The sequence below is a fragment of the Elgaria multicarinata genome, chromosome 7, assembly GCF_023053635.1.
Source record: "Elgaria multicarinata webbii isolate HBS135686 ecotype San Diego chromosome 7, rElgMul1.1.pri, whole genome shotgun sequence".
In the NCBI taxonomy this organism is placed as follows: domain Eukaryota; kingdom Metazoa; phylum Chordata; class Lepidosauria; order Squamata; family Anguidae; genus Elgaria; species Elgaria multicarinata.
In genome coordinates, this window is record NC_086177.1 from 74,508,415 (window position 1) to 74,580,503 (window position 72,089).

At 43.4% G+C, this 72,089-nt stretch overlaps 2 protein-coding genes across 5 annotated transcripts; one reads left to right on the forward strand and one right to left on the reverse strand.

Moving 5' to 3' along the window:
* Positions 1–1,463: 1,463 nt before the first annotated feature.
* Positions 1,464–13,856, reverse strand: LACTB2 (lactamase beta 2). Of its 4 annotated transcripts, none has more exons than XM_063130821.1 (7): positions 13,682–13,856; positions 12,182–12,345; positions 9,423–9,549; positions 7,281–7,459; positions 5,513–5,661; positions 3,451–3,528; positions 1,464–1,724 (listed from the first exon to the last, which is right to left on the reverse strand). In XM_063130821.1, exons 1-7 carry the CDS (start codon positions 13,801–13,803, stop codon positions 1,650–1,652), a joined length of 894 nt encoding a protein of 297 aa, XP_062986891.1. In that variant the 5' UTR covers positions 13,804–13,856; the 3' UTR covers positions 1,464–1,649. The 4 variants fall into 4 exon arrangements, with proteins under 4 accessions (XP_062986891.1, XP_062986890.1, XP_062986893.1 ...); XM_063130820.1 differs by having other exon boundaries at positions 9,423–9,552; XM_063130823.1 differs by having other exon boundaries at positions 3,447–3,528; positions 13,682–13,855.
* Positions 13,857–22,136: 8,280 nt separating this feature from the next.
* On the forward strand, positions 22,137–36,302 carry XKR9 (XK related 9). The gene is made up of 3 exons (XM_063129865.1): positions 22,137–22,536; positions 31,151–31,374; positions 35,656–36,302. The coding sequence occupies exons 1-3, from the start codon at positions 22,250–22,252 to the stop codon at positions 36,300–36,302; spliced, it is 1,158 nt and encodes a 385-aa protein (XP_062985935.1). The 5' UTR covers positions 22,137–22,249.
* Positions 36,303–72,089: the final 35,787 nt, after the last annotated feature.

A 72,089-nucleotide genomic window follows, 5' to 3' on the forward strand; every position in this document is an offset into this window, starting at 1 on the left:
TCAGCAATATAGGCAAAGGTTTTGGCTTGTTCTTTCTTTCTCCTTGTAAAAAATAGTTCTCTAGGTATTTTAAAATAATGGTAAAAATACAAACAAAATCACAATAACAATAATGATATAAAACTAATAAATATGCCAACACGGCATAAAATGCAACATCACCACACAGAAATCTTATTGAGAGAGTTATGTTTTCAGTACTGCCTCAAGGATGTGTTGGGTGACATCATTTCATATAATATTATTGAACTGATTTTGCTGAAATCATTTAGAGCAGCAACCTGGCAGTCAACATACATCAACCATATTTGAAAGCTAAATTTCACAGACCTTGCTTTTCAGTAGAAGCACTTAGGACTGGTATGTTCATCAAGCTGGAGTAAGTACACTCATAATTACCAAAAGATTAAAGAAAATTCTACATGACCAGGAAATACGACCCAATAACAAAGGACCAACTATTAATATGATCAAGATAAAAAGTACACATTTCTCAGATGCCTTACAAATCCATATCACACATTTTATAACTACAAAATTTAAAAACAATCAGCTTAAGCCCTCATCCTGCTATCCATGTGTCAAGCTTTATTATGCATGTGGAGCTTAGAAAGCTGCCTTATACTGAGTTAGACCATTGGTCCATCTAGCCCAATATTGTCGACACTGACTGGCAGTGGCTCTCCAAAGTTCCAGGGACAAATTTCTCCTAGCCCAACGTGGAGAAGCTGGGGATTGAACCTGGGAGCTTCTGCAAGCAAAGCATGTGCTCTACCACTGAGTTACAACCCTCCCTGTGTGTGCACATATGTGTGGGTGGAGGGTAGTGGGTGGCATCAGGTTTTTTGTTTTGTCTTTTTAAAAAAACAATTTGCCTGTTCCACACTGGAGTTTTCTTCCAATACCTCTACAATCTGGGCCTTCCTCCAAGTGTCTCCTTTGAGGGAGACTTGGAGAGTGGCATCAAGGGAGAAGGTCTCAGTGGTGGCTCCCCTGATTATGGAACGAGCTCCACACTGAGGCCCACCTGGTGTCAACAGTGTCATCTTTTCGGAGCCAGGTTAAGACTTCCCTATACTCTCATTAAATGGCATATGATGGGGCATTTATACCAGTTGTCTAAATAGGTCTAGTATTTTATTGAAACTATTTTTAGCTGTCTAAATTGTTTTAAATTATGTATGTTTAAATTTCTATGCTGTGTTTTTATGCTGTATTTTATTATTTTATGAATTGTTGTAAACCACCCAGAGAGCTTCGGCTATTGAGTGGTACAGAAATGAATGAATGAATAATGAGTTCTAATTCAGTCACCTGAATCATGGAACATAAAAGGTGCATTTGGATAAGTGAGGAAAAAATAACAGAATTCATCTAAACTGTTTATGAAGTACCAGTGTATTTTTTCTGTCTGTAGTACATTATGGAGGCACTGATACTTCAAAAAAGAGCATACACAGTAGTTCATATATAAACAATTGCACTTTAATTCATTGTGATAAAACTGGAATAACCACATCAAATTCAATGGCTTCACTCTCACAGATTACTTTCACTTTTTGAAGCATCCCTTTCCATGAAAACACACACACACATCTGTATTGATTTTGTATCGAAAAGGGCCATTCCAGTTCACAAAATAGAGAGCATCACCAGCTTGCATTTGTTTTGGCGTCATATTTATAAATTGCTTTTCCACCTGAAGTTGGGAGAGTTTTCATACACTGTAACAGAAGCAAAACAAGACTAAACAAGCTGGCATCTGAAAACGTTACTATTTAAAACACAAGCCTAAGAAAGCAACCCCATGGTCCCTAGACAGTGTAGGCTGTAAGTTACTGGGGATTGTTGACTCCTTAGCTGTGGACAGAACTATGGCCTTAGGGAGGATTTCCACACCACTTGCATTTCCAATCCTCCCAGCTATGGTGGCTTCTCTCGCTAGTTTGATGTCACAAGCAAGGAAGGTGATGGGAAGGAAAGAAAGGGGGTATACTAGTGGGCGGAGAGGGGAGAAGCCAGGGATCCACTGGTTCCACAAGCCCCTGGCCTCATCCTCCAGCCAGGTAGGTGAGCTTGTTGTGCTCAGGAGGCCTGTCTAACTCAAAATTAAACAAAGGAGGAGGGAGAGGCTTGTAAAAGCTTTCGTCGCTCCTCGTGCCTTTCCTGGCTCTTGCTGGCAGGGCTTTGAATAGGTAGAAGGGCTCTGAAATCGGAGCCCACCATCTCATGAGTGCTAATCCTATAGGACTGTGCCCCAAAGTTTTTAATCATAAGACATTAAACAGCAAATGATTGAGAAGCACAACTGGATCCTCATATATTTTCTGTTAGAACATTGCCTCTCAAATACTAGCCACATGAGAATACAAACTTTTTTTTTAAAGGCTTAAGAATATCAGAACATAAGAAGAGCCATACTGGATCAGACCAAGGGTCCATCTAGTTCAGCACTCTGTTCACACAGTGGCCAACCAGCTGACAAGCAGGACATGGTGCAGCAACACCCTCCCATCCATGCTCCCCAGCAACTGGTATATATACTGCCATTATGACATCTACTTGGATATCTGCTTATCTCTCATATGCTCTTAAAACAGAAGATTTTAACACCTGACTTAATCACCTTAATATCTCCACAGGTTCTTTAAGTGCATAGCCCAGACATGACGGCGTTCACACACAACAATAAGCCAGAATTCGAGAGAATCCTTGCTTACTGTGAAAGCAGCCTGATGGCACGTGGCTTGGCGCCATCCAAATAGATCTAATCAGAAATAGAAAGCTTAGTGTGTCTTTTATATTGTCTTTTATAGTATGGTTTTATACTGTTGTTTTATAGTTTGAATGTTTTTAATTTTTGTGAACTGCCCAGAGTTTTTTTGTGTGAACTGCTATTGGGCTGTATAGAAATGTAATAAATAAATAAATCCAAACCAGGAATCCTGGCTTGTTGTTCTTAAATATGCCAGGATTTGCAAATTAAGAACAAACCCTGGTTTGCAATCCTGGGTTGTAAGGAGCACAAGCCAGGAGCTCCAATGTGGATGACACACTAAGCATTCTACTTCTGGGTTAGTTTAACTGCTCCTGCTGGACGGAGGAGTCTAATGAGAGCAAACTATCTGTGTAAATATCAGAAAAATATATGTGTTTTCAGAATGTAACAGATATATGGTAGAGCCAGTGTGGTATAGTGGCTAAAGTGTTGGGCTGGGAGTCGGGAGTTCCAGGTTCTTGTCCCCACTTGGCCATGGGAGTTCCCTGGGGGACTTTGGGCCAGACTCTCAGCCCAACAAACCTCAAGGGTTGTTGCTGTGTGAATAAAATGGAGAGCATTTTATGAAGAGGATTATGTATGCCACTTGGGATCCTTGGAGGAAAAAGGTGGGATATAAATGCAATTAATAAGTAAATAACTATAAGTTAAGGACAAAACTACTTACATACTTTCCCTTCTTTTCCTAGTTTCTTCAAGTGATGTGTGAGGTTAATTTCTGCAGCTTTATGCAAATGTTCAGGTGTGTCCTAAGATTTAAAGAATTCAAAATAAGTACATTGTAAATTGTCAATATTTTACATATACATCTTATGAATGTAATTTTAATCAGGATTGGGGGGGGGGAAATTACACGAGCATAGCCATGTCAAGTCAAAAACCAGAAATGGGTCAAGGTTTTTAAAATTAAGTGTGCAATCCTAGCGATTGCGCCCTTGATGGTTGGAAGGCCCCCAACTCGGAGGCTTCTGATCATCCAACGCAGGGCGGGAGGAGAGGCAGAGGCAAGCTCTGCCTCCCCCTCCTCCCACCTTGCATATTTCACTAGATGGGTTTTATAGCACCTCTAGCGAGGGTGTTTTGGAGGGTTGGGAAGGAAGCTGGCAGCAGCTCAGGATAACTTGTATCCCGTTCTCTGGTTTCCTCCCCTATCAGCCCACCAGAACACCTCCTTTTCCCCTTCCCACAGTCAATATTCCGATCTGAGGCCAGCCGGTGCAGTTTTTTCCATGCTTGCTGTTAGGGGGTGGAGCAGCACTGTCAACAACAGAGGGGGGAATCCTCAGTATATTCTATGGCTTGTCAGCCATCAGATTTCTCCCTAAAGTACTGTTGTGGATTTTCATTTTCTTGGCCCAAAATTAAAAACTATTATTATTGTAGTACCTATTCCTATATTCATTGACAGGAATATAAAGAACTGCTTGGCCTCACACAAGAGGATTGTGTTAGCCCAATGGACTCCTTGACATTTTTTCTCTGAAACCCCCACCAGATCATGAGTGCTATTTAAAGATTCCTCTCAATTTCAGAAGCAGTTAGTGGCCCAGCACTGGGGAGGGGAAGAGGATTGGGGGGGGGGGAATGGGAAGACTAAGGGACCAATCCTAGGCATGTCTAGACAGAAAAAAGTCCTACAACTCCCAGCATTCCCCAGCCAGCACACTGGGAATTGTACAACTTCTTTCTGTCTAAAAATGCCTAGGATTGGGCCCTAAGGCCCGCTTAGGCACACAAAACTAGTTTGACACTTGGATTCTGGTTATTGTCATTATACAGTCTTTCCTCCCAGAATATCCTACAATTAAATGTTTTTAATATTATTTTGCATCTCACAGATTTATGTGTGCTCACAATATTATATAGCTGTTTCAGGATGCTATCATTATTAACCTTAAGCTACCTCTTTCCGTGTGTGTGTGTGTGTGTGTGTGTGTGTGTGTGAGAGAGAGAGAGAGAGAGAGAGAGAGAGAGAGAGAGAGAGAGAGAGTCTTGAAACCTGATGTCTTCATTCTTCCTGTTCATTCTTCCTGTTTTTACAGTCACATTTTGAAGACATGTCTGTACTTCTGGTTTTCTTCCCTAGGCCTTTAACTGGGACTGGCTGGTATGCTTTGGGTAGCCTGATATTCAACATTGCTGCTTCTGCATCTGCTTATTAGCACACCACCACATCTTGTAGTATATACACCCTACATATATGGTGGGGCAACATGTTTTGGGATTAGATTGTAAAGCCTAAGCTTCATGGATCTATAGCCTTTGTTTTCCAGTCTTTATCCACTTATATACCTAATATTATAGTCAGTGCACTATGTGAGGATCAGCCAGGCAAAATGTTATTTGTGTTTGTCTAGTATAAACATCTATGACATAAGCAGGAATAACTATACAGTCTGAATTTTCATTCAGTATGTTTGAAGTTTTTGTAGATATATTTTCTGTTGTCTTGTATTTTATCTTTTTAAAAACACTGGAATTGATTTTTTGCCAAAAAACATTTTGGTTGTGAAAAACGTTATTGATAGTCCTTACTCCAAACAAGACAAGACAGTTAGGACACAGGAGAGCTGCTAATTGTCTTTTTACAGTAAAAACACCCATACATGCACCACTTTTCTTGTCAGAGACACTGCTCAACATGAACCATTAATTCCATTGCTGCTGAGGTTACTTTAGCCAAATCGAAGATTTATTCCTAATTCAAAACTCGATGGTCAGCTAGACAGCTACCTTGTAGACAATTTTCACAAGTTCTGCTGCTGTGAGAGAATTTCCTGCATTCTCTTGCAAGACATTTAAGATTTGCTGTTCACGTGCATTTCTGTGTGAAATGTATTCTTGGATTTTAGCTCTTGCATCTTTGACTACTGGACCATGTCCTAGAAGAAAAAAAAAGTAATTAATATCACAAAAATTACTGGAAAAAAGAGAACATATTCATAAATACTACTGCAGAAAGGATATAACTGTCAAGCAGAGATGATATTATTTATTATGATGTTCAAAGTAAGTGGCATGATTATCACATATGGGTCTGACCTCTTCTATGTTATTATGTGTCTTAGCACAAATGAGTTCAGTAGCATTAATAGACTGAAACCCTATTGTTTGCATGAAGATGTTTGGATCACAGCTCCACAATACCAATAATTAAATGCCAAAATTTAAAGCAGTTGTAGAACCAGACAAAGGTCTTCATACCAAAATCTCTAATATTACCGTGATTTCCCATTTTACTATTTTAACTTCTTCTAGGGTCCAATCCTATGCATGGTTAGACAGAAAAAAGTCCTATAGCTCCCAGCATGCCACAGCCAGCCTGGGAGTTGTAGGACTTTTTCTGTCTAAACATACATAGGATTGCACACTGATACAGTGATTTTAAAGTAATGAATTCTAAATAGAAAGAAACGTTGTGTTTAATGCAGTGAAAAAGGATGCCCTCTGGTGGTCTTCCACAAGTCAACTTCTTAGCCCATGTGCTACTTACTAAGAAGTAAGGGGCAAACTACATCACACACAAATAAGTACAAGGAAGCACCAAGCTTTTTGAAACTAAAAATAGCTTTGGGAGGAGAAGTGGGTTTAATCCTTCCCTCACTGCATTCACCCTTGCACTTTTCCCTCTGAGGATCTGAATACATGTTTACCAAAAGGTAAAGGTGAGTCTAGAAACTTGGATAGAGTGTGTGTGTGTGTGTGTGTGTGTGTGTGTGTGTGTGTGTGTGTGTATTTGGAGCAGAGAAATCGACAGCAGAGAAACTACCAACAGGAAGAGACTTAGTCACCTCTCCTTCAGTAAAAATTGCCTCTATTTTCAGGGGTTCCGTATGGTCTTTTTTATATTGATCTGTAAGTTCTCCCCCTTCATGCACTAAACCTATTAGAACTTACTCTATGGTGCTATCCCAATAGTCTGTGAGGTAGGTGAGAATAGATAGGGAGACATGCAGCAACATGGATTTTTGTCACATAATTTTACTAATTCATGCATTGAAGAGTTTCTAATGGTATACTATTTCTGTCACGCTGTAGGATGTTTGCTAGCAAAGGCTACAAAAAGTTATCAAAGCCAAGTCAGTCTGCAGTGGTACGTCTCATTCGACAAGGATTCACAGAACGATGGTACCACAAAGCACTCCCTGCATTGTGACCACGTCTCTGTTAAATGATTTGCAGTAGAACACTGAGTGCGTAAATCAAGGATGCGATCCATCTCTACGCAAGCCCTTTTTGCAAAGAGTCCACTGCAGTGCAATTTCAGGCTGAAGCCCCAGGAAAGCATTACAAAAGCACCATGTCAACAGGATTCAAGAGACGCAAAAGACCCAGCTGTAATCTGCCATGAAAGGACAATGATCAAGAAAGGAATCACAGGGCTCCGGCTATGCACAGCAAGATGTTAAAGATTTTAAACAGCAGTCCTGGCAGTGGGAATTGTACAAGTAGAAGAACAGAACTCATGCGGTAATCATCCGAGTCAAAATGTGGCACTAACCAGGGTATATTAAATCGGATTTGATTTCCAGGAGCTTTTCCAGTGATTTCATATAATCATAAAGGTCTTCAAATACGGCTGTTCCTTCCCCTAAAATACAGTCACCAGAAAATACAGCATTTTCTTCTAGAAGATGTAAAACCATATGATCATCTGTATGTCCAGGAGTATATAAAACTCTGCAAAACGATAGAAAAGTGTAAACTTTATTAGATGTATACCCTGCCTTTCTACAATAAAGCACCCAAGGCAGCAATTATAAAGCTGTGTGTGTGTATAAAAGAATAGCATAAAACACAGATTAAAATTATTATTATTATTATTATTATTATTATTATTATTATTAATAATAATAATAATAATAATAATAATAATAATAATAATATATTTCTTACCCGCCTCTCCCTCTGAATCAAGGCGGGGAACAACATAGAATACAAAAATATTATAAAATACATAAAACGAAATAAAACATATAAAACTAATACATTATTAAAATAACAGCCAGACATCTTAAAATTCAACTGGGTAGGCCTGCCGGAAGAGATCAGTCTTTATTGCCTTTTTATATTTAGAAAGACTGTTGAGTTGGCGAATCTTTCCCGGCAAACCTTTCCACTGTCTGGGAGTGGCAGAAGAGAAGGTCCTCTGGGTAACAGTTGTTAATCTAGTTTTTGCTGGCTGAAGTAAATTCTTCCCAGAGGACCTGAGTGTGTGGGGCGGATTGTACGGGAGAAGGCGATCCCGCAGGTAGCCTGGACCCAAACCATGTAGGCCTTTAAAAGTAATAACCAACACTTTATACTTCGCCTGGAAACTAATTGGCAGCCAGTGAAGTGATTTTAAAGTTGGTCTACAGATTAAAGCAGATAAAAATTATATGAACAAAAATACTATCTTCTAATAGAAGCTTTCAGAGAACGCACAGCATCACTTTTAGTGATGCCAAAGGGACAGTCTTCTACAGGCTAATAGAGATGGGGTTAAATGGGGCTCCCTTGGGAAGTAGTTTTAAAGGCTGGGGGCTGCCTTCACTGCTGCGGGGTGGCCGCAGATAATCCTGACACCACGAGGCCACGTGGGTTTTCCAGTGGCCATTCAGCTCACCAGACCCACCCCCTGCCCAGCTTCCGGCGACCAACCAGAGGTCACCTTCCACCTGAAAATGCCCCTGGCTTGATGCAGGAACAAGGTCAGACGGCGGAAGAGCTGTGGTAACCTCGCTTCAGAGGAAAAAGTCAGGGCAAGTCTCCATCTTTTTAAACACACAGCTTTGTGGGAAAGCCCTGTGGTGGCTGTTACTTGGTGGCTGCATCATATAACCAATGCAGCGCTACCTTGCAGCCACCGCGGGGCTTTTAAATTGTATAGATGGCCCCCTGGCTACAACTACTGAGAGGGCCCTCTCTCATGTTCTTGCAAAATACATTACTGATGTTGGTAGGATTGGAGAAGGGCTTCTTCTGGGCAGGTACATAAGGGCAAAGGTGTTCCTTCGGGTAACTTTGTCTGTAGCCATTCAGGGCTTTACAAGTAATTACATTGTGCAGTAATTACACAGAAAATTATCAAGAGCCAAAGAAGTTCTTGGAACAATGGAGTCACATGCTCCCTATAACTGGCTCTGGTCAGCAATCTGGCTGCATTCTGGACCAGCTGGATGGTTTCAAAAGGCAGCCCCATGCAGAATGCATTACAGCAACCTGAACCAATTGTAACGAAGGCCGGCACGTTTCAGCTCTGATGTTTCAATAAACAGCTACACCATTCTCAGCCATGCAAAAGTATTCTTTCACCTGCATTTACTGCACATGCCAGCCATATAAACCAGAAAGTCAGCCATGTTGTCAAAGGGGACAGGAAGACATAAACTAAACTAAACAAAGAGATAGATGGACAGATCGAAAAACACAAATGGAACAATTTAAATGTACCTTCCATACTTTTCTAAACACTCAGACGTGTCTGAATTGAGACATTTCACCAAGGGCTCTGCTGACCGTACAAAGCATATGCATAGGTTTGTGGCCCCAACCCAATCTCTTCATCACCTTATATGGTTTTGTAATAATAAAATACACAAGCCAATGATAAATATTTTGCATCTACACACAGTCACCAATATGCAAAGTTTCTACTTACCTGAGAGTAGCTCCCTCCGCTTTTAAAACATCTCCATCATTCAAGTATGAATACTTTTGCTTCCCTTCTCCTATTATTTCTTCACGATGTGGGTTACGTGGAAGTTTACTTATGGAATATTCAGAAGCTACTTTGAGAAGAAAACACCATTATTTCATGCCATATGTAACAGTGGTTTACTTACACACCAATAAAACATAACCCCTTTCCCCAAATCATAATGCCTTAGATTTAAAGATAGAAATTTAAAAAATAGCATTAATTTATTTCATTTCTGTAGGAGTGATGTTGCTTACAAAAATGCCACTTTGCATATTAACAAAGTTTTACAGATATCTGTCATGTAAATGGCTCTCATACACCAACAAAAACTCCTGGATTAAACAAGAATATAGCGTACGTTAACTAATATTTAGAAGAGGGCAAGAAAATGAGTAAGTAGCTCCTAGGATCTAGGCTAGCAGCGCAAGGGGATAACTTGATGTGGTGGGCTAGTTTTGGGAAATGACTGCCATTATTTAAATACTTGGGCCCACAGTTCAGAGCCCCAGGTGTTCAGTCAGTTCTTTTTCACTTTTAAAGAAAGGCAAACATGCTTTTCAAGAAGTGGAAACTTTTCACTGCTATATACAGGTAGATATCTGCAAACCATTTGGAATTCTCTGGTGTATATATACAGACACACACTATTAAGAATTCAGGGCAATATATAACACTGCCATAGCGCAAGCAGAAATGAACGCTAGTGCAATGGGGAGAAAAGCACTTGCTAACAAACCAGAAACTAGCCTAAATTAGCGCTTCCAGAATGGAACAAGGAAGGAGAGCTTTTGGAAGGGACTTGTTCTGTTCTGGAAGCAATAATTTGAGCTGGTTTCCAGGGTTGTGCTAGCAAGCGCTAGATCTCGTTGCACTAGTATCCGTTTCCGTTAGTGCAGTGTGCTTAGCACTGGCGATCTGCAAACATTGGATACCACCCTCAGTTTTCCCTCCAGCAGTTTCTAGGGTGAGGAGGGGTAAGGTTTAGAAAACTTCACCTGGCATGTTGTGCAAAGGCTGAAAATAAGTATTGCTTATTTTTCCATTTTCCCTTAAAATTTCCAATTTACCTGGGGGAAAAAACACCTAGAAAAATGAGGGTTTCCCCCCCCCTACAACCTCAACAATTCTGGAAATTTGGGCTTTGGCAATTTAAGAAACTTTTCTGGGCACCAGCACAAAATGGCTGCTGTGGGAGGCAAGGCAAGGAACAAGTGACCTTCCCCAAGGGCTGAGTACAAGGCAGAGGTGAGGCCTGAGCCCCAAGAAAGTTCCAGGGGTGAATTGATGTCCACGAACACCACATTGGCCTTAGCTAGACCGGGCTTTATCCCGGGGCGAGCTCCGGGATTGTCCCCTTCCCTTTGGGCCCGCTTTTTCCAGGGTCCCGGGCTGAGCCCGAGACCGCGGAACGTGTGGCCTGTTGCCACGGTTTGACCCGGCTTTGCGCGATTCCTCATGCGAAGCCACGCATCGGGCACAGCGCTCCTTAGGAGCGCTCCGTCCATCTGGGGTAGGGTAGGGGGAGCGGGGAAATTAAAGTATTTTTAAAAAAACACTTACCTTTCAGCGCTCGAGTGCTCCCGCACTCCTGTCGCTTTTTTTAAAAAAATGGTGGGCACAACGACTCTCCTGGGGTTGTCGCGCCTCACGTGTAAACGGAGGAGGGATCTCGCGATAGTCACATCGCGGGATCTTCCCTCCTCCATCCTGGATTAAAAGGTAGGTCTAGCTAAGGCCATTGACTCGCCATGTTCTAGTCTAAGATAAATACCCCTTTGGATTAAGACAAGAGTTTAACCTTGTACAAGTGCCTTCATGCTCCAAGGATAGGCATTTTCAGTTATGCTTGTTTTAACTTCCATACCACGTAAGAAGTGAAGACATGCTACAGTCTTAAGTATTGTGTTTGCTTGAAACTTAGCCTCCATACAACCACACTTTGGGGTTGGCTACACGAGCGATTTCTTGCATGCTCATGAAGTTTGTGGGTCCATTACACTATGTCAACAACTTCCAGGATGTCTCCTGCACTCCCACTCCCCCAATTATCCTGCTTTCAAAAAGATAAGCTGTAATAAAAGTTAATGGTGCCATATTGGCAGTGTGTAATGCTGGTGTAGTGCTATAATGTGCTATGAACTTGCTGCAGAAGGACTTTCCTCAATTCAAACCACGTGTCTCCCACATACACACACAAAATATTGGCTCTGCAAGAGGTCAAGTCTTTTTCAGATGTATGAATTAAAATGCCAGCATTTACAAACACAGCAAAGAAATCTAATTTACTTATAATTATTGAATAATTTGGCCTCTGGCGGAGAATGCAAGCCCAGGTTATCAGAATGTAAAGTTATTATTATTATTTATTTATATAGCACCATCAATGTACAAGAGTTTAACAGCATCTATCTATTAGACACTGGTATACAACATTTCCAGTGTTCCTCCTTTCTTACCCTTTTGCTACATTACGAACTCTCAAAGCATTGTCAGATTAATGGCACAATCCCATATGTATTTAGACAGAAAATGTCCTACAGCTCCCAGTATGCCCCAGCCAGACATGCTGGCTGGGGCAGACTGGGAGTTGTGGACTTTTTTCTGTCTAAACATGCATAGGATTGCACCCTATACTACTGATAACCTGTTTTAGATATACTTAATTTTAAAAGCAGTATTTATCATTTATTTATTTAAAAATGGAGGGAAGTACTTACTAGTGGGAATGTTTTTACAAATATCAGGTATGCCTCCCATGTGATCATAGTGCCAGTGTGTTACCAAAATTTCCTGGATCGAGATGTTGAATTCATTGAGTGCTTGTTTCAAACAGCTAATATATTCAGGGACAGATGGTTCTCCTGTATCAATAAGGATCCGTCTATATTAAAGGTAGAACCCCCACCCCGAAAAAGACACAAGTAACTGCAAAAGCCATGGCAAGGTTAATGGGAAATAAAGTTAACATTTAACAACGACCCAACTTTGGATCCTGGTACAAAAGTCGCACATGACATGGAAAACAAATTCCAGAATATCATCGTCTTTGTGCAAAATGGGAATCCTGAAGGGGACTATACAGAGAGCTTCAAATTCCCCTCCTGCTTTTAAATTGATTTGTTAATATTATGACACTTACATAATGATCCTCAAAGAAAGGACTCAGTACAGCATGGGAAGCAGAAGTACATGGCTGTGTGAGCAAAATAACAAAACATGAACAGGAGAAATGGGGGAAGTGCAGAACCTTGTACTTGCTGGGGATGTTGGGAGCTGTAGTCCAACACATCTGGAGGGCACCAGGTTGGGGTATGCTGGTGTAGGCAGATCCCCCCCCCCCCAAATAAGAATATAAAAACGTAAGACGAGTCTTGCTGGATCAGACCAAGGGTCCATCTTGTCCAGCATTCTGTACACACTGTGGCTAGCCAGCTGTTGACCAGGGCTGGATCTACACTACTGCTTTAAAGCACTTTATAACAGTTTTGACAACTGTATAGGGAGTGTGTCCTGGGCCCCAACAGTTGTCAAAACTGTTATAAAGCGCTTCAAAGCACTTTAAAGCAGTAGTGTAGATCCTGCCCAGGAACCCACAAGCAGGACATGGTGCAACAATACCCTTCCACCATGTTCCCCAGCAACTGGTATATATAGGCTTACTGCCTCTGATACTGGAGGTAACATATAGCCATCAAGACTACTAGCCATTGATGGCCTTCCCCTCCATGAGCAGCGAGGGCAACCAGCAACTGGCTTGGCTCGGCCCCTTTCTTATCTGTTTCTTCCCCTCCTCCTGATAGGGAAGTCTCCTGGGCCTTTCACGTGCACTTCTTAACTCAATACATTGGCTTTATTATTGTGTTAATCAAGTTGTTTGTGAATATACTCCAGTCAACTTGGTGCCCTTTTTCTCGATAGAAAGACGGCCTACGCATCACACAAACAAATAAACACAGGGGGCTTGAACTATGCTCCTCCGACGGTAAAGTCTCTCCACCTGTTGGAGTTCTGCCTGACCGTGTCATCGTGATTAGAGGTAACCTGCCCATGAAAAGGCCGTGCAAGTCAGCTTGGCTGCCCCTCGCTGCTGCTGCTTCAGCCCCATTGGGGGCCGTGGGTAGGCGAGGAGGGCGAGAAAGACAACCCGGCAGCCGCGGCTTCCCTTCGTCCTTCCAGGAGGGGCCAATGTGGCAGGCTGGCAGGCTGGTGTTCCGTACCTGGGCCCGGTGCCCACCAAGTAGGTGTTGGTGCCCTGCAGGGTCATGGGCCCCGGGTTGCAGCCCAGCACGCGAACCACCCGCGACGACAGCCGCTCCACCCGCGGAAGCACCGACAGCATCTTCGCTCCTGCCCGGACCGCAGCGACAAGCAACGACTCCAGGAGGGCGGAAAAGAGGCCCACACCACAGACACAGGAAAACTTAGAGTGACCAAGTCGGGGACGGAACTTCCTGGTTCCCTTTGACGCTTTTTTTTTTTGCTGTTATCTTTCGTTCTCCAGGGCGTATATGAGAGGTTATGGGAAGAGCGGGGAGGCAGGGGATGGTGGTCCAGGAGTTTAGGGTAGCTGACCGAACAGCAGCGGCGTCTCTACTCAGAAACAAAACGTAGCAGCAGGCTCATGCCTTTCTAATTCAGGGTTTTATTGCGTGCGTGTGAGAGCAATCTCTCTCGCTCTCTCTCGTGTGGAGCGTTTAAACATTTAACACTTTCCCCTCCCATTGCTAGTACAGTCCGTCTTACAAGCTGGGGAGAGGGGATGTGGCTAAGAGAAACCGGCTTACGACAGCCCTGCCATACAGGACAGTATATTTTGCAGTTTCCAGAAAGGTAGCCGTGTTAGTCTGTTGCAACAAAAACAACCAAGAGCCTTGTGGCGCTTTAAAAACTGCCAGTTTTATTCTGGCACGAACTTTTCTGGACCTTGTCCTCTTCATTTTGCAGGTTAGAGGTGGGGTTGGGACTGGTTTGGATTTTGATCCAAAAGCCGCCCCCCCCCCCGCAATTCTGAGCGCCCCTTATATGACAGCAAAGATCAATCTACGTATATTTAAGACATGAGTTAAACCACATCTTCTTTATTAATAACTTTGCGGGGGGAGGGGGGGTCACGCTGCTACCCAATCACAGCTAAGCTAAAATCCTCGATTATGCAGCCGCCGCCCCCCGTGGCGAGATGTGACTTCAAGAGATCCCGAAGTGACAAAAAAGGACGCTCATTCAAAGTCAATTCGGAAGTTAACCAATGTATGTGAGTCTACCCTGAGTCTATCTGCACACAAGATACGCCCTCTCCTGCCCTTGCTGAGTTTTGCTCTCTCTCTGGACTTGTTTACACGCTTGACAGTAGGGTCGGCTTAGCATTGCATTTTGTTGTGCCTTGGTATATTGAGAGAAACTGTAATGAGACGTAAAAACGACATGGTGGGTTTTTTTGGGGGGAGGGGGACAATGACCCTCTTATTTTAATGAAGTATCGCACCACTGAATAATAAACCGGGGGACACCTCCCATATCATTACATATTACACATCTTGACTGCTTAACTCACTTCAATATTAATGTTCACCTATTTTGTACCAGGAAACTTTCCGAATCTAGGAATGGATCTGCTTCCCAAGACTGATCAACTGATTTGCTGAGCATGAATGCCCAGAAAACAGAGTAGCAAACAGCTTTCATACTGATGATAATGCATTTTTCTAATGTGATAACTCAGAAAGTTTTGCGTTGTGAACCATTTGCCTCCTTCAGCAGCTGAGGTGTAGTCTTACGCCCAAGTGCCAAATCACATATTTGACTCCACAAAACACAACAAAACACCCATTTTACAGAAGGCAAACTGGTGATGTTCAGAGAAATGTCCATTAAGCTGCACAATCCTCCTTCACCCTGAAAAAATGCACACATCACAAAAACAAAACACATACAGGAGCACGCATGTAGAACACCCCGCCCCAGGCAAGACACATGTCATACCAAAAACAAAAAGCAACACCAAAAATAAAACCCAGACAATACACCACACCAAAGCAAAATAAACCAGCTAATACCCATATCACAAAAAACACACACACAAAAAAACACCCCACACATACAAAATAGAAAGCAAATAACAAATATAGGCAAAGCACACACACACACCATTTTTCTAGGTGCCTGGGTTCACTTCGAAATAAAGTGCTGGACAGCAGCTGCCTACCATTTTTATTTTCTGAGAATACCTCTGGGCACAACGTGATGTTGGAGGCTAGGACATTGCAGGGATCAAAGCTGGGCAAACCCAGGTTCAAATCCCAACTCTACCCCAGTCACTGGGTGACCTTGTACTGCCAGTCACGATTTCTCAGGGCTATTGTGAGGATAAAAATGGGTGGCAGGGAGAGAAAAAAGTTAAATACCATGAATTCTGCCTTGATCTCCTTAGAGGAAATATGACATAGAAATGTAATCTATAAAAGAGGGTATTGTCAGGGTTTAGACCGTGAAGGTTAGAGACTTGAAACTTGGCATGCATACTGGGGAGACCCTAGGGACATCAAGGGCTATTGCAATGTCTGAACGTGTCTCCTCTCTCTCTCTCTCTCTCTCTCTGACACACACACACATAGATACACTGTGATATTTAGTTTGCTCCACCATTTGTCACAACAACTCAACTAAGTTCAAAGTAGATCCAGAAGAGATATTGGTTATCTTCTAGATATCACCAGAATTTTGGGGGCACTAGTTACCATTGTCTGAAGAACTACTGATTTAAAATAAGATGATCATGATGATCATGATGATGATGAAATAACTGTAATAAATAAATACTGATTTGTTTACTGGGAGTTAAGACATATTGGCACAAAAAGAAACAACCACTACCTGTGGATTTTCCCCTTTGGGGATGGGGTAGAGAAACAAACAGAGAAAACGAACATATTACTTCTTGGGGTCTCTTATTTTTTCTTTTTCTCTCTCACATACCTCAATATGTTTCCTCCCAAGGAAATAATCTTCAGTATGTTTTGAATAAAAAATATAGAACCACTCTTTGAGTGACAGAATAGAGAAAAGGAATTTGACTTCAACCACACTTAAACAAGCTGACAAAATTGCTAATATTTCAGAAGAATCTCAGGGTGTCAGTTGACAATCATTTGCTACACCAAGCAAAACACAATACACACAACTTACCAACACCTCTTAAAAGAAGTACTGTATATAGATGAGGATCTTAATGAGAGTCGAGTAAACATAATGGTGTGAGGATTGTAAATGTAAAAGAGCTCAGCAGTTTACACCCGCTGCTTTGTAAACACACAGTATCAACTACATCTGGTGATTTGAGTAAAGCACAGGTGATTTGAGTATATACTAGGGATGTGCTCCGCTCCGATTAGGAGCGTAGAAGCAGTAGCGGATTGGCCTGCTCCGCCTTACCCAGAGGCGGAATAGGAGCGGACCGCGGACCCCCTAGAAGCAAGGCGAAGAGAAGCGCCCATTTTTCGGAGCTCCGAGTTCAGGCGGAGCGCTCCGGTCGCCATCTTGAAAACATTTCGCCATAGGATTGCATTGCGGCAAATAATCACGCATAACTACGTTGTTTTTGAAGCTATCATTCTGAAAATTCTTGTGCACAGAGAGTCGTGGATGGGGGTCATTTTGAGACCACTCTCACCTCTCTGCGTTGTCTGGGTCGCGGGCTATATTTTTGTGAAAATCGGGTCAACCGCGCGGCTCAAACTGCGTTTTCGGCTTTTCGCCCATAGGATTGCATTGAGGGAAAGAATCGGGGATAACTGGGGGGGGGGTTTAAGCTATCGTTCTGAAAATTCTTGTGCACAGAGAGTCGTGGATGGGGGTCATTTTGAGACCACTCTCACCTCTCTGCGTTGTCTGGGTCGCGGGCTATATTTTTGTGAAAATCGGGTCAACCGCGCGGCTCAAACTGCGTTTTCGGCTTTTCGCCCATAGGATTGCATTGAGGGAAAGAATTGGGGATAACTGGGGGGGGGGTTTAAGCTATCATTCTGAAAATTCTTGTGCACAGAGAGTCGTGGATGGGGGTCATTTTGAGACCACTCTCAACTTTCTGCATCGTACGGGTCGCGGGCTAGAAGTTTTTAAAAAATCGGCGGGAAAAATACCTTTTTCAAAGGGCTGAGGGGCAGAGTCAGCTCCCGGTCATGATGATCCCAAAGCTGGAGGAGGGCATAGGCAAAACAGTAACTTGGGATTCTGGGAAACTTCTCTTTCTTCATCTGAACGGGCTTTTCCCCGTGTTTTTTAAAACAGTAGCCCCACCAAATGCACAAACACAACCTGAAATCATATACTAAGCCAAGAATAAGAGATAGAAACACAGCACTGCTCCCCACCCTAACCTTGGTGAACAACTGAATCGATGTGGTGCAAGGGGATGAGCTCCCCTAGGGCATCTCATCGTGGACGTGCCCCCACTCTCTCCTGCACTGGAAGGCCATTAGAGCCTTCCAAAGAGAGTAAAACGGTGGAGCAATGCCTATCATGAGTTGAAGTGAATGGTCACTTTTCAGTGGTGGAGCAATGCCTGTTCTGAGTCGAAGTGAGCGTTTTACTTCTTCTCAGAGCTGTTGGTGGCTGTCAGTGTCTTGAACTGGCAGCTACTTCCCCCTCCCCCGGGCACGTCCCCCTATTGCTGGTAAAAGACAGATATAGCCTTTTTAAAAAAATTCTTCTTGCTGTTTATTGAGCAACACTGCTGCTTTTAATTCCACCCCTCCTTTGTTTATTGATTGATTTATTCCATTTTATATGCATTACTGGCTTATCCTTGGCTCACTTCCTTATGCCCCCAGAAATGCCAGCTGCATGCCTGCCTGCCTTCCCTCCCTCCTCCCCTGCCCACCTCGTAGGGATGTTGTGTGTGGGGTGCCCGATTTTCAAAAATTCGCCAAAAATCAGGGGATGATGGGATTGCTTTGAAACTTGGCGTGCGTGTGTATATCCCCATGAGGTGTCATGGTGCCAAACATGAGGTTTCTAACTTGAACAGAAAAAAAGTTGTATAATTTTTTAGCTTTCAATGCAAGCCTATGGGGGGGGGAAACGGAGCTCCGGATCTGGATCCGGAGCTCCGGGCGGAGCGGAGCGGAAGTGGGCGGAGCGGGGGCGGGGCGGAGCGGCCCGATCCGGAAAATGGCGGATCTGCAAGTGAAGCGGAGCGGGGGGTCCGTGCACACCCCTAGTATATACACAGTCTTGGTTATGGCAGGACTTCTGATCTTCAGATGGTGTTGCTACTGCCATCTACAGACCAAATTAGTCTTCATAGCCTTCTCAAAACATGTGATTTAAAGCACAATCCTATACATGTTTAGACAGAAAAAAGTCCCATAACTCCTAGCATGCCCCAGGCAGCCAGGGAATGCTAGGAGTTGAGGAACTTTTTTTCTGCCTAAAGGACTGCACGCTTATTAGTTTTGTGTCTGAAAAAGCATTTTCACATGGCCAAAATCTGATGTTCATTTTATTTATGTACTAGCAAATGTTCCCAGCTTTGCACAAGTTGGGATAGCCTTTTGATTGATACACAAAACCTTAAAACATACCTACGTAGCACATTGTGTATTCCCTGTCTGATTGAAGCCATGCCCGCTGATGCTCCTAGGCATGGCCCCTGTTATGGTGCATCCCATAGCCTCCTGGTGTACCACATAGCCCCCTGAGGCCAGGGACTGTCCACAATGTTGCCCTGAGGGGAAGCTGCCCCACAGTACAGACAGGACAATGTTGTGTTACTTATCTCAAGGGGTCCGTTAGAGTTTTATCAACAAGAAATACAGGTAGAGGTGTGTGTGTGTGCACGCACACAGTTATTTAACCATGTACAAAATGTATGAAGACAGAAATAATTAATTTACCTTGCAGGAATTTAAGAAATTTGTCATGGATCATTAAAATCAAATAAAATGATTTATCAAAAGAATAACTGACAGAGCCAAAGCAGTGACAATCCACATAGCTAGAAGATTATTAATCGGATCACATGGCCCACAGGAGTTTCGGATTACATTATGCTCCACACCCTTTTGCTTTTCCTGATTGTTGAGGATCACGGTACAACTGTGCAAAACAGTCGCACTTTCAAAGCTCCTCTTACTATGGATTTTCTATTGAAACTTCTATGTATTTGGCAAGTTTTAAGGTATGTCTTTTTTATGACAGTGTTATTGCCAGCAATTAAAAAAAAAGCTGATTCTGGATTGTGCTAGAGTGACAATCTAGAAACCAGCAGGCTTATGTTAAAAATGGATTTGAATAAGTATAAGGCAGGTGGAGTTAAAGTATTACTATGGATTTTGGAATGGATATTTTATGGTTAGTTAGATTTATGTTGTCCTGAAGACTAACGGTGCTTCTTGTCATCTTAGTAAGCTGGTGTGTTTCCCTAGATCTCAGAACAAAAATCAGTGTTCTGTACCATACTGTCAGTATCATACTGCATTTATACAAGTCTCTGGTGGGACCACACTTAGAATACTATGTACAGTTCTGGTCACCACATCTAGAAAAAGACATTGTAGAGCTGGAAAAAGTGCAGAAAAGGGCAACTAAAATGATCAAAGGGCTGGAGCATCTCCCCTGTGAGGGAAGGTTACAATAGTTGGGAATGTTTAGCTTGGAAACAAGGGGTGTAAGGGGAGACATGATAGAGGTGTGCATGGTGTGAAAATGTGGATAGCGAGGCATTTTTCTCCCTCTCTCATAATACTAGAACCTGGGGTCATCTCTTAAAGCTAATTGGTGGGAGATTCAGGACAAATAAAAGGAAGTACTTCTTCACACAGTGCTTAGTTAAATTATGGAATTCACTACCACAAAATGTAGTGATGGCCACCAATTTGGATATGTTTAAGAGAGTTGGATAAATTCCTGGAGGAGAAGGCTATCAATGGCTACTAATCCTCATGGCTATGTGCTTCCACCAGTATCAGATGCAGTAAGCTTATACTTGGTTGCTGGGGAACATGGGGGGAGGGTGCTGTTACACCCATGTCCTGCTTGTGAGTTCCTGGTCAATAGCTTGTTGGCAACTGTGTGAACTGAATGCTGGACTTGATGGACCCTTAGTCTGATCCAGCATGGCTCTTTTTATGTTGTTATGCATGGAGTGGGGTATACTTATTTAGATTGGTACTCAGCAATTATGCAGCTAGATACTTTTAGAACCTGAGCTTAATAGTCTTGCAGTGTCCCCGTTTAGATGGCTACAGATATTGCTTTGGTTGTGAAGCACAAAACTAACTTTTTTCTTCCAATCCCACTCCCATTGCCATTCTAGCCGCTTCTAGATTCCTGATATGTTAGAACACATGATTTCTGATTTGCCCACCACACTATTGAAGATGTGATTGTAGGTGGGAGCTTAAAAATCCTCACTAAGATCATTTTAAAAGCATTTTTGTTTCATTTCCCACATTTCTGTACTGCTTATATAAAACATTGGATAGAAATAACACACCTTCAGTTTCTAAATGGCACATTTCCCACTTTCTATTTCTCATTAATTACACTTAAATAAACACACCCCAATACCAGTGAGGTGCTTTAAGATCTGTGTTTTAGAATGTCCTAGAGTGCAATTGCCCAACAGATAAATGTGCTTGAAAGAGGAGCTGACAAAAGTGGCAATGTCTCTTGAACTCCGATTCAGGCAAACAGCTGTTAGCACACCTGCCAGAATGTCATACAGTGATGGGCAAGGGTTGGGACATTTCAGAGCCCAGCCTAGCCTGCAAAGGCATGAGATGGGGCAGACAGTGATAACATTGGCAATAAAAATAATTGCATGATACTGCATTCAACAGGAAATGAAGTGTTTCTGGCATGGCTGGCCCTACCATAATGTAGAGAGAGGCAGCTGCTTCAGGCAGAAAATTTGGGGTATTATAAGAGGGCAGCAAATTGTTATTTATTAATTGGTTATTGCATTTTTACCACCAAGGACAGGAGAGATGCTTGTGAGATTTTCTGCCTCTGGTACCAAAATAATACAATCAACATTGGGTACTATGCACCTTGACTTGGGTTGTGTGCGGGTGTGGGTGTGCGGTGCAGAGGGGCAGACCAATTTGCTCCTCTACTTCAGGAAGCAACATGACTGTGGCTGGTGCTCATCTCTGAGCCTCTCCACATGGTGTGGTTTATTTCAGAGCAACTCACAGCTGTCACTGAATCACATAGGTGGAAAGTTCTATTGGTGTGTGTGAAACTACTTTTTACCAGCATTCAAAGCAGCTATTTACTGTTTTACTCTGTACAGCACCATGTACATTGATGGTGCTATATAAATAAATAAATAAATAATAATAATAATAATAATAATAATAATAATAATAATAATACTGGAACAGCCTAGAGACCCTTGGCTTCTTGAGGCATTATTAAATAAATAAATAAATAAATGACTATTGACTACAGTTAAACATGTATAAGATTGGATAGTACAGGCTGTTGTTCTAATAATTACTTATGTTGCTGATAATAGGTTTTTATGCTGTTCTGAATTACTTAGTTACTCATTATTTATTTTTTCCAGGACCCATCAAGAAGAATTAACCCTGCCAACACCTTTTAAATTGCACATGGATATTTTCCTTAATGAATTGTTAACAATGAAACAGAGTTAATAATATACTCAAGAACCTGCCATTTTGGCTTGATTTGCCGTTCCAACAAATACACATCTCTGTTCCTTCAACAGAGTGAAGATTTATACCCCGAAATGCATTTTTTTACTTCTCACCTGAAGTGAAATGGTCAATCATGAAAATGAGACAATGAGATTTACTAAACAAGACTTTGCTATGGTGGTTTTGGGAATGTTGATTTATGTAGCTGATATTGGAGCAGATCTTTGGATAGTGAAGAAATATTTCTGTGAGGGACATTATTTGTGGTGTGCCTTAATATTGACCACAGGACTTCTTTCATCAGTAGTTATCCAGTTTTTCAGTTACAACTGGTTTAAAGAAGACAATCCTGCGAATCTGAATTGGATTTTACTTCTATTACATTTCTTACATGCTGGAATATTTACAAGGTAGGTACCAAACTTTGAACATAGAACAGATTATCTATATGTGGAATGATGCACCAAATAAATTTTCATGTGGGTGGGGGTGATGACTGGGGATTGGTTGAACAGTCCTATTGGAACAGAGGTGTGGAGCAGAAGAACAGGTCTCTGGCTGCTATTGGCTGATTTGGTAGAAAGGGGCAGGGCAGAAAGATGGATGGGTAGGAAAAACAGAGCTCTGAAAGGAGAGGGAAATGGCCTCAGAAAGCAACTGGCCAAAGGAAATGCCTCAAGAAGGAAGGCTTGGATGTGGAGTGACTGAAAGAATTGAGGAGAAGGGCACTGAAAGGGGGAAGGAAAACTAGAAGAGATCCCAGAGCTCCAGTGATGAGAAGAAATAATTTTCATAATGCTTTGATGAAATAACAAGCAAAATCTTTGGCTGTACGTTTCTATTTCTTTTGATCTTCGTATTTAGAGGCCTGGTAGTCTTTTCCTTATGCCACTATAACATTCACTCACCTGTTAAGTCAGCGATGCATTTGTTCTTCACCAAGTGAGATTGTCTGAAATCCTAACTATATCAAATTTCTCTAAAATTAATATAGCCTGAAAGTTTGGAGAATTGCAGACATTAGTGAGATTTAATGCTCTACAACGGTAGGGATTTCCATTTGTTCACATATTTATTTATTTACTGTGCTTCTAAACTGCCCAATATCCAAGGTTCTCTGGGTGGTATACAGTGGTATATATGGGTCATTCTATTTAAATTTCCTCTTCTTATATTGTTGGAATCAGCAAGTGCTAATACTGGGTATAATCTAGGAGCTGACATGTTTAAAGCTCAGGGGGTTAGTCTAAATTAAGGGTGGGCCTACAACTCCCAATCGGTCCCAATCATCATAGCCAATGATTTGGGATGATGGGAGTTGTAGTCCATCAGATCTGGTGGACAACAGGTTGGGAGAAGGCTGGTATAGAACTTGGCTGGGACCATAGAGAGAGCAGGTCAGATTGGCTTCAACTTGGCAGCAAAGGAAATAGAAAAGGAGTCACATGATGGAGGGAAAGCCGGTTACACTGGATTTGAAACAAAATGACCCTGGGAAGGCAGAGGAGGGAGCTCATTGCACAAATGAATGCATTTCATTCATTCAAGACGAAACATTTTACATGCTCAAATGTTAAGTAGTTTTTAAATTTCTTTTGAATCTTTATATCTATTCAATGTTTTCCCCCATCCATTTCAAATATAAACTAATCATGCTGTAAAAGGAAACAAAAACAAAATGAGTGCATTCGAACTAGTGTTAATACAAGGTGCAAAGGGCAGGTTCATATTTATATAAGACTGTCGAGAAGTGGAAGCTAAATGCAACCCAACTATTCCTCCCTAGGTAAACGGTCAACGTTATCCAGCCAATACCTTCTTTTGTGAAGCCTAAAGTTCATCCACAGCTTATCAAACTTCTCAGCTGTGTACTTGCCAGCCTTTACGTAATGAAGCAGATTTGTCCCAACAATAACCAAAGGCTAATATGGGTGAATGTGTGTGTAATAGACAAATTTACTCCAATAGGCCTTCTGGAAAACACTGGACCACTATACTGATGCTTAGATCTCGGATGCAAGAAAGATATTTTATGTTCTTGATTGTTTTATAAGCTTGTTGCAGGGGCATTTTCATTCAGAAAGTTAAACGTGTGACAGCACAATTCAAAACAGCGGCTCTATCTAGACATTTTGTTTCTCGTTTTTACATATTAAACGAGGCGTCTATGGTTTCTGTTTGCACTGCAGGCATTCTCAAATAAACAGGAATCAGGTCTTGCATTTTTAGTTTGTTACACCATAGCTGCTAAAGCTTCTTTAGGCACTGCAACAAGCAAATTCCATGACAGGAATAGTCATCCTCCTTTGGAATGAATGAAATCTTTATTGCTAAAAGCAATAAGCCATCACAATTTAATATAGATAGAAAAATAAAATACAAGTAAAAAGATGAGCTGTACATAAATGGAATAAAAATAGATAATTTAAAATAAAATAAAAAAGATAAACAAAAATGCAAGAATATAAAAATACCATATAAGTTGCCTGAAAGGAATGTTTCCCCTTCATCTGATGGGATGGACGCACCTCCTGGTTTTGCTTTCACCTACATTCAAATTTTTGAAACCTCAATTTGGTTCCATCTCATTTTTGAAGAAATTTGTAAACTTTGGTGAATTCTTATAAAAAAAATACAAAACCAAACCAAATGAAATTCTCATCCATCTGCACCAGCCAAATGCATCCATTCCTGGTTTCAGTCAGAACCAGTCACTGATTCTAATTGAAAGCTGGAGTGGATTCAGTGACCTTGGAGCCAGCAGCCTCCACTGCACGTGAGTAGTTGCACAAGAACATTACAAGGTGTCAGAAGTGGGCCTGTTCTCCACTGACACCCCGACAGTGTGGTGACAGTGCAAACAGAGTCCCCAGGAAAGCTGGTGCTTCTGGACAATGTGAGCAACAACTGAAGAAAGTGGAAGCAGGGCTTCCAAGTGTACTGCACCTCTTGTAGTGCAGGTACAAAGGGCGAAAGATGCCAGACTGCTCTCTTCCTGAATATGGCTGGGGAAGTTGTCAGGGAGGTTTTCAATACCTTTCAGTTTACTGAAGAGGCTGACAAGCAAAAGATCACAGATATGATGAGCAAATTTGAAGCCTACTGTGCTCCCAAACAAAACTGACTTAAGAAAGACTAGCTGATATTGCTCAGGCTCCCTAAGGTATATGTCTATGAGCTAATAATCTTAAAGTAGTAGTAGGGTGACCATATGGAAAGGAGGACTGGGCTCCTGTATCTTTAACAGTTGCAAAGAAAAGGGAATCTCAGCAGGTGTCATTTGTATATATGGGGAGCCTGGTGAAATTCCCTCTTCATCACCACAGTTAAAGCTGCAGGAGCTATACTAGAGTGACCAGATTTAAAAGAGGGCAGGGCACCTGCAGCTTTAACTGTGGTGATGAAGAGGAAATTTCACCAGGTTCTCCATATATACAAATGACACTGCTGAGATTTCCTTTTCTATGCAACTGTTAAAGATACAGGAGCCCTGTCCTCCTTTTCATATGGTCACCCTAAGTAGTAGGCTGGTGCTAGGCCTGTGAGTTAACTTTTAAACTAATTAAAATAATTTCTTTTTTCCTCTCTCACCCTCATGACAACCCTGCATGGTAGGCTGGTGCTAGGCCTGTGAGGTAACTTAAAATGAATTAAATTCATTCTCTCTCTCTCTCCCACACACCCACACACACCACTGACACATGGCCAGGGTTGCCTTGAAGCCGCCCCCATGATTTTCCTTGTCCCCACAAAAAATGGGAAGTGTAATTCCCGGCATGTCTTCCACCATGGTGCCTGATTTGCCCAATGGGAGTGCTGCAACTGAGGCTCATGGGAAGTGAAGTCCAGCTGAGCCAGTCCACACTGCACTGTGTAATCAGTGCCTGTAGGAAAGCTGTGTGAATGGAGGAATGACTGATAGCTGAGGCTAGAATGAATGGTGGGTGGGGTTAGTGGCAGTTGGAGAAAGTCAGGAAGAAGGAGAACTAAGACAGTTAGTGAGAGATCTGTAAAATGGGAGCTGATTTAGGATTGAGAGATAGGGACCTGTGTGATGTTTCACTGTTGTGTGCTATAATGTAAATGCTGTTTAGACTTCATATGATAAGTCTGGTAAATAGTTAATTCTGTTGGGAGGGGGAGTGAGTGAATGGAATGTTGGAGTGAATGCTGATTGGCTGTTGGATTTGAGTGTGTGAAGGGGAATGACAGTGAAAAATCAGTTGTGAGTTGAAGAGAGTCGGGGTCAGTCTGCTGAAGAGGATAGATTAGTGTAGGGTCTGTGGTTTATTGTTTTGGGAATAAGAGGGAGCAGGAGGAGTTAGATTAGGACTTTAGAGGGCAGAGTAGGCAAGGATACATGGCCTCTTTATTGTAACAACCAAGTACTGAAATAAATGAAACAAAAGCTTCATAAAACGTGCGAACTTACTTTTTGTTAAATGAAAGTTATTTTGTTTCACACTGGCTTGGATTCTTTACGTATCAGAGGTAAAGTACTGATTTATATGGTGGCAGTGGTAGAGTAAAAGGTGAATAAAATGGTGCACAAAGTGCCAAGCTGGTTTCTGTAAGACCAAAAAGTGGTCAGAGAATCATAGAACCAGTGAGAGAGTAAAAGGAGAGACCTAGAGGTGGGAACAGAAAGGAAGGTTAATCCATAGAGTGGGCAGCTGTATACTGACTGCATTCATGGTTGGGATCTATTAAAGAAAAAGGTAAAAAGGAGTCTCAAGGTGAGTGGGTTGTGCAATCTGGTTTGCACATAGTGATCTGGTTTGCTAACCCATGCTTCATTTTAAACCAGCCCCTCCACATGTCAGTACTACACCTCCCAGCATGCCTGTGGAGGCCTGCAGGTGCCTGCATCCTCTCATTGCCGATGCTCCTCCTTGATAGAGCATCGAGGAGTAGCATCACTGAGGAAGGGAGGTAAGTGGCTGTCATTGGACATGACCAGTTCTGGCCAAGACCTGCTGGGACTGCCTCAGCCCACGCGTCTCACCCACGAAGTTCTCCATCAGGTCCCTGTACTGAAGAACTGGGCTGGGCACTTGCTACCCTTCATTGGGCCTGTTTCTGGGCATGCACAGAGTGTCTTCCCTTCCTCTCTCTTAAGGGTGAAGGCCACATGCACACTTCCCCCAGATTCTGAGAAAACAGCAATATCAGGATGGGGTGCCTTTGAGCATGTTCAGAGTTTGGCCTCTCAAATTCACACTGTTGTATCTAGTAACGATTTTAAAACCACATACAGTGGGTGGGAGGAGGCACTGCAAATGGATGCAGCCCATTTATGTGGGTTGTTTCCTTTTATGTGGAATTGGGTTCACTACTTGAGATCGAGCTTAGGAGTCTGGGTTGCGAAAAGCACGCAGCGGCCACCCACCATCGCACTCACAATGGCCACCAAAAGCCAGTAAGTCTGGCCTCCTGACCAAGGCAAGCTGGGGGTTCTACCCAAGGCATGCTGGGAATTGTAGGCATGAGCCTAGTTTTTTTTTATTAAATTCTTTAAAAAACACTTAAAGCCCAAAATGTCATGTTTTTAGATTTTTCTGGTACATTGTACTGCCAGACTTTTCAGCATGCCAAATTTCAAGTTTCTAACTCATCTGGAAGTGGGTAAACATTTTTGGACATACATCCCACACACATACTTTCAGCTTTACAGGTAGAGACAACATTTTTTTTACGAGAGCCCAGGAAGAATGGGAAAGCACTGATCCCTACCTTACAGATATGAAGCTACTAGTACAAACGTGTGAGTTTGGAGACTTGTGTGAATCCCTCATTAAAGATAGTATTGTTTGCAGAGTGAGGTGGAGGACCTGGTTGCTAAGACAGCATGATTTGATCTTCACTTGAGCTCTAGACATTTGCAGAGCTGAAGCAACAGCAGCACAGCACTTGCAATGGCTTGATTTGCATAGAGGAAATGCATGCAATAACTCAAAAGGAGAATGAAAAGCAACAAACTTTCCTACAAAGTCGTCAGCGCAAGAGGAAGCCTGCAATAACATCCATAACACCAGGAATTCCCCAGCATATGGAGCTCTTGGTTTTAACTGCTCAGGAAAACACCACTTTGCAAAACTGTGCTGGGCCAAGCAAGCAATGCACTCCCAGGACAAGGACCTCAGTCCTTAATATGTAGGCTCTGTATTTGCAAGCCAGACTGCAGAGCAGAAGGCATCCACTGCGCCCTGGTGTGAGGATGTGAAAGTTGCTGGAAAGCCCATTTCTTTCAAACTGGACACTGATGCAGATGTAAACACTATTCCAGGAGCCCGTCTACACTTGTCTAGATGAAACGTAACAAGTTGGCAGAGATGACGTCAGCAGTCACGTGATGCTGTTGTTGTTACGTTTCTTCTGACTTTTAAAACCGTTCCACTTTCTGTTAAAATCGTTTTAAAACTAACAATGTGCCCCAACCTTTCGTTGTATTCAATGCCGTCTTTCAAAGTCATGTCTCGTGACCATGGTCTTTGCTTCCTGATTAGGACAAGTGAGGGCTTTTCTAGGGGAGGGAGAGCTGGCACAACGCGACGAGGGGGAGGGGGAGGGGGAGGGAGGGCAGTGAAAGAGGGGACAGAGGCTTAATTTTTTTAAAAAAACGCTTATCTTTCGGGGCGCACGTGGCCCCTTTAAGATGCTGCAGGGCTTCCCTCGTCCCTACGAGTCGCCCCGCCTCCCTGCCGGCTTATCCCGGCAGGTCTAGCTCAGAGTCACTGGAAGAAGGAGGTTTACTTCAGAGCCGGTATGAGCATAATGAAGAACGTTCTAAAGAAGAGTGTGCCCGGGTAAAACGATAGAAGAAAAGGTATTTCAATTGACTGGGCTCAAGTTGCATTTTGTAACGTAGCAAGGGAGGACGCAACAATGCACTTAAACAACGGTGTAATGAATAGTGTAGATCCTGCCCAGAAGACTTAGTTCAACCATTGCAAAGAAAGGTGCAAAAGAACTCCACCAGGTGTCACCCTGATTGCATTTAGCGGTGCACAAAATACAAAAACGCAAAAAAAAGACACATTTGAGGCAAATCTTATATTCTCGATTACTGTCAAAAGAGATCCATCACTATTAGGCTTGTTTAGAGTGGGTCTGAAAGAGTGGGGCAGGATCTACACTACTGCTTTAAAATGATTTATAACGGTTGAACAATTTATTTATTTATTTATTTATTACATTTTTATACCGCTCAATAGCCGAAGCTCTCTGCGCGGTTCACAACAGTTGGGGCCCAGGGCACACTCCGTATACAGTTTACGAACCATTTCCAAAGTGTTATATCCTGCTTGGTATAGATCTGGCCAAAGTGGGGCTACAGAGCTCCTCTGCCACTATCTAATGATGAAATGATAATGATTGCATGTCCCCTAAGAATTATCATGAGAATTTTACAGTGCAATCCCATCCATGTCTACTTAGAAGTAAGTCCTCATGAACTATGGAAGCATAAGGCAGGGGGAGGCAGACTTCGGGCTGGCAGGATCTCCTTTGTTTTGTTCTACTAGAAGTGACTCTACATTAAATGCCATCATGCATGTGTTGGGGAAGTTTGAACCTTCCCACCCAACCAGTGCCAGCCTCCTACAAAACATTCCTACCCTACTGCGGACACTAAAAAACAAAAAAAGGGGGGAACCTCTCAATTGGACCAATCGAGTTTCTCCACTTTTTTAGTCTCTGTTCGGTCTGTGGAGAAAGGCTTCACTTGTGCATCATGGTCTTCAGGATCTAACCCAGCAAAGCACTGTTTTATATTAAGATGAAAAAAAAAAGGATTCTGAATAAAGATAGTGTGCAAATCAAATAAGAGTGATGGGGCCATTTCCAGGGACTCTGCCAGTATTTCATTTAGATGCCTCTTAAGTGGATATATTTCTAGACTGAGCATCTCTCACTCCCATTATGAGTGGCTTTGGCTGTTAAGGCAAGTGATGACAAGCAGGTTTGCACACGGCATCCATTTCCTCATCCACTTAAATGAACAATCCATCTCCAGCAAATGGAATTGAAGGGAGAAAAGCAAGAGGTGGTGCTGCCATTTGAATGGAGATCAGAGCGTCTCTGGATTGACAGCTGTGGATTTTTGCTCAACATGCAGCTGTGATGGGGAAAAAAAAGATATGCTGGAATATGGAAAGCGTGGAGTGAGTAATAGCAGGGAAATAACTTTGCCGACTGAACGATGACACCATTTGGTTTGGCTGGCACGTCTCGTCTGGCATTGTCATTTTTTTTATTTTGCAAAGGAGGCTGAGAAATTTGAATGAGCTGAGCCATGAGATTTATAAGGGATTAAGTTATTGGAAAGGTTCCCATTTGAAGACAGAGATTTATATATATATATATATATATATATATATATATATATATATATATATATATGTGTGTGTGTGTGTGTGTGTGTGTGTGTGTGTGTGTGTGTGTGTGTGTGAGAATGAATGAATGAAATGTAGGAACTCAAAGAGTAGCTAGAAAGCTAAGCTAAGGGAGAAAACATTATCACTATCTTCCTCTAGTTTAGGAAGGATAAGTGGAAGCTTCCCAGATGGGGTTCCATTCAGGTCTGCATAGCTTTACAGAAGAGATTACATTGGACACCTTTGGACCATTCTTCTGGCAATAAAAATGCAATGAAAACACCATTTAAGGACCAAACTAGCTCTCGCATGGCAGACCTGTAACAATCCCACCCTCCTTGTCCAGGTTTTTACAAAACCCAGAAAGGAGCCATGGATGCCGTTATGGTTGGGCAGAGGAATGGTTGAGGGAAGATATGCTTATATCTTCCCCCACACAGGTGTGCTGGGAATGGAAAGGGTTGAACAGAAAAATGGTGGGATGGGAAAGGGTTAAGCAGCCCTTTCCCCTACCCAAATTCACAGCCTGCCGTGGCTGCTTTTCATTTAAAGCAAACAAACCTGGAAGAGTGTTTCAAGCACATGTTATGTAATGCCTAGCTTGGTCCTAAATCTAAACAAAATATGTGGTTGTGTCTCTGTGTTGCAGGTATTGGTTTGTACTGAAATATGGCTACCAGGCTTCATTTCAATCAAACAGCTCGGAAAATACATTGATTGATGGCTCCACCAGGATCATTCATAAAACATCCATTGATGCAATGGCTGATATAAGTATGCTCCGGCTATTTAAGACCTTCCTAGAAAGCACACCACAGCTTATTCTTCAGATCTACATCCTGATGACATCTGATAATTGTACCTTCAGTCAATGTAAGTCTGCTTTATAGTCATACACACATACGAAGACTAATGCTGGATCAGATTAATATCTATCTAGACCAGCTTCTGTTCACCCAGTGGCCAACCAGATGCCTATGGGAAACCCACAAGCAGGACATGCACGCAATAGTCCCTTCCCATTCATGGTCCTCCGAAGCTAGTATTGAGAAACATATTGCCTCAGATACTGGCAGCAATGTATAGCTGTCATGGCTAATAGCCATTGATAGCTGTATTTATCTGGGGTCTTGATTCTGTCAGGTCCCAGTCAAAATAGGGTCTTTTGGATTATCAAGATCAAACATAGCCACGTGCAAAAGGACAACAGTTTATTGATAAAAAAAATGAAGGCAGAAAGAAAAATAAGCAGAGAAAGCTCAAATCTCTCACGAGCCAATGAAGCTGATGGGGCTGAATGTCTATCTGGGTCCCTAACATAGACAAAAAGTAATTCCTAGGGCCTCAAGTTTCTCCAGGCTGTTAGTGCACATATTCCCCCTTGGAGCGAGACCAAAGAGCAAAGCCAGAAAACTGGATTTTATATGTCTCTCTCCCTAGCTCAGGAACTGATAGGTTGAGACACAGAAGCAGGGGCTTTTCTTCACTTTCCCACTGAAAGTGAAACTTATCGGGGGCCTTGCTAGACCTGCCGGGATAAGCTGGCAGGGAGGCGAGGCGACGGCGCTCTAACATTAGTGCGCGCCGCCCCGCCTCCTAGACTGCCAACGCACAGGGACTGCGGAAGCCCTGCAGCGTCGGCCATTTTTTGGGTTGTTAAAGGGGCCACGTGCGGCTCGAAGACTCCGGAGAAGGTAAGCCGTTTTTTTTACTTAAACCCCCCCCCCATTCGGTCCTGATCCCTTCCCATGCCTCCTGTCCACTCTTTCCCCTCCCTCCCTCTCCCTCCGTGTGTCCCGTGTCGCCCGTCCTCCCTCTTCCCCCCCGGTCCTCCTCTAACGCGCCATAAGCGAAGTTGCTTATGGCATGCCTTTTCCGCAGCCCCGGCCTGAAGCCAGGACTGCGGAACGTCTAGCAAGGGCCGTGGCTTTTTGCGGCTACTCATGAGCGAGTAGCCGCAAAAAGCCACGGCCCTTGCTAGACGTTCCGCAGTCCTGGCCTCAGGCCAGGGCTGCGGAAAAGGCGCGCCATAAGCGACTTCGCTTATGGCGCGTTAGAGGAGGGTTCAGTGCGGCCTGAGCCTGGATTCCCCTGTGCGTCATCTGGATGCACAGCAGGGAAACCGGGTCTCAAAGGCCTTGTCTAGCAAGGCCCCTGGTCTCACAGGATGAGATAATACAGCTGGCCAAAATAGCTTCAAGGTTAACCTGTAAATTGCAGTAAATGAATTAACGTCTTTTATTTATTTATTTATTTATTACATTTCTATACTGCCCAATAGCCGGAGCTCTCTTTATACAACTACAAAGCTGCCAGCTAGGCCAAACTACACAGGTGGCCACTCTAAGTGGCTACAAACACCATAAAGGAATGCTGTGAAGTCCATCTTATTGCTAACTAACAAACTCACCATACTGGCCTTCCCCTCCATGAACTATCTATTAAAGTCATCCATGTTGGTGGCCCTCACTACATCTTGTTTATTCATTTAAAAGATTGAACGTCACCCTTTATCAATGCTTCCAGAACAATGGAAGCATTGCATGTAGATATTTGATTCATGATGAAGTTTTAACTTTAGCCCAATACCTGTTTCCAAACCTATTGTGAAAAATGTGAAGCAAATGTTTCACTACCAATAACCACATGTCTGGCACAACAAAACAAAACTCCCAAGTCTGAGGGCATACTTTTCAGATTGGCTTGAGGGCAGAACATCTTAATCACTAGAAATCAAATTTGTATAGTTGCTAGAATCAGTGGTGGTAGAATGCCAGGGCTTAATTTGTGCCAGTGTTCAGACTTAGACCCTGTTTTGAAGGCCAGCATTCCATCCCGAAATATATGAAAGGGTAATAACAATAAAAGATCCACAAAGTACATGGCCAGATCTTTTCTTACCACATCTACTCAGAATCAGGAACTTGGATGGCACTTTCAGGTCAGAGAGGTTATGGTTTTAGTCCTAGCACATCTTCTTTGAGAGATGAAACACATTACACTATGTCATTTATATACTGTTGAATTTACCTTGCCTTAATCATACAACTGGATTATCTTACATGAACTTTACCATTAAATACCTATATTGCATTGTGCTTGTTGTCACAGAGCAGATATTCGATAGTGATTAACTAGTGTGATGGTGCAGAATGTTCATGAACATTTCAGTTGCTCAGAAAAGAATCTTTGCAGTCTGGATTCTGTGGCTGAAGAAAAAGAAATCAATTTGGCTGGGAGGAGATTTGTAAAGCAGGCTAACTGCTGGAAGAAGATTCCAGGAAGTAGGGAAGCTAAGAGGAAGGAACCCAAAGACAGGGTGGCTGAAGGAATAATGTAGATTAGGCAATGAACTGAGAAAGAAGAACATGAGGAATGTGGAGAGGACAGGTTGAAGAAAAGAGCAGAGGAGAAAAAAACCTGAGGCAATAATGAGAGAGTCCATAAGACATTGATGGGAGTAGTGGAAGGGCTTATCCCGGGAAACCCGTCATGTTGGCAAATGCTATTGATATTGCACAAGTATTGGTTTATGCTAGTGCAACATCAAATGCACCAGCGCTGGGACACCATTGGATGCTGTCCTCATATCCCACAATGACATCTTGAGAGGCACTCAAAGTGTCTTACGAGAGATGCTCAAAATACAATCATGCTCAAATCTAGTATAGGAACAGAAATTTCATGGAACAAGGAATACTCAGGCAGCATTTTCTTCCCTGCCATTGAACCAGGCATCAGCTCACACCAAAATCCTCTGGGTGGCAAGGGAGAGGTGGGACTAAGCAGACGGACCTTGCTCAGCCCCGGATGGAAGCTGGCTTCTCTTGCTGACAATTGGCGGTTGCCAGGAAACAGCTCCCCCTGAGGTGAGGGATGATGCCAAGCAGCTGGAATATTGATGACAGTAGCAGAGAGACCTGGCATCTCTATGAAGGCAGGGAGGGAAAACATGTTTGCAGGCAGGTGAGGTTGTCTTTCACATATTGGTATGGACCAACCAGCTAGTTGTTTGAGTGGGCCAGCCAACACCTAGAAAAGTGCTTTAGAAAGTAAGCTAATGGCACTGGCATGCTTAAAGCAGGCACCAGTGCTGGATCCAGGCTTCTGAGGGCCCTTGGGTAAGACACTCTCCATGGGCCCCCTCCCCCAGCGAGTCCACCTTCTCTCCACCACATTCACCAGCTATGGCTCCTCCTCCTCTTATTGATCATTGCTACCACTCGCTTGCTTGACAGGTAGAGAGTCAGCGAGCAAGTAGGCCATGGCAACTGCTCCGGCTCCTTCTCAATACCACCACTGTCTGGGCCAAAGTGAGAAGGGACTAAGCAGGTTGCAATGGTGAAGAGTAGGGGCATGTCCAGGGTCAGTGGGCCCATGCTGGGATGTGGGACCTTGGCAAATGCCCGACCATGTCTACCTTTGATGCCAACCCTGGCAGGCATCAATAGCTGATCAGCTTATACATTCTCCCTTCATTTTGATGGACAGCATAGTCCTATGCAGTGAGAAGGTGTGAAGTGGGCTGTGTAAAGTGCTCCCACGATGGTGAACACTGTCTGATCAGGGTTTCCAGTTGGGGGAACTCTGTAAGCTTGCTCAGTGGAATATGTTTACACAGACCCCAAACCTTCACATATAATGAGCAAAAGTCTAACTAGGAACCGAGCATGCAGGGATGTTGGGGGCAAGGTTTACTGTACATGCACACCCTCATCTCCACCCCACACTTTAGCCTGACATGTAAGCAGGCAAATATATGCATAGGCTTATATCTACATCTGCTCATTCCTTTCAGAGCTGCAATAGTTTCCCCAATAGTTGGCTAAGGCAGCCGTGCCGTGCAGTGATATGTGACCTTGAAAATGGGCTCCACGGTAATTTTTCAGGGTGGCATCCATCCACATCTTTGTCACCCTATGGATAACTGAACTGGCTTTTAATATGCCAACATCAGTACATGTAAAGAATAACATTGTGGCCAGCTTCCTATTAGACTGAAGGCTTCCAGTAATCAGTAAATCTAATTCATATATCAACCAAAATTATGTCTACCCAGTTATTCTGTCCCACCATTTTTGTAAAGAAGATTTATTATAAAAATCTGCACCTCTTTTTCTAAAAGAGCTAACCTTTTTCTTTTCTTTTCTTTAGATGTTTCCATCATCATCACATTTGGGAGCATTTCCTTTGCAACTTTGGACTATCAGGTAGCTTTACGGAAATCCCTGCCTGATAAAAATAAATTTACCAAGATACCTTCCAAAATAATGTATCTTTTCTATAAACTGTTGACTTTAACTTCTTGGATACTTAGCATTGCGCTGGTCACAGTACTCAGCACCACATTTGCTCTCATTCTGCTTCTGTTTCTTTGGTTCGGAGGGATAGTTTGGGTGCTGAAGCAACACACGGAATTTTGTAAATCTAAAGCATCTGAAGTTGTGTATAGGATTGTTGTGGGAATCATCCTTATTTTCACCTTTTTTAATATTAGGGGAGAAAGGACAAGAATTCCCATGTCTGTTTATTATACCATTCGGGTGCTTTTAACCCTAGCAATTATGTGTATGTGTATATTCTGGAATTCATTGTTTAATGGGAAAATACACTGGTCAACTGTAATCATTGCAGTTATTCTCACTCTAGTATTAGGTATTATTTTCCTTTTTGTTTATTATGGACATTTTCATCCTAGTATCCATTATGCACAAGATGTAGTTAATACATCAGATGTAGTTGATGGACCAGGAGGTGAAACACAAGAAACCTGTAGAATTAGGACATTCCTGATGCAATAAACCAAATGAATTATCTGTTGTTAATTATTTATTTGTTATTGAAATTTTGTTTTTATCTTTGATTTTTTCTTTAAACACAACATACAGAGCAAAGCAAAGCAAAACAAAAATGATTCTAATTTCCTATTCATAAAGCTGTATTTATATATTCTGAGAATAGATGGGAAATATGTATATTTAATACAGAAAACATTAACTCTGAACCAATGTAGACTTGCAGGCTTGCTTTGCTCCTTGAACAGCAGCTCTAGAGTGTTTTTCATTAATTGTGCAGGTGGATGTGTGTGCATGTGTGGGTGGGATGCAATCCTGTATCTCAGCTTCAGAGTTGACAACTATCCCTCATGCCTTTTAATGCCAAAGCTTGATTTCAGCAATGTATTCTATACTGTGTTTCTCTTAAACAGTGCAGGTGATGCAGAATGCTTTGGACAGGTTACATTTGTCAGTTGCTCATTACATTTCTTATTCAGGACGATTCCTGGATGGAATTATGTATGTACAGAGCAGTGGTATAATGTGCTGGGGGGGGGGCAAAGAGGAGGGGAATAATTTATTCTATGGGTTGTATTTGGTTTTGCTTTCAGGTTGGTTTTGCTTTACTCTACAATTTGTAGAGGGAAATGTCTAAGAATGAGAATCTGGATCTCCTGATACCCAATCCAACACTTTAGCCACTACACCACACTGGCTTTTTTCTGTCTCTGTGTAGTTTCTGCTAGGTTGTCTGGCTAATGAGAAACGTCCTGACTGTTAGAGCAGTACGACAATGGAATCAGTTGCCTGGTGAGGTTGTAGCCTCTCCCACACTAGAGGCCTTCAAGAGGCAGCTGGACAACCATCTGTCAGGGTTGCTTTAGGGTGGATTCCTGCATTGAGCAGGGGGTTGGACTCGATGGCCTTGTAGGCACCTTCCAACTCTGCTATTCTATGATTCTATGATTCTATGAGTGACTAGAATGAAATTTGAAGAAAAAAGGAAAAAAAGGATAGGGACTGCTGCCCTAAATCTGTGGTTTGTGGGTGAATAGTGTTGTGTTTCTAGATACCAATCACCTGCAAATTGCATTTTTGTGGAAGTGCTATTGGTACTATTATTAGCATACAATGACTAAAAGGGCAAATTTTAGAGTGAACAGAAATAACTGGCCCAAGCACAACATCAGGACTGGCCCTCACATGAGGCAGAGTGAAGCCCCTGCCACAGGTGGCAAAGCAGAAGGGGCAGTAAATTGCCCTGCTCCCCACTGCCCCCACCCCTGCCATTCTCCCACCCCCACCCCCACCAGGAAGGCCTGGTGCTGTTTTAGTGGGTGCTCTGGAGAGCCCTGCCAGCTGCATTTGTCACTCACACACACACATACAGAGAGAGAGAGAGAGAGACCAGCAGAGCTCTCTGAAGCAGCTCAGAGCCAGGTATTTTGTCCTGGCTGACTGCTACCTCTGGCTTCCATAGCTAGTGGTAGTAGAGGTAAGGCGGATGAGGGGGTACAATGCAGTAAAGAGAAGGGGGTGAGGGATGCAGTGCAGCGGAAGGAGAGCTTGCAGAAACCTCAAGCAGAAGGAGAGCTTGCTCCAGGGCTGCACATTTTCTTCAATCTGTGCGGAGATCATCCTTCCTCCCTTCCTTTTTCAATTGGGCCACTTAAAGAATCTTTGAACCTGTCTCCTACTGTTGGTGTGCAGTGCATCCAGGGCCAGATCTACACCAAGCAGGATAACACATTTTGAAAACTGCCTATGGAGTGTGTCGCAGGCCAGAACAGTTGTCAAAACTGTTATAAACCATTTTAAAGCAGTAATGTAGATCCTGCCCATGAAAGACAGTAATATAGTTTTGAATGCAATTGAATCAGGTTTTTAAATCCGTTGATGGTGATGCAGGAAGGTGAATTTGCAATCATATTCAAATCTTCCTGCATTTTTCAGTGTTACCTGTGGACAAATGTGGGCTCTCTGAATCACATTTTTGGGGCACTTTCCATCACTTTTTCCATGGCGTTTGACTGTGGACAAAAGTGGGGGCAATTTATTCAACCAACTCTCCCCTCTCTGGCATCCCATGAAACCATCAGGGAAACTTAACTGATTCACTAGCATGCTTTTTTTTAAAAAAAGTAATTAATAAGGAATATATAATCAGCACCTGCAAAATTGGCAAGGGTTCTCCAACTTGGGGGGTATTTTCATGGCGCTGAGTTGGTGTTGCCAACCCCCTGTGGGGTCGCTCCAAATAATCCCCATGCCATGGAGCAAACCTGGGGTTTATGGCAGTCATCCACTTCCTCCCCCATCCCTTCCTGAGCAATGTAGGGCCAGGAGGAGGAGGAGGAGGAGGAGGAGGAGGAGGAGGAGGAGGAGGAGGAGGAGGAGGAGGAGGAGGAGGGGGCAGCAGTAGCTTGGGGCGGGGGATGGGGGATGGACTTCCAAGTCTTAGTAATACATTAGTGTTTAAAACCAGTCTTGCAATTTGGCAGTCAGGAATTAGGAGGCGGAGAGCTGAAGAAAGGATGAGAAACAGATGAATGACACATTGGATGATTACAGTAGAAAATATATATTTTGATCAGGATTGCGTGGGGCATTCTGGTGGCCATTTGGCTTGCCAGCCAGCCCCCTGCCCTGGCAAAGGGTGACCAATCAGTGGTTGCCATCTGGTGGGAATGCCCCAGGGTGGCTATGGAGCGGCTCCTGAGTGAGGACAGACTGGCGGAAGAACCTGGCTGCCCTCACTCTGGCTGGAAAAGTTGGGGAAAGTCCCTGACTTTTCAGCTGTGTATCTTCGGCGCTTTGCTCTGGGTTGATTATGAATTTCATTTAACCAACACCGCACAGATTCAGAGCCACCTCGGGGCAAAGAAGATGTCAAGACAGTTCCTTAGTCAGTTTCATGGGGTTCAGAGAGGTGAGTTTGGTGAAACTGACTAGACTTACTCCTGACTTTTAAAGTATGATGACATTTAAAGTGGGGAAAGCATACACTAACTTACTGAGCAGCGATAATGCTCATTAACAGATGCAGTGGAAGACTACTGGGTGATCATTAAAGTCCTTGAAAGCACATGTGTGACTTCAGTTCATCTCCCCATCCATCTTGCAAGACAACCGTTCTGTCATGTTATTTCTTGATTTCTCCACATGAGGGCTCCTTTGTAAGAAATAAGAATGAGTAACTGTAGAATTAAAGTGAAATGTAATGGGGGGGATTTTCCTGTAAGCACCGTCTAGAAGAATCAACCCTGAGTCTACAATCCTGTACCAGCCAGGTGATTTTAAGCCTTCTAAACTGAATGTACTATATTAGTACTAATCAATATGAGGTCATGCAGCAACATGGAAATGTGGATATCATCAATTGCGGTGCTTCAAATAACAACTGGCTACCTCAAAATAAAATGATAAAGCCATCTAGGAATTCAGTCTATTGCCTATGCACAAACATTTCCACTTTCTTTTCTGGGCAGCCCTTAAAATTCAGCTGCCAGTCAGCCTGTGGATTGTGCTTGACCTTGTCATTTTAATCTAACTGCAAATTGAAAGCAAATGTTATTTTCCCTCCCACTCCAGGATGGCCATGACATCTTGCAACAAGTATTTTAATAAGTTAAATGAAAGATAATAAACAATTTCTTCCTGTTTTGACTACTGTCAGTGCTATAGATGAGGGGCAGGATTCCACCAAATCATTTTAATTACCCTGCTGGTCTCCACTGTGACATCTGGTGGCACTGGTGAGCTTACCCAATGTGGCACAGGGAGCTGTGATTTATGAAGCCGTAATTGGCTTTCCAATAAACATTTGTCAAAATAATGTACTCATTCAAACCAAAGCCTGCTTTATATGTTCATATAAAAGAGCACTTAACTTTCAGCAAAGAATTGTCTGCCATCAAAAACACTCCATAAATGGGGGAAATTTATGAAGACTAAGTACTAAAGGGTGATCACTAGAGGCCTAAAGTTCACTTTGAACCATTGGAGTGTTGAGTTCTGCTATATGCTTGTTACTGATTCTATATGTATCTCTTTTCCTCTCCCCAAGACTTATCCTCAAACCCCAGTTTTTTGTTCATATTCTGGCATGAAAATGGAAATCTATTTTCCCGACACAAATTATTTCCTGAGCAATTTGTAGGTAATTAGGAACACAAGACAGATAGAAGGCAGAAAGTGAGGATAGGATGCAATAAAGAGCAAATGTGATTAACTGGAAGATTTTCCTTTAATTACTGAGCTCATTTAAATGTTTGCAATGGAACTTCAAATAAGACTTTTTCAGACTGAAGAGTTGTCATGGTTGCTTTTAAAAATTACTATTCATTAGATATTTGTACAAGGCTATTGGCAATTTTATTGCAATGGATAGAGCCCAAATTTAGGAATGACACACACTTATTGGATGTGTGAGGTATCTGGTCCTAATCTCTCAGAAGCCTGTTTTGAGAGAGTTGGACAATCCGAACTGGCATAGAAGTGATTAGCAGTTTAACATTCATAGACTGGGAACAATGTCATGGGTCATCTAGTCTAGGTTAAACAAAACAGGTAAAAGTGGTAGCATACCGAAAAGCAGAATCTGCTAAGTATGACTAGAATTTCCTTGAATGGTGCTTTCTGGAAAACTCCCAATGAATGAAATTCTATAAGCCCACTAGTCAGAATCTTACACTGGAAGAAGTATTTTATAGTCAGGAAATGCCTTTGTTCCTAACACAGGGATGGGGAATGTGTGGCCCTCAAGATGTTGTTGGACTGCAACTCCCAGAATCCTTCACCATTGACTATGCTGATTGAGGTGCAGTCCACCAACAACTGGAGGGCCACATGTCCCTCACCCCAATCCTAACACATCTCATGCTGGAGAGGTACATGTAAGCAGCTATATATGCAGTGGTGCTTAGATGCTGTTGATGCAGTATCTACAGTATTGGTCTTGATACGGGCCCCCAAATAGGGGAGTTTTGATGATCCCAAACTAGCATTGATCTAGATCACAGGAATTATTCACAAAGAAAACTAAATATTAAACCAGATATACGAAAATCAATTATTGACATTTGCTGTGAAGAAGCAGCCATAAGGTTGTTCTCCCTTGTCCGCTGTTGCAACATTAATGTTTACCTGAGCCACCACTGGGACCCTGGCCTTGCTTTCGGGGTTGCTTGTACAGTTATATAACACTGGGCTCCGCAGTCAGGTAGGACACACTGTGTGAAAAGCAGCTTTCCAGATGACACATAGAACATGGCTTGGCTTGGCCTTTTCAGAACTGCAGTCACAAGACGTGGCAATGATTGAACATATGCAACAGTAACCTTGTTGTAAATTATTGCATTTTCTGCCAACTCAGTTATTCACAAAGAGAGCATTTTGTAAAGCATGCGGAAATATTTAAGAAAGAATATCTATTTGGCTTTCATGGTTAGACACGTTAAAAACTAGATTTCATTCAACACATGTTGAAAATCTTTAAAACACCTTTATGTTTGATAGAAAATATAAAATCACTGTTGTGTATTGGCGCTATTAAATGGTCTTGTGTGCTTTTCAGGTCAATTTTAAATATATAGTCTCTCATCTTCCCACTAGAAAAGGACCCTTTACTTTTCCTCCTGTGCTTCATCAGACGTCTTCCTCAGTTCCACTGCCTGCTGAGGGAGAAGGCAGTCCAAGGTGATAACATATCCTCTTAGGCTGGAACTTAGGCAGCCAAGCTAAAGGTCATGGCAGCACCAAGGAGAGCTCCTGGGGGATGTCTACACCAGCCCTATATCCCGGGATTGTCCCTGTGCATCCAAATGCCACACAGGGGATCCTGAGAGCAGGCAGGGATGATCCCTCCATTTTCCTGGGATAACCCTTAGATGTAGAAAGGGCCCAGGTGAGCAACTTCCTCTGACAAGGTCTGACCTCTTATGCCTCTTACGCCTTGCAAAGTGAAAGCCTTCAAAAGGACAGAGTGGAGTACTAGGTTGGTGTACTGCCTGCATTGGTGCACCAGCTGCATGGATTGTGGAGCTCTTGGAAGTGGATGTGCTGGAGCTGGGCTCGGGGGCTGCAGTTTTTGATCCAGGCTTGACACTTGAGTATCTCTGGTGTCTCAGGGGTCTCCAGCAACTTAGGGCTGGCGGGGATCTCCAATTTTACAGTGGTCCTCATCACTGCTGGACTCCAGGATCACAACAGAGTCAACAGTGCTACTCCTGATCTTATACTTTGCTGCTACAGCGCAACAGAGCATGTTTTCTGAAGGCCAAAACTGACAAAGCTGCAATTTGTCCCATGGGGAAAAAGCACAGGCACCTGAGATGCCTGAGTTCCTTTTTCTGGTGTGGCTCGGAGTAGCTTTGGGAGCAGGAGTTATATCAGGAAAACAGTGTGTGTGTGTGTGTGTGTGTGTGTGTTGGGGGAGGGGTTTAAACACTTCTGCACCAATCAAAACCAGAGGCCCATTAGAGCTGCTTTAAAAATAATCATAAATAAATGAAGTGTGGTGTAGTAGTTAGAGTGTTGGAGTCTGGAGATCTGGGTTCTATTTATTTTTATTTATTTATTACATTTTTATACCGCCCAATAGCCGAAGCTCTCTGGGCGGTTCTAGTCACCACTCTGCCATGGAATCCGACTGGGTGACTTTGGGCCCATCACAGACTCGCAGCCCAACCAACTTCACATGGTTGTTGTGAGGATAAAATAGAGAGGAGGATCTCTTGAGTTCCTTAAGAAGGAAAAAAGATGGGATCATCATCATCAAGTTATGTCATGAGTTTCCCCTATCACATTTCTCTTGGGCCAAGAATCCTGCTTTGCTTGTGTGTGTGTGCGCACTACAGTGTGGCCACCTTCGAATATTTAAATGTAGAATTTTCTTCTGTTGTGGTGGACAGACAAAAGTTTAAGCAAATATTAATTTTGCACAGGTGGAGTTACTATTTCCATAAATTATTTTCTAAAGAAGCAAACAAATAGTAGAAGCAAAGGAATGTGACTTCTTCAACAATGCTGTTTTTAGTAACCATGTACTATGGCTTTGTAAGGAACTGATGAGCGACGATGTCTAGCTGACCCCCTGCTGAGACTGGCCACTTGTCAGCACTTATAGGAAGGCCTACGGCCTGTGCTGCATTGTCAGCTGTGGTTGCCTTGGTGACAGAAGATAAACACAAGTCATTTCCTATCCCTTTTAGCTTCCCTTACACCTGTGAAGCCTTTCCCTCTCCAGACTGCTATAAAGTAAGTGTGGGGAAACTGTATGCCAGATGTGGGTCAGTAGAGACAACCGTATTGGATCCCCACTTCAGATCTTCTGATGTTCATTTCTCCCCTGTCCCAAAGAGATAGAACTGGTTTATATATATAGCTTTGGTGTGGGTACTGCTGTTTCTGTGGCTGCTCCTGGTCAGTCTGGATCTGGGCAAAGACTTCTGCCCAGTGGTGTAGTGGTACATTTTGAAAGTGCAGGCACTCATCATGACAGTACCCAAAGCCACACCCTCCAAGGAGAGGCCAAAAAGGCAGGCCACTTTGTCAATTCATCCCAACAAACCCATTCTTGCAGTTTTCATCTCCACCAGGAGTAGGTCTTTTGTAACGCAGTTGGGGCTTCTGCCTATTCCAGACCAACAGGGATAGCTCACAGTAATATTTGCTTTTGGTTTTTGCTGGGAAAATCCAGTTACCTTGAGACACTGTGAGGATTGTAGCTAAGCACAGAAGGAACAGGAAATTCTGGGGTTGGGGGCAGGTGACATCCACATCCCTGCTCATCAAGAAGTGTTGGCATTGAGCCCTGACTCCACTAAACCACTGCTTCTGCTGTTGTGGTTTGACTTCCTAGTGTAGTTTGAAACCACTTGGACAATTCTTGGACTCTTTGGAGGTGTATGGGAACAGAAGAGCCCTGCTGAATCAGAAAAAGGGTCCATCTTGTCCAGCATCCCCAGTAGCCAAGCAGGTGCTCCAAGGAAGCTCACAAGCAGGATCTGAAAGCTATTAGATCTTTTGCACTGTTTGCCCCAACAATTCTTATTCAGTGGCACAACTGCTTTGCCCCCCTTTTTCAACCATTCTGATTCATTTCGATAAAAAATAAATTTTTGAAAAGAAATTCAAAGGAGAAGAACAGGCTGGAGACATTGTCATGGGTTGGCTTTGGGTTTCTGGTGCTCCTTTTACTTAGGAGGTGGCCAAGGAGTGTGTCCGAGTGTTTTCTTTTGCATTGTACAATCATCTGTCTGGCACCCTGTAGCCTCCTCAACTTCCCATCCTTCAATTAAAGCCCATGGAAGACACCAAGAGGGAATTCCTCCCAAAGGGCTTTTTTTCAGAGCAGAAAGTGCAGGCAGCCGGGGAGGCTGCAGAGAAATGGAGAGATGTGTAACAGAAAGAATCTTCTCTCCTCCCACCCGCCCACCATAATTCTGGTCCTTTCTACACCAATCACCAGTATCAGGAGGGAGGGGGGAGGATCTCGCGATATTGTTTGCGAGATCCTCTCCTATGTCCACATGCACGTGCAACATCCTGGGAGGAAGGAGGGATGTCATGCCCGCCATTTTCATTTATTTATTTATTTATTTATTTATTTATTACACTTATATACCTCCCCCATAGCCAGGGCTCTCTGGGTGGTTTACAGAAATTCTAAAATTAAGATAAAAACGAGTATACAAAATTTAAAATTCTAAAACACAGAACATACACACATAAAGCATTAAAAACTGTTAAAAAAATAAACATGTGGGTAATTAAGATGTGCCGCTATATGCCTGGGCAAAGAGGAAAGTCTTAACCTGGCGGAGAGATAGCAGCATTGGCGCCAGATGAGCCTCGTCAGGGAGATTGTTCCATAGTCTGGGGGCCACCACCGAAAAGGCCCTGTCCCTTGTTGCCACATTCCAAGCCTCTCTCGGAGTAGGCTCCTGGAGGAGGACCTTAGATGTTGAATGTAGTGACCGGGTATATTCATGTCGGGAGAGGCGTTCCGTCAGGTATTGTGGTCCCAAGCCGTGTAAGGCTTTATAGGTCAAAACCAGCACCTTGAATTGGGCTCGGAAACATACAGGCAGCCAGTGCAAGTGGACCAGAGCAGGTGTTATATGGTCGAACCTTCTGGTTCCCAAAATCAATTTGGCCGCTGCATTTTGCACGAGCTGCAGCTTCCGAATCGTCTTCAAAGGCAGCCCTACGTAGAGTACATTGCAGTAATCTAACTTGGAGGTTACCAGAGCGTGGACAACTGAAGCCAGGTTATCCCTGTCCAGATAGGGGCGTAGCTGGGCCACCAACCGGAGTTTGTAAAAGGCACTCCATGCCACTGAGGTCACCTGAGCCTCAAGTGACAATGATGGGTCTAAAAGAACCCCCAAGCTACGAACCTGCGCCTTCAGGGTGAGTGCAATCCCATCCAGAGCCAGTAGAACACCCCCCATCCTGTCAGCGGAATCACCTACTAACAGCATCTCAGTCTTGTCTGGATTGCGTTTCAGTTTATTAGCCCTCATCCAGTCCATTGTTGCAGCCAGGCACCGATTCAACACATCCACAGCTTCTCCTGCTGAAGATGAAAAGGAGAAATAGAGCTGCGTGCCATCAGCATACTGATGACAGCACACTCCAAAGCTTCGGATAACCACACCCAGCGGCTTCATGTAAATGTTAAACAACATGGGGGACAAAAACGACCCCTGTGGGACCCCATACTTGAGAGTCCACGGAGCCAAGTAATGTTCCCCACGCACCATCTTCTGTATCCAACCCGCCAAATAGGAGTGGAACCACTGCAAAGCAGTACCTCCCACTCCCAGCTCAGTGAGTCGTCCCAGAAGGATACTATGGTCAATGGTATCGAAAGCCACTGAGAGGTTGAGGAGAATCAACAGAGACACACTCCCTCTCCTGTCTTTCTCCCGACAAAGGTCGTCATACAGGATGACCAAGGCTGTTTCCGTGCCAAAACCGGGCCTGAAGCCTGACTGAAATGGATCCAGATAATCAGTCTCATCCAAGAGTGTCTGGAGCTGGCCCACCACCACCCTCCCAAGGACCTTGCCCAGGAATGGAACATTTGCTACCGGCCTGTAATTACTAAGATTTTCCGGGTCCAGGGAAGTTTCCTTCAGGAGTGGTCTCACTACCGCCTCTTTCAAACGGTCTGGGACCACTCCTTCTCGCAGAGAGGCATTAATCACTTCCTTGGCCCAGCCGGCTGTTCCATCCCTACTAGCTTTTATTAGCCAAGAGGGGCAAGGATCCAGTACAGAGGTGGTCGCGCGGACCTGTCCAAGCACCTTGTCCACGTCCTCGAGCTGTACCAACTGAAACTCATCCAAGAAAACAAGACAAGCCTGCGCTCTGGATACCTCACTAGATTCAACTGCTATAACACTGGAGTCTAAGTCCTGATGGATGTCAAAGATTTTGTCCTGGAAGTGCCTGGCAAATTAATTACAGCGGTCCTCAGAGAGTTCTACAATGTCCTTGGGGCAGCATCTAATAGCCCCCGAACAACTCTGAAAAGTTCTGCTGGGCGGCAGATTGATGATGTAATAGTGGCTGCAAGGTATTGTTTTTTTGCTGCTCTTGCTGCCTTTGAATATGCTGTATTGTATGCACTTACCAGGAGTTGATTACATCCATTCGGAGCTCACCTCCATCTGTCCTCAAGCCGTCTCCTATTTTGTTTCATCGCTCTCAGCTCTGGGGTATACCATGGAGCCGTACGAGCTCTACTCAGGAGAGGGCACTCAGGAGCAATCCTGTCAACCGCCCGGGTCATTTCTACATTCTACAGGTCAACCAGGGTTTCAACAGGAGAGCCAGCCCTATCAGCCGGAAAACTCTCCAGAGCCCTTTGGAAACCAATCGGATCATTTAACCTCCGGGGTGGACCATCTTAATGGGTCCGCCACCCTTGCAGAGGGGAAAAGCCGCTGTAAGTCTAAACCTCAGCAAGCAGTGATCTGACCATGACACGGGGACTAATATGAAGTCCCCCACTTTCAGATCACCATCTCCCTGTCCAGTTGCAAAAACCAAGTCTAGAGTATGCCCTGCTACATGCGTTGGTCTGATGGAATATTGGGACAGTCCCATGGTTGTCATGGAGACCATGAAATCCTGAGCTGCCCCGGATAAGGTGCCCTCGGCGTGAATGTTGACATCCCCCAGAACCAACAGTCTGGGGGCTCTCCACAGCACATCTGAGACCACCTCTGTCAGCTCAGCCAGGGAGCCTGTTGAGCAGCAGGGTGGGTGGTACACCAACAAGATCCCTTATCTGTCCCATTGGCCCAACACAAGGTGCAAACACTCCAGACCAGTAGTTACATGGAGAGGGAGCCTGGAGAGGGAGATGGAGTTCCTATAGACCACAGCAACCCCCCTCCCCGGCCCTCAGGTCTACCCTGATGCTGAACCAAGTACCCCGGTGGGCATAGCTGGGAGAGACTAACTCCTCCCTGCTCTCCCATCCAGGTCTCAGTTATACATGCCAGATCAGCTGCCTCATCCACAATTAGGTTGTGGATGAGGGAGGTCTTGTTATGCACCGATCTGGCATTTAAAAGCAGCATCCGGAGGCCTGAGGGCTAGCTGATAGGGCAACCAACAAACCTGCGGGTGTGAGGAGGGCCGGAACAATGGACAGCCATTAACTGTCTGCTTCGAGTTCCCCTAAACTGGAAAGTCCTTCTCGCAACGCCATATCTCCCTCTACCCGTCACTACACTAATGGGCGCCCCCTCAGATCCCCGCTCTTTTTAACAGAGGATGAGCACACTTGTGCTCCAACAAAAAGGTAACAAAAAGAATCACACCGCTCTCGCACCCTCCTGCCACCCCCGATGGCCATGGAGTGCCTGAAGAGCTCTGTGCACTGTGCCCATTTCCCGCCTGCTTGCATTTACTCGTGAGGGGGTGGGACAAAGCCAGGATGGGTGCCCACACACCTCCTGCGGTCTCCCGTGGGAAGAAAACCCGTGCTTGTCCCCCCTTGCCCCTGGGGGAAAAGACCAGCCTGGATTTTTGGGCTGCTGTAGAAATGGCTTTAGTCTCACAGTGATCAGGGAAGCTCAAAATGCCACAAAATTAAATTACAGAACACCCTGAGATGACGCAGAACAAGGGAAGCCTCCTTCATGGGGAAAGAAGACTTTCAAGGAATTGGTGGACAGATTTTGACTCAGCACTCGCTCCACCTCTTCCCTAGAGCTAGAATACAACACTGCCCCTCCTTACACCTGCACTGTGGTGGATGCAAAATGGGGGGCCAGTCCGCCAACACAGTTGATGCTGTTTCCCCTTGCAGTAGCAGCACAGTAAATAAATCGTGAAAAATGAAAAACATTGGGCTACAGCTCCTGTCAAAGGTGAGCCGTACCTGTGAGAAACTGTTGGAGAATTTCTCTTCCTGCAGGAAAAGTTCAGTGAAATTGACACAGAAATAGGGTGGAGAATATTGAGAGGCCATTTGCACTAGTTACACTGGCTAGCATAATTGTGTACAATGCTGGCTCTAGGTTTGTTTGGTTGTTGCCCTTAGGCAAACTGCCCTCAATGGGCCCCCTCCCTCCCTCAGTGAGTCTGCCTTCTCACCGCCATGGTCACCAGCTGCAATTGTTCCTTTTTCTCATCACTGCTATCGCTTGCTAGACAGGAAGAGAGCCAGTGAGCAACTAAGCAGCGGCATTTACTGCTCCTTCTCAGATCACCACGGTTGCCTGAACCAGAGTGAAAGGCAAGTGAACAAGCAGGTTGCAATGGTGAAGAGGAGGAGCAACTCCAGGGAGCAGGGCCAGCCCTCCCATGTGGCAGGGTGCGGTACACATCGGAGCCACCAGCCTCCACTGCTGCTTACACCCTACTGTGATAACTTTGTATGGGATAAAAATATAATTAATTAAAAATAAACACATTGTAATTGGCTTGATGTGGACTGTGGGATGTTGCCCATTATTGACCTGGTTTCACTTATGATAACAAAAACCACCACTAGTGCCTAGATTTAAACCTGCATGCGCCCGTGCACATAGGCCAGATCTACACCAAGCAGGATATGACACTTTAAAAACGGTTTGAAAACTGTATATGGAGTGTAACCTGGGCCCCAACAGCTGTAAACTCTTTTAAAGTAGGGCTATGCTTTGCTCCGTTTCGGGTCGTAGAAGTGGGAGCGGAGCGGCCTGATTCGCCTCCACCAAAGCCGGAGCTGAATTGGGTCGGGGGAGCTTCGGATCGAGACGAAGTGGATCGAGACAAAGCAGATTGCTTTGCCTTGATCCGGAGCTCCGAACACAGGTAAGTGTGGAGGAGGGGGGCTTACCTGGTGCCGGCGCCACAGTCCATGTGGCGATGATGGTGGAACCAGGTAACAGGGCAGGGGGGGGAGGGGGGCTTACCTGCCTCTGTAGCAGTCCGGCGGCAGCTTCAACTGAGGCCCAGGCCTCAAAGCGGAAACAGGCCGTGGTCTGCTCTTCAGGTTTGAGGCCTGGCCCTCAGTTGAAGCTGGTGCCAGACCGTGACAGAGGCGGGTAAGCCCCCCTCCCCGCTGACCTGGATCCGCTGCCGTCACTGCCGCATGGACTGCTGCGGCGGCGGTGGAGCAAGGTAAGCCCCCCCACTTACCCTCAGTTAAAGCTGGCACCGGACCGCGACAGAGGCAGGTAAGTGGGGGGGGGAGGGGGCCTTACCTGGCTCTGCCGCCGGCCGCGGTCTGTGTGGCGGCAGACGGCGGAACCAGGTAAGGGGGGAGGGGGACTTATTCGCCCCTCATTTTGTCCCCCCCTTCCCCACTTATCTGCCTCCTCCATGGAGGCAAGTAAGTGGGGAAGGGGGGCAAAATGGTGGGTGAATTCCGTCCAACCCTTCGGATCTCGCTCCGGGATCCAATCCGGAGCGGGTCGGGGGAGGGTCGGATTGGCCTGAACCGGTTTGGGACTAATCCGAAAGTTCTGGAGCAGGCCACGAAGCGGTTCGGGGGGGCTGGTGCACAGCCCTATTTTAAAGTAGTAGTGACAGACACACAAACACATGTATGAAACTGACTTGCTTCTCGTAACACTTAATTTAACCTCCTAAAAAGGCTTCATGCTCATAAGGAGGCACAATGATTTATTCATTTACTGAGTGGTTCGCAATGACCAGAACATCAAAGGAGCCTTGTTATTGTAAATAAGTACATTTTGCCAAAAAAATGACTCAAAATTTAGCTGATACCAAACATTTACTGGAAATCTTTTGCTCACACATGTATACCTATTCTAAGAACTCTAATCAGGATTTGGGTGACAAACAGTATGTATTAGGAAATCATCTGTTTCAGAAAATGCTGTGTCTAAACCCCATCTGACTTTCTCAACCTCTTTGAGGATCATCAGATGAGCGTATTATAGCATGTTCACTACTGGGCACTCACGGATTTTCACGGATCCTATTCATGATGCCATCTGCCACTCATGCATCTCCTGTCTTTTTAGCCTTCTTCCTGTGACAAAAGAAGACCTCAGTAAGTCTGATTTGTTTTTAGAAACGGCACAATAAAATGCCCACTGAATGGGCCATGTGGTTGTTGTTTACTTCCTCTTTCTTCTTCATGAGAAGGAGGAAGTATTGTGTGACAGGAGTGGGGGAGGGTGATTCCCTAGTCATCTCATGAAGCCCTTTGTTTCCCCCTCCCCCTCCTCCTCCTCCTTCTTCTTCTTTATTCTCAGGGATACTTCACACAATTTTCAGGTGCATTTCTATTCACCCCTCAGTGCTAGTTTTAGATTTCTGTTATTATTCAGTTCTTTGAAATGAAGGAGAGAAAATCAACTCACACAGCTGCTTGGGGTGGGCGCTGGTGTAAATGGTATTCTGAACTGGTGTGTGTGTAGAATTGAATTTTTATTTTTCGAATAAACCAATACATAGAGGATGCAATGTGCATGACAGCACTCCAACAAACAACAACAACATCAATGATGGTGCATCCAGTTTATAAATGTATAGATTAAAAGAAATTATAAACAGATTTTAAAAATGTGAAATGTTTTAACACCAAGTGGCAGCCCAATGCCCAAAATGTTTCTGAGGCTGGTGTTTTATGCTGAAATGTTTCCATTTTTTTAAAAAAACAAACACCATACGTTTATAAATGGGATGCACTATCACTGGCCATTTGTTTTCTTTTTGTTATTATTATTTAAAATGTCAGTCATAGGAAGATAGGAGCTGCCTTATACTGAGTCATACCCTTGGTCCATCTAGCCCAGTATTGGTGACACAGACTGGCAGCAGCTCTCCAGGGCTTCAGGCATGATTCGTTCCTCACCCTACCTGGAGATACCAGGGTTCGAATTGGGGACCTTCTGCATCCAAAGCAAGTTTTGCCACTCAGCTATGGTCTCTTCCTTTATATTACACAATACAACCAGAGCAATGTTGTTGTTGTTTTTACCAAACTGTTGATAACAAGGCTTTCAAGTAGTGCAGCTTTAGGATGGGAGAAGCAGGAAGTGCAAAATGCTGCTGCTGCCAAATTTGTAGCGGCATCTAGCAGAGTGGAACACATTATGCAAGGCCAATTTTACGTCAATGTCATTAGATGGCAATTTATTTTTCGATTTGGAATGAATTGTTTTCAAAAAACTGATTTTAGAGGCAAAACTGTTAACAAAAGTTGTCACCTGGAAAAGCAAACCCCAGCCTCACAGGTTTCTTTGCTGTTATATACAACTTTCTTAATGATTTCCATCTTTTAAATGTTGGTCAGACATAAAAGCAGCACTAATCTGATTAGTAACTGTGATAAGGTAAATCTACTGTAAAAATGGATCATGCCACAGGTTTTGAACATGATAGCAGGCGAGTCATTTGAGACTAGCCACTGTGAAACATAAAAGTCTCTTTGATGGAATATTTATTTCAGAAATCTTTCATTCTTTTGTTTATTCTTTCGTTCTTTTTTTTTTTTTTTTTTAAAAAAGCCAAAATAAACACTCTTGTTTGTTTTTCAAAAGTATCTTGTAAAATTTTATTAGCAAAGGAGGCAAAACTCCAAACATGAATCGATAAACTTTTCAATACTATAAGAGGGAAAGGTAAGTTCAGCAAAATGCAATCCATGCACCTAGGATAAAATGTCCCAAACTTCTTTTAGCAGCTGCTGCATCGGAGTTTTAAGGGGGAAGAAACATTTCGGAATCTCTGTTTAAGTGCGGAGGGGAAATCAGCACATTCCCTGACGTGGAACTTGGAAACGCTCCACAGTCTTTCTGTCCACCTCTTTCCCTCCCCTTATATTTTTGCATGTCACTCTGGCACTCACAGCTACTCATTTTAAGCCAGCGAAACCTCTTCATTCCTCAAAGTGTGTATGCACTTCTATGAGATTTATTATAAAATGACAAAAACTCTCTGGCAGCTGCAGCAAGGGCCAGAGAGACGTCAACGTCAATGATGAATGGGCTCCCTGAGAGGAAATGGAGAAAAGCCCAAGTAGCAAAATGTAGCTATGGACCTACGTGTTGAAAGCCCCAACTGGGTGTGCTATTTTGGACAACCAAAGACACAGAAAACAGTTGCTAAATTTGGTCACTTTTATATTTATCTGGTGGGGTTTTGGTTTTGATACTTTGCTTTCTTGGAAATTCATCGAATCGTAAAGATGGAAGGGACCAGTCAGTCTCCCAGTCCAATCTCAGTCACTAACTCAGCTCCAGATATCAGCTCAACACAGGTTCAAATATGTGAGTCAAAGCGCCAAAACAGAAATTACTTTAAATTGTATCTAGTAGCTGTATCTTCCCTCCTTTTATTCTATAGTAGGTGGAGGGAGCTCAGTCCAATTCTTAAAAGCCTCCCCACTCCTTATCCCTAGGATAGACTCCCGATCTGTATCATGGGCCCTGCACCTACTTTAAAGTAAAAAAGAAAAAGAAAAAAGATTCTGGGTAGAGCCAGCTAAGGCAAAATACGTTGGTACACACAGCGGACCATTTTTTTTTTTTAAAAAAAGGCTGGTGACGTACTGAAGTCACAAAGGTTCCTGGGATATGAGTTGTGCCACAAATGCTCCCAGGATGCATGCTGGGAGCAGGTGGGAAGATGAAGGGTGAAAAAAACACAGCGAATGATGTTGGCATGATCATGGGTTAGTGGTCAATTAAACAACCTGCTGTGGCTCGTTTTCAACATGGGTTATTGTGACATCTGAACTGGCCCAATGCTCCTTTCACAGGGAGAGAACCCCCCCCCCGCTGAAATAGGGGGCAGGGTTTGGCACAGCACTGTTTTAAAGTAATTTCTGTTTGGCCCCTTATTATGCTGCACAAGAAGAAGAAAGCAGTAGTAGAAAAGATGCCCAATGTTAAGATGGGTGGGAAGTGGGTCAGTAACATAGGAAGCTGCCTGTTGGTCCCTCCTGCTCAGTGTTTTACTGAGGGGGGGACCATAATTTCAGATTTTGGAGAGAGGTGTACATTATTTTTTACTGTTTCATAATTATGATTGCTTCAAATTGGCTTTGCATATGATATTCATTGCAGTGTCCCCCCATGCAGGGCGCTAATCCCTAAACGGAAGTACATTCTGCATAGGAACTTAGAAATGTGTGAATCCGTTCCTACAGAAGCCACGGAGTTGGAGTTCTGTGTGGATTGGGTATACTCTTGTGAACCGCCCAGAGAGCTTCAGCTATTGGGTGGTATAAAAACACAATAAATAAATAAATACTGTTTTTTTATCCTGATGACACAAGACATTGTAGGTGCTTAGGAAGAAGAGGACATTTTGCTCCTTCTCAGCTGTGTTGCAGTGCATTTATTTACTTTTTAAACCCCCACAAAATGGCTTCCAGCATATAAAAATAAATCAATGCTCCAATTTAACCACAAAAAAACCCCGTAGATAGAAAATGGTGGAATTAACAATAAAATCACAATAAAACACACAAGCCAACACACAATGAAATCAATTTAAAAAAACAGTCTAAAATACCAAAGCAAATCAGCAGCAAGACAAAATCGATTAACACTGGGGTGGGGAACCTCTTCAGCCGATGGGCCAAATTCAATTTCTGAGGAGTTATTGAGGGCTGCGTTTCAGTGGTGGGCAAGGCTAGAGGCAATTCCTCCTTGAGTGCCATTTTTGATAGAATGACTGAGTTTAAAAAAACTAAATAAATAAGGCAAAAGTGCTGTGGCCAATAAACGACGACAACAAACCCCAAATACCAACATATTAGAGCTTAAAGCTTACTGCTCCTGATACTGGAGGTGGCACATAGCCATCAGAGCCCATAGCCTGTCTAACCCTCTTCCCATTTTCTTCATTCCGGCAGTAGTATAATTTAAGGCAAAGGACAGTCATGCTATTGTTGGTATTGTTAAACTATCGGCAGTGAGAACTTTTTACAATCTACTGCAAATCATCCAGAGTTCTTCCAGTAGATCCCAATCAATCTTCTGCCCATCCCTGGTTTACTAGGGTGGGTAGCCTGAACCTTGGACCTTCAGTTTGCAAAGCATATGCTCCCCCACTCAGGCAGAACCTGAGTGAATGGAAGTCTATCATAGAGATATGAGGAGTGGACGGCTGATCCTGAATTGACTGTCAGATGTGTCACCTCTACAGAAAAAAAAAAAATCACCGTGCAGGGTTGAGGCTGTTTTTCCTGCCAACTTTGCATCACCTTTTGCAGCTGCGCTGTTTAGTACCAAGCCAAAAGCAAGAATACTATTTATTTTCTGGATTAAAAAACCTCAGCATTTGGAGGTTTAGTTTTTCCAGTCTCAGTTTGTGCCCAGATGCAGTTTGCCCAAAGTGCACATGAGGGCATGCACGCATCACCGTGTGTGGTTGGAAGCACAGACCAGATAGCGAGACATTCAAGGGCCGTGCGGCTTGAGTTTAGGCAAAATGGCCTTAAACACTGCAGCGATAAAAGGAAAGACTGAGCTAAGGCTGCTTTCAAAAAAGAAAGAAAAGAAATCTACAGCAAATTCATTTCCCAGAGAGCTAACAGTCCAACTTTGGCTAGAATCAAATGTTCTGTGGTTAACATTTTTATTTCACTGCCAACCACCCGTATGTGATGAGAACAGCAAAATTCTATATAAATCATTATCAGGACTGGTCCCTCCCCAACGCCCGTTGTGGCTCCATTCTTAAGACGTATATCCCTGGAAACAAAACTAATTTTAACTGGCGGCATAGTAAACCCAGGTCATATCTGATACAATAGTAGTTTTAATGGGAAGAATGAAAGGTGGCAGACAAGCAAGGGATCTGTTATTGTGCACATAGTACTGTGCGTTGCTATAGGGCCACATGAGTGGCGTGTTTTTTTTTCTATCTTTCCAGGAAAAGCACTGGGAATTGGCATCCTGGATGACACTGGAAATAGCTGTGTATCACTTCTGAAAATGCAAAGGCTCTATGCCAGGTGACCTGAAAGGTCGGCCACGAAAAGAACAGGAGAATGGCAATTCCTTCTTTCCCTCCACTAGAGAACTGGAATTTAAAGCTGAGGCCTAGGTCACAAAGAAGAACCAAAGCACAAACCACACGCGGAAGGCACTCACTTTTAATCCTGAACAAATGCACCTCCTTCCCAACAGACTGCTACATCTCCTTAAAAACAGTAGGTTTGAGAGGGCCCTGTGCTACACTGATGCCCCCCATGACACCCCGGTTATCCCAACCCCCCAGTAAGACTGTGGGTGGCAGATGTCAGGGTTCTCTTTTTTCTTTTTAAAAATAGTATTCACCAGGGCAGTGGCTGCTGAGCAACAAAGCACCAACCAAGACATCACAAAGATGGTTGCATGCTCCCAGAATGCATCTGGGCCCTGTGACCCAGAGGCACTCTGGGGAAAGGAAGATGGCCACCATCTGCAGGCTTGGCCTGTACTTCATTTTGCAGTGCACCTGCCACCCTAATAAAAAAACATATAAGGAAGGAAGGAAGGAAAGAAAGAAAAAAAGAATAATGTCAGCAACTGGTAGCTGCAACAGTGGGCTCTCCTCAGGCCTGTTGGCTCTGGAATATGCCTAACCATGCTGGATGCTGGTGCCAGCCCTGGCTGCAGATTGATGCTGAAGCTACGAAAAATGTACATAAAACAGAAATGAGCATATTTTTGCCCTTATGTAGGTGATGCCACCTTTCTTCCACCTTTGCTCTTCAAATTATGCACAAGTACTAGAGATAGGGGAGACATGCATTCAGTTTATACTTTAATGCAAACTCACCTAACTCCAAACCATTACGTGAACCGAAACTCATTTGTCCTTCAAAATTTTCACTTCTCCGAATTTTGTAATGGACTTTTCCAATATATATATATATATATATATATATATGCAAAATTGTTTTGTATTAGGAAAATTGATTGCAAAAGTTGATAGGCAAAACGAATACAAAAATGCATATATCAAGTGAAATGGACATAAAAAAGACTGACGAATTTTCATGCAAACTTATTAGTCTCAGCAGCAAACATCATTTCTTTGCTGGTTTGGGCCCTTGGCAGAACTTCTGGTCTGCTGCCTTTTGTGGGTGCTTGATGATGTCACGGGTCCCCGGCCAATCAGCATTCATCACAGCCCCTTCTGCTTCAGCCTGGTAGAACCTCTTCTCTACTCCAAATCACCACTCCAGGAACTGCTTTTGCTTTAGACAAGTTTAATGTATAATTAGACCCTCATACACTCCCCCTGCATTTCACTTACAGGTCTATACCATGGGTCAGATCCTGAAATCTGCCCATGGAAGGAGGCAGGCAGAAGCTGACTTTCTCATTTTCTCCTCATTCTGACAGCCCCCCGAAACTCTCCACCAAGAGCATCATCAGACAAGTGTTTTATTGCACTCATTACTGGCCACTCACGGTTTTTCATGGGTCCTTTTGATGATGCCGTCCTCCTCCCATGTGTCTCCCTTCTGCTCATTTTCCTGTCACACACACACACACACACACACACACACACACACACACACACACACACACAAAAGACCTGGAAAAACCAACTTTTTCGGCTGTAGCAAAATGTGCCAGCATTTCCTGCTGTGCGCAGGAGAAGCAGTGGGATAAAAATGCCCACTGAATGGGTCACGAGGTCATTGTTTACTTCCTCTTTCTTCCCCGTGTAAAGAAAGAGGAAGTATTGTGGAACAGAAGCAGGGAAAAAGTGATGATAACAAAACACGATTCCTGCCCCCCCCCCGGTCTGATGACACTCAATGTAGAATTCGTGGAAAATTGGGTGGAGACTGTGACACCCACCCTCCACTGGCTTTACTTCTGGATCACTTTACTTCTTTTATGACTCCAAAGGACCCAGCTCAGGTGCACTCATCAGGGCCAGAGATGCCAACTCTGTCCCTGTGGTGCGCCTACTTCTGCTTAGGCCCCCACAGCAGCACAGATCAGCACCCTTGACCCAACCTTCTCCCTTCTGCTGCCACTATATGATTACCTGTACCCTTCCCCAGGTACTCCACTGTCCACACCAGATTTAAATGAATGTTATTTATTTAACAAGATGATTATGCAGGTTCAAAGCTTATTGGTTTCTCTCAGTGATAAGCATATGGTTTCAGAGCACAAAGCGTAATGGTTTCATAGGTTATTTCACTTTAATGTTTCACAAAATACAACTTCAAGTACTCCTACCTACTCTACCTCTTTCTAAACTACATTATCCTCTTTCCCACACTCTAATCCACCAAAACAACAAACACACAGACCCTTCCTATTTCTATCCCAAAGCATTCCATACCTTCTTGCCTCAGAAGCAGCCTATATATTCTCCACAGTCCTCCAACTCCTCCCCTTCTCACAGCCAATTCAGACGTTCTACACAAACATCCAATGAGCACTCTCCTTCCATCCAGCACTCATTCTACTCTCTACGGTTCATACTTACCAATATGCAACAACTATACAGTGACTACTTACTTAAAACTCTGCAAACCTTAATAAATCCTTATACTTTATACTTAATAACATAGTCATAAGCAGTAAAACATCACAGAGACACCTTCATTGAATGGGGCCAAAACTATCTCTGGATTATTTTCAAGCAACCCTCTTCCCTCTAAGTCCCCTGTGGTGGAGTCCACCTGAATCATCAGGGTTCCCACTGACTCTTGGGAAAGCATGAGGAGTGGTACTGGAGACTGATGGAGACAGGAAAGTGTGGGAAAATCAATATCCACTCACCTCCTTCCCCAGGTGGTATCTAGCTCCAACCATATCCGTTAGTTTAAATTGTTAGTTTTCTGCCCCATTGCACAAATCCTCTAGTCCAAATAGATTTGGCCTTCTTATCCCTTCAGTCTTAAAGGGTGCAGTCCTCAAACTAGTTAGTGTAGCATTCCACATTTCATCTGAAGAATGAAGAAGAAATGCTACAATTCTAGAGAAAAAAGGGTTGGCGTCCATAAATAAAACAAATACTTCAGGAGAGCAAACCACTGTCCCACATCCACACAGTCGAATGGCCAGGCTCCCATCCTTAAGGAGACTGCCAGCAGAGGGCACTAGGCCTGCGTGCATTTCATGTCCAAAAACAAACACCAGTGCGCACAAAAGAAACTGATATCCCAGTGAGGTCACATGCCATTTCAAAGAAACCTGATCGTTTTAGCATACTGGGAACCCATTTAACATTATCTCCCTGACTATTATCTCATCTCTATATTTTATCTGACAGTTTTCTAACTCAGCATTTTATATACACGCACTCTGCCATCCTAAAGGTCAAACATTGCTATGAGCATTCCTACCTTTCTTTATAATATACCAAGCTGAACAAACCACACCAGCTTTTAGGAATGGGTTATATTGTTTAGTGCTTTCTCCAGTGACCTTGACAAGACAGGTTGCCTTTATCGTCTCTCTCTCTCTCTCTCTGTGTGTGTGTGTGTGTGTGTGTGCGCGTTTTAAATAATAATAATAATAATAATAATAATAATAATAATAATAATAATATAAACATGGTATCATTGTTCCTGCTAGCCCAAGCTCACATTCAATTAACCTGAATTTGAAAATGCAGACAGCAGGCAGCATGTTATGCTTCTGAACAATGTATTTATTATGGTAAGGAATTAAATTCAGAGAGCACCAGCCCAAAACCTAGCTGAATGGTGGATCAGATCCTTTATGTCAGTGGTTCTCAACCTGTGGGTCGGGACCCCTTTGGGGGTCGAATGACCCTTTCACAGGGGTCGCCTAAGACCATCGGAAAACACATATTTCCGATGGTCTTAGGAAACTGTATTGACTGAACTATGTCATGTATCATCTTTTGTATTATTAAAGCTATTGTTATGTATTATTTTCATTAGCAAACCATCCCATGACAATGGATCGTGTAGAGAAGAACGAAAATAATTTTATGGTTGGGGGTCACCACAACATGAGGAACTGTATTAAAGGGTCGCGGCATTAGGAAGGTTGAGAACCACTGCTTTATGTAGCCAACTAATGCAATGAATGTGCCCACACCATACCAAATGAACCATGCTGCAGGCAATAATGCAGGGAATGAGGTTTTTAGCCAAGTATTTAGGGAACAGTTAACAAAAATAAGAAAATTAATAGACTGGATCAGACCAGTGTTTCATTCTCTCCCCCTTCTTATTGTTTTATTACGATTTTATTCGAATGTAAGCCTATGTGGCAGGTTTTTGCTATTTTATTGTTTTACTCTGTACAGCACCATGTACATTGATGGTGCAATAATAATAATAATAATAATAATAATAATAATAATAATAATAATAGGCTGTAAATAACTACAGCTTCAAGGAAGGGCTGTCAATATTGTGACAGCCTGGTGTTCTCTAACCAAAGACAGACCGTGGTGAAGTGGAGGTTGAGATGGCAAAACACAAAGCACACAACAAATTCTGCAGTGAAAACATTTGTATGCTCCTGCTGTTGGGACCTCTACAATCACACCACACCAGGAGGCACAGGTACCTTAACTGACACAGACTGTATGCTATATGTAGGGGTGTTCGGATTTTGGTAAAACCATTCTGTCTCTGTTTCGTGGATTGTCAGGCGTCTTTTGTTCCATCATCCACTCATTCACAGAATCAGATTTTTTTTTGTACAAGAATGTCATTTCTTTGCAAATCACACTTGCATTTGTTAGCAAATGCGCACTAATGTTAACTAAAGTATACTTGCACAAGTGTGCATTTGCTCACACAACCCTAAAAGATAAAAAAGTCCACAAGTCTGTGCAACTCAGAAAAAGCTGCTCTGCTGCACAATCTTGAAGTCAGATTCATAGAAATACAAACTCATTTGAATCCATTGCAGATTTCTCCAAAATCACTAGCTACACTTTCTTCCCATTGAAAAAAGGGGAAGTCCATAGTTTTGCTTTACACTGTAAAGGAAGAAGCATATAAGATCTAGCATCATGCCCATGAGATTTAATACACAAACACACACACACACATGAACACACCACACACACTGTGCAAAACACTATGGGACTAATATGTTGAAGTCAGAAGGGTTGATTTATATCTGAATTTCTTGAGCCCCAGGAGTTTAAAAATCATGTCCTCTTGAGGATGCACAAAAGGTTTGCCAAATGAAAGGTCTGGACAACAAGAAGCCTCAGTTCTCCACTGCGTTTCTCTTTTCAAAGCCCATAGCAGAAATTGTCCGTGAGCTTTCAGGTTTTCTATGCAACCACGAGGGTAGTAATTTACTTTAAAAGGATAGAATGGAACAGAACATTGCATTCTAAAGAACCTGATGTTGCTCAAGAAGCATGGATCAAGAGCCCATTGTGATATAATTGCTGCTTGCATACATTCCCTGGTAACCCAAGCTCAGATGTCCACATGCCTCATTCAGACTCACTGTGCACAACCATTTAAACTTGGCTCAGGCCCCTGGCCTTCCTCTTTCACCAGGACATGAATGTGAAGCAGGCACCCTTCTGTGATGCTTTATGTTTTGCAACTCTTACTCTTTTGAAACTCTTTGAGTATCGTCCTACTATGCTTCAAACATGACCATACACATATGTTGCCCTTTGCAAAAAAATATTACTGTGCAGGGAGAGGGGAAAAAGGTAAAGCGGCTCTACAGTACTACATAGAAAGCAGCAATGACTCACAAGATGGTTTGCTTGAGGCTGCAGGCATTAGCGATGGTGGCCGTGTTTTATAGAGGAAAGTTCTCTATTTGAAGGGGTGCCAGACACCTGTCCTTTAGTTGAAGATGCCCTCTGTTTGAAGGGCTGATCAGTCCACGTCCAGTTTAAAGACTGAAGTTGCCCATCAACAGTACCTGGACAGGAGACTGAGCAAGGCACACATGTTACCTGGGTAGAGTCCTCCTCACTAGGATGAGATGTATGTATTTCTATTTAAATTATAATCATCATTTCCACATTTGCCTCTATACAGTACATATACATCAGCGAATGCAAATTTATGCAAACCAGCACCCTCTTTTGCCCAGCCCTCCCCTCCCCAGGGGCAGCTATTTGCATTAAAATGCATTACATGTCATCATATCTAGTTGGGCTCTGAGTTCATTTGCATGAGGAATGGGGACCCAGCACCTTTGCTGGAGGGCTCTGCAAGGCGGTGGAGGGGGCAGCAGGGCTGTTCCCTCGGTGTTGTGCAGGCCTGCAGCTCCTGAGTGACAAGCTGTCAGGCTGCTGGTTGAACCCAGCCCAAATGAGACCTCTTTGGCAGACTGGGATTCCACAGCAGACCCATAGCACTCCCCCATAGAGGCCTTGCATCCCGAGCCCTGCCTTGGCTCCTGACTCTCTTCCTTCATCTCCCCCCTCTCTGGAGCTCAGACAGCAGCGGCAGAGCAGTTGGGAGGCCAAAGTTGTCACTGTCTGCTTTCCCCCCACCAGAAGACATTTTTGCCCAGGGGAAGGGACCACCTGGGAGGAGGGGAACAATCCCTAGGCAGACAGTGAGGAAGCAGACCCAGCTGACACCACATATATCAGGTTGGACAACATGCTGTCCATGCCTTTCCTGCAGTGGCCCCTGTCCCCCTAAAACTAAAAGATGTTTTCCTCCCCCAAGCAAATAACATCTGTAGCAGCCCAAAGAACAAAATGTAGCTTGTAGGGGTGTGCACTCTTCACCAGAAAGATCTGGTAACTGTGAACATCTGTGGAGCATTCAGTCTTCTAGAGCAGAGATCGGCCACTTCTAAACCCATCAAATAATTTCAGAGCAGAGGCACACCCAATTGGAGCTTCAGATAATCTCTGAAATTATCTGACTCCTATTCAGGTGTTAATGCTGTGTGTGTGTGTGTGTGTGTGTGTGTGTGTGAATTGAATATCTCCATGCTGAGTGGGGCGAGGGGTAGCTTTGATATTGACATCTGTGGCTAACCAATTAGGAATTGCCACAGCACTGTCCATGACCATGATTTCTTCCAATCACAGTGTTTGGGGGAGTGGGAAACACTAACTGGCTTCTGGTTCTGGCTGTTGGGGGGAGAAGGAGCACATTTCTGCTTGGACTCATAGAAGTCAATCATCTACAGTGTGAAAGTGCTGCTGGGCTGGCTGGCATTGTGAGTGAGTAAGCTTCTACACCTGAGTCAGGCAGGCTCTTTATTTCAGTTAAACTATTACTCCTATTGGCTAGCTCGGCTTCCAGAGCAGGGATTGGGGCTCTGTCCAATAGATCTGGAGGGCATCAGGTTGGAGAAGGCTGGAGTAGAAACTTCCACTAGCAGAGATGGAGCTCTGCATCAGCAAAGTAAAGGATAAAAGCTCCCTCCATAAATGTGCAGGGGTGGATTAATGTGTGTGTGTTTAAGGGGGATGGAAATGGTTTGAGGGGGGAAAATTAAAAATTCCTAAAAAAATCATGGCATGAATGGAGCTACTACAAACTTGGCATACCTAAAGCCTTACTTAGGAGCTAACATCATGCCAAGTTTCATCTCTTTATTTTTAAAAACGAGGGACTAATTTGACTAATTTCCATTGAGTAGAGCAGTTATCCAAAAATGGGTGGTTCTCCGATGGGTAATTTGATGAGGTGGAGTAAGGGGAGCCACTCCAAAATTGAGGCAGAGAATTATTTCAACAGAGCTCTGCCCCAAATTATCAGAAAAGACCCACTCTGCACACCCCTAGTAGTTTGTTTTGAAGCTAAATTTGGTCTGCTTCGTTCTCCATAGACCCTAAAGAACGCCAAAAGGATTAAATTTAGCTTGAAAAATCTGTAGCACTATGGAGCACTTTGCCAAATTTCAGCAGCTCGCAGCAGGGATCCAAGGGGCAAAATTGCCCTCTGCCGTCCAGATGTTGGCCATCCCTACTGTACATAACTCCTTAATCTCCTGGCAGAGCTTTGTTGGGTTAACAGATTTATTGGAGCTCCTAGCTGATGGACACAAATGCAGGTTAATGGCTTTATGGCCTTCACCCAAGCTAGGTGTTCCTCACCACTCAACAATTGCACACTTCCATTGTGCTGAATTCACAATTCCCACTTTATCTCTGCTGCCTCCCAACACTTCCCAGTAAGAACATGAGACCCCTTTCCTCCATGCATTGGTGATCAGCAGTCAGATTCTGGTAGTATCCAGTAGGGGTGTGCACTCCTCACCAAAAATCAGGGTGGTGGTGTTTTGATGGCCCTCTGAACTCGCAGTGCAGTTAGGAGGTGGTTTAAAAACCAACAAAACTCTGTGGTGCAGCTAGAAGATCATTTGGAGCCCTGAAGAGATCCATATCCGGCAACTCTCCCTTAGCACCGATAATAATGTTAAAGAATTTCCCAGAGGATCTAAAGGGTAGATTATGTAAAATATTAAAAGAGAAAAATAAAATAAAATTAAAGGATTGGTTAAGAGATATAAAAACAAGAGAGGATATGGAAAATTTGTTAAAGGAGAAAAAATTATCTTGGTTAGAATATGGTCAATTAGAACAATGGAATAAAAAGTGGATTAAAGATAATAGAATGTGTAGAAAGATGACGAAGTTTGAAGAATTAGTAGTTAATAAGGAGAAAGGGAAAGGAGGTAGTATAGTTTTAAAAGGATTAATGAGTGAAATATATAAATTACTGTTAGAGAAGGAGTTTAGAGAGAATACAGAGAAAATGGTTTGGGAATCAGATTTGAAGGTACAAATAGGGCGACAGATTTGGGAGGATAAAGGAGAATTATTTTAAAATTATATGGAGGTGGTACCTAACCCCGGTTAGATTGAATAAGATAAACGATCAGCATTCAGCAAATTGTTGGAGAGGTTGTGGGGAAAAAGGAACGTATTTACATATGTGGTGGCAATGCAAATATGTACAAAGATTATGGATGATGGTGTTTTCAGAAATTGAAGAAATAGTGGGAATGAAAATAGAACAAACACCAAAGATTGCATTGCTGTCACTATTTGAAGATATAAAGTGTGGAAAAGGAACTATAGAGCTGATATCGAGTTTGCTGGTTGTAGCACGATTGATGGTAGCTAGGAACTGGAAGGTTCAAGGGGAATATTCTATAGAAGATTGGTATAAAGAAGTATGGGATATAGCCATGAATGATAAATTGACATGTAATATTAAGTGGAGAAAAGGCGTAACTAAAATAAATGAGTTTGAAGGAATCTGGAAACAGTTCCTAATATTTGTGTTTATTAAGGGAAGTGGGAAACCGCCAGCAGAAGAAACGATTAGATTTTGGACTCAGGAATGATTCCGAGGTGGGGGGTGCACTTTTATGTTAAGAATGATGATGTTGTAGTATGATAAGGTATATGTAATAGTTATTCAGCATATGTACTCAACATTTATTCAATATGTATGTAGCAGTTGTTTGATGTTTTTCTGATTTCTGTTTTTCTTTCTGTTATCATTATTATTATGGTAATGTTTTATGTATGTTTATATAATGTAGAAAATAAATAAAAATTATTAAAAAAAAAAAAAAAGAGATCCATATCCAAAGGGTTTTTAGACGACGTGAAGGCTCGTTTCATGTTGATGATGGTCAACTAACTGAACACTTCCATATTAAGAAGATGCTGATGGGTGAGGGAGGGGTAGTTTTGAGATTGACATCTGTGGCTAACTGATAGCCGCAGTCTCCTCCCTGTCCCCACTCCAATCACATTGCATAGGGGGAGGGATTGCAAATTATATAAACAGAAAGAGCCCGTAGCGTTCTTTCACAATGCAGCTGAGGCTGACCGAATATCATGGAAATGGGAAAGTTCCATCAGCTTTCCTAAGCACTTTCCTATCTGGGGGCATTTTGAAGACCCTTCTGACCTTGCCCCACTGGTCCAGCATGGCCTGCCCCTGGGCAGGGGAGAGCCTTGCCCACAGCACTGCCGCTGCTGCCACCAGCCTGGGACTGACCGCGGGTTTGAAGGGGGTGCAGCCTCTTAAGAACTGGCAGACTTGGGATCCTCGGCCACCAAAGAAAAATGATCCCAGTTGCTAGAGTTGCGTTTTGCAGGAGAGGGTGTGGGTGGAGCCTCAAAACCACCCATACCTGACTTTTTCTTCTGCACTTCAGAAGGACCACCACCAGCAGCAGAGAAAAGGGTGTGCCTAATTTTGGCGGGCAGGCGGGCGGGGGGGGGCACTAGAAGAAACACCTCTCCCTCTCCTTTTCCCAACATGGCTAGTGCCAGCTTTCTTTCCTGGGTTCTCTTTTCTTTCTGTGTGTCTGTCTGCTTTTGTTTGCTTCTTGTAATACCACCCCACACTCCCCTTTGTGTGTACGTGTGTGTGTGGTGCGTGTGTGTGTTTTCTTGTTCCACACATGGAGATAGGGGACTTCAATTTTTGTAGGAAGTTTCTAGTTTCTGAAAGTTCTGCAAGCTCTCTTGAAAGAAGATGAAATGCATCTGAAGTAAGTGTGTGTGTGTGTGTGTGTGTATGTGTATGGGGTGGGGGATGGTTGGAGGGGGAAATATTTTTTAAAATTCCTAAAAATCAAGGCATGAAGGGATTTGCATCCAAATTGGCATGGCTAAAGCCGTACTTAAGAGATACCAGAGTGCCAAGTTTCATCTCTTTATCTTTAAAAATCACAGAGATGTAAGCATTTTTGTTAATTAATTCCCATTGACGCTAATAGAGCAGTTCTCCAAAAATGGAATGGTTTTCCACTGGGTAATCTGATGGTGCAGGGAGACAGAGCCTCCCTGAAAATCAGGGCAGTGAATTGCCTCATTGGAGCTCCACACTGAATTTCAGGGAGGAACAGACCCGCTCTGCCCACCTCCAGTATCCAGTGAGCAACCTTATCTACCACTACTATAAAGAAGTCAGGAAAATGTGGCATAGATAGTCAGGGAATGCAATTGCAGGCAGAGGCATTTGAGGATAGAAGGCAGGGAGCTTTTCTACATGAGGCATTTGCTGTGTGCTCATCATTCTTTACTCATGGTTGTTTATGGGTCCTTTATATGAAGCTGTGACCCTCCAATTTCAGTTCTGTTTTTTAAGAGTGGAGAAAGTGAGGTGCTATTTATGAAAATGAATTAAAACATATTTTCTTACTTGTATAATTGCACCACCTAAAGTGTATGTAGCAGAATAGTAGGAAAGGAAAAGCTCTTTGGGTAGAGCTCGGGTCTCAATTTTGTGACCGAACCGGAAGTAGTTACAGCAGATTAACAGGCCTGTGTAGAAAAGTGTCACTCCAGTGGGTTGGGTCCAATTCTGGCTTTTCACTAGCCTAATGGAAACTGCTGCCAGAACAGATTTCCCCTTCCCCACCCACCCCTCCAAACCTGCTCTAGAAGGCTGGGGGAGCAGAGCAAATTGGGTGGGCATGTGGGAGGCTGCAGGGGAAGGAAAGTAAGGGGAAGTCCTATTGTGTGAGTGGAAGTCTGTGTACACAATGTTGGATTTAACCCAGTTTTTCTATACTGCTTCAGAGCCAAAGCCTCCTAAAACAGCTTACATACAAAGTTAAAACATAACATACAGATGAAATCAATTCATTCAGATTATAAAACTCAAGCGGCAGTCTGCAAATGTCCAGCTCAGCAAGCCCAGTAAAACAGTTCAAAACAACATAAAACCCAGACAGCAAGAGTATAGGCAATAAAATATCTGACATGGCACTTTTAACTTCAAATTAAGATCTCAGAATTCAAATTCTGGGATCAGCATAGGTTAGAGATATGGAACACACACTCAAATATCATAATTATCCTATATAATGCATAATTTTTTAAAATGAATTTGGTTTGCTGTGCGTTGTAACTTCACTTATCTGTGTTTCTGTTATGCCCCGTTTTACTGTTTTATTGGTTGATGCTGAATGATGTAATTGAGTTGTAAAAGTGGGTAATAAATTGTATTTTTTGAAAAAATAAAGTAACATTCGGAGTGATTTGGCAGAGACAGTGGATCTGGAGGGATGACAGGAGCATTAGGACAAATTAGGTGTGTGAGGCAGAAAATGTTAACAGTGGCAGGGAGGAAGTGCAGAGTCCAGAAACTCTATTCTCTGACATTGGAAACCTCTTCAAGATTCTTGCCCTCATCCAATAGTGGTAAGATCTCCTATGCGCACACGGACCCCTCTCACCTATACATGGTCACCCATTCACTTCATTGGAGCAGGCAATTCTGAGAATACAAAAGGACATGCATATACAACTGCACCTTCTGTGGATGTGAATGGGAAAGCCAAATCAGGAGCTCTGTGGGCCTGTCTTGATGATGACGTATTGGTTCCACAACCCCCCAAAACCCACAGTTTCGCTCCTACAGGGTTGTCCCCACACCAATGAGGGTTTGCATCCGTGCGAGGAAGAGCCACTGCTGTCCCTCCCTCCCCCCTGACCTCACATGGCTTTCCCTTGACAACCAAGGGAACGGAGGAGAACTTCACTTCTCCCCATGCCGGAGGCAGCATGGGGGCGTTCCGGCGGCCATTCAGCTTTCTGGCCCACCCCCACCCCTTGCCCGGGAGGATGGCAACCAATCAGGACTTGCCTTCCCCCTGGCCATGCCTCCCCTGCAGCTCCGGAGCAGCAATAGACAGCGGATGCATTGTCCTCGGCTCGCTCTGGAGAAAAAAGTGGGGGCAAGTCCCTGACTTTTTTTTACTTTGGAGCTTCAGGGAAAAGCCCTGGGATGGCTCCACAGTGGCTATTGCATCATATAAGCGACACAGTGGCACCGCGGAGTCACCCTGGGGCTTTCCTCACATATAGACAGCCCTTAGGTGATCATTGGAATGCTAGTTAAGCTTTTGAACTGGGGCTCTGTTTCTTTTCTTTATGGATTTCTATATCTCATCTTTTATAAGTCTTCTCTCAATGAGGCTTACAAAAAAAACCAAGTTTTTAAAACTAATTTTATATACACTGCCCCCCTTCATATTCTTGGGGATTAGGAACTTGTTTTCTTTTCTTTGAATGAGGCCTGAAATATAGGCAGGCAGATTTCTGTACCTTTATGTTAAAAATGTAGCAGGGATATGTGTATTGAAACAGGGTGAAGGGAAATAAGGAATGCTACCTTACAGCCAGAATTATACTTGTTCTTTCCTGAATGTTACTTGTTTACCAAAGTATTTCAGGCTAGTGGAATGACCGTTCAGAAAATCAAGGAATAAGAGGAAGAATTGCAATGGTCAGAAAGGAAATTCCTGATGTTGCCTTATCTTTTAGGGGCTGCAATTTCAAGACACTTGCCTTTCAGGCAACTTTGTTCGGTGAGACCCCCTTCAGAACAGCTTGACCTGTAACTCACATGCTACTGTTCCACTGTCAGCCGAGCCCCATAACTCACCGAGGGAGACTGACAACTTCACCTATAAAATTATGTCTTCACCTCACCCCGAGTTTTCTGGATTAGTCTCCCTGCAAATGCTAACAAAAGCAAAGCATATCAGATCACTGCTCCGGACACCAGCAGCGATGTTTGTGGAACCGTGCACTGTCTCAGAGCTAATCTCCAGGATAATTTAGATTAACCTTTATGGTCTCTGGAAACCGCATTGCTTCTCCCCCCACTCATGATGGGCTACCATTCGCACTGTAACCACTTTGGAACCTAAAAGTTGAACAAAGCTGACATCAAACTACCCTAGCAAACTTAAAACCGAATGGAATGAGAAACATCCCAGTTTGGACTGCTTTCATCATTCAGTCTAAAGTGGTTCGGACTTTGGTTGTTTTGTTTTAATGCCATGACAGAAAACCGAGTATCCATCTACTGTGAATAATTCTAACCAGAAAAATGGAGGGTTTCTTGATGTCATTTTCTGTTTACTTTTTCACAAGATAGATAACTGTGGCAAAGAGATGCTATGTATCAAAGGCCTGTCCCTTCTCAGGTTTGGAAGGTTTAGACATGGATGCTGCTGGCTGACTGCGGGAAGGCACACTTTGTTCGGGGGTGGGGGTGGCAGATGTACCGTTGAAGACCCTCAAGAGAGGATATGCCTGAGGGGATGCGTGGAGGGCAAAATTGATCTCTTTCAGTTGGTGAGCGATTCTCCCCATTTGTTCCTGCTTTTCATGACTGTAATTCCTGCTGCTCATGGCTATAATTAGGGACTTTAAATTTATAGCACATGCCTAAAGGCCTCTAGATGCTTGGAGAGAATTTAACTGAATCCATGATTTCTCCAGCTTGGCAGCTGCTGTTACAACAGTGGAAAGAAAAGAAAAGGAAGAACTGCATTTATTATTTAATAACATTATTTATCAGTTTTATTATGCATCAACAGTGTTTTTTAAAAAACAGAATAGAATAGACAGGCTTGTAGGCACAAAATGAAGAAAGGAAGAAAGACAGGGAGGGAGTTTTAGGATCATTCAAGTTCCATAATGAACAAATGGAATTGCCACATATGGAGAAAGTTCTAGGAAGGAAGGAGTTGAGTGGCAGTTGGCCCAAGGCAGGCCATGACTGAGTGATCAGTAGCTACACTGAGGACCAATTTGCACTTTAGGCATGGAATTATGCTGGTGATAGGTTATCACACCTCAATATATGCATGCTCATATTTTCAAGTGTGCAAATGAGCAAAACACAGTAATTGCTGCCCAGTGAACACGTGAACAGCAGAATGCCAGAAACTGGTTTGTACTTCATGGGTTTATTCTTCAATAAGTCCCATGTATAGGCCAAACACATACACACAAACACACACACACACACACACACACACACTCCTTCTCTCTTCCTATCCCAGTCTCACACATTTAATTTATTACATTTCTGGGCAGTTTACAAAGATTTAAATCTTTAAAAATATTGTGTGTGTGTGTGTATAAGATAACCACATGGAAAGGAGGACATGGCTCCTGTATCTTTAACAGTTGCATAGAAAAGGGAATTTCAGCAGGTGTTATTTGTACGCATGCAGCACCTGGTGAAATTCCCTCTTTAGCACAACAAGTAAAGATACAGAAGCTCTCTCCATCTTTCCATGTGGTCACCCCAGTTTACATACAAACAGAGAGCACATGGAGACACACATATATCCAAAACCATTTTAAACTATCAACAATAAGAAAAGTCCAGGACCGAATTAAAACCTCATCCTATGCTATCAAATGCCTAAGAGAAGACAAAGGTCTTAACCTGGCACTAAAAGGGTATCAGTGCCAGGTGGGTGCCAGGTGGGCCTCATTTCTATGATAACGTGCTGGAAATTGCTTTTGAAGCTCCCCTTAGACATGGGCCTGGCTGGCTCCTATTTATGAAATAAAGTTCAAAGCACCCAGAACGAGGAACATATTTCCTTGGATTCTGGTCATAGATTTCTAAAATTGTGTGTGTTGTATTTTTGAATGTTGTGTGAGATGTAGTGTTGGGTATGGAGCTGACCGGGTCAGACAGATTAGAGTGATGCAATTTACAAACTGAAGGAGATGGAAAGGTTGCCGCTTGCTACTGCTATCCTGTTTTCTTTCTTTCTTATCCATCTTTTGGTTGTTGTTGTTGTTGTTTTGTCAGGGGGAATATGAAGGACAGGAATAAGTGGCCCTAGGCACTGTTTAATGGGTTATACTACTGTTTAAATGTGTATGGGAGTGCAGCCTTAATCACTTTTGCAAGTATAAAGTGTCATTTGGCCTCATGTATTTATTGAATTTATATTTTGCTCCTCCTAACAAATCACAAAGTGATTTAGAATTAAAGTAACAATACAAAACACAAGCCATAAAAACAACAACCCAATTCTATTAAAATTCTAAAACAACAACAACCTATCAAATCCAACCAGCAGCAAGATAAAACATACCAAAGTCTATTCAACAAACAGAAGTCTCAAGGGTCTCATCCCAAGGACCTAAAGCCTGTGTGGAGAGGTGTGCCTTAAGCAACTGACACAATTAAAGATGCTTGAATACCTCCAAAGAGGGGGAGTTCCAGAATGAGGGAGCTACCACTGAGAAGGCCCTCACTTGGCTCACCCCTTCCCTGGCATCCTTTAATCCCTTGGAGCATTTGGGTTGCAAACTCCTTGGAGGACAAAAATACATAGATCTGAAAAAAAAGTGCAAAACCCACTCTGAGATCCTGGGATTGCAAAGAACGTAAAACCAATATATAAAACAAACAAATGACACATCCACATACATCCTGCCCTTCCTCTGGAATTCTATTTCTTGCTGTATGAGAAGTCTTTGTGATTAATTCAGAAAAAGTTTCTTGAAAACCAGAAGAAGTACAAGAAATAACTCTGCCATGATTTTGAAAATTACAAATTATTGGGGATTTCAGTGTTGCGTGGTCAATAACAATTAGGACATATACTTGGAGACAGTATTATCTTTGTATTAAAA

What these genes read in the sequence shown, in the direction of transcription:
- XKR9 (XM_063129865.1), top strand. Translation starts at nt 22,250, where the DNA reads ATGGTCAATCATGAAAATGAGACAATGAGATTTACTAAACAAGACTTT. An exon ending in CATGCTGGAATATTTACAAG is followed by an intron (nt 22,537 to 31,150) that starts GTAGGTACCAAA and finishes TCTGTGTTGCAG; the next exon opens with GTATTGGTTTGTACTGAAAT. An exon ending in TAATTGTACCTTCAGTCAAT is followed by an intron (nt 31,375 to 35,655) that starts GTAAGTCTGCTT and finishes TCTTTTCTTTAG; the next exon opens with ATGTTTCCATCATCATCACA.
- LACTB2 (XM_063130820.1), bottom strand. Translation starts at nt 13,803, where the DNA reads ATGCTGTCGGTGCTTCCGCGGGTGGAGCGGCTGTCGTCGCGGGTGGTT. An exon ending in ATCCGATTTAATATACCCTG is followed by an intron (nt 5,662 to 7,280) that starts GTTAGTGCCACA and finishes TTTTTCTTCTAG; the next exon opens with GACATGGTCCAGTAGTCAAA. An exon ending in TTGTGAAAATTGTCTACAAG is followed by an intron (nt 3,529 to 5,512) that starts GTAGCTGTCTAG and finishes TTTAAATCTTAG; the next exon opens with GACACACCTGAACATTTGCA.